This window comes from Miscanthus floridulus, chromosome 6, assembly GCF_019320115.1.
Source record: "Miscanthus floridulus cultivar M001 chromosome 6, ASM1932011v1, whole genome shotgun sequence".
Lineage (NCBI taxonomy): Eukaryota > Viridiplantae > Streptophyta > Magnoliopsida > Poales > Poaceae > Miscanthus > Miscanthus floridulus.
Window position 1 is genome coordinate 102569764 of NC_089585.1, and position 71655 is coordinate 102641418.

Here is a 71655-nt window from a genome sequence, read left to right on the forward strand (position 1 = left end):
GAATCGGCTAAAGCAGTCAAAGGACAAATAATGGCTGATTTTGTCACCCAGCATCATAAGCCAAGCATTGATTATGTAGAGCCGATGCCTTGGACGTTATTCTTTGATGGATCATCATGCAAGCAGAGTGGTGGCATTGGTATTATTATTATTTTGCCTTGGGGGCAAGTTTTGAGTTTGCTCTTCCAACTGAACCAATGATTACCAACAACCAAGCAGAATATGAAGCTATTCTTAAGGGACTTCAACTTCTTCACAAAGTAAAGGGTGAAGCAATTGAAGTATTTGGAGATTCATAGTTAATTATTAATCAGTTGACCAGCCTATATGAGTGCAAAGAAGATATTTTGAAAGGATACTATAATGAGTACCAAAAGTTGCTCAAAGAATTTCTTCATGTCTCTTTCCAACATATTCCAAGAGCACAAAACCAAGAGGCTAATCATCTAGCTCAAAGTGCATCAGGATATCGAGTGTTTCAAGAAGTCCTGAGTAGTGAAACCTTGAATGATGATTGGAGAGTCGAAATAGCCGATTACCTTAGAAATCCATCACAGAAAGTTGTCAGAAAGCTAAGATATAAATCGACTAAGTATGTTTTATTGGATCATCAGCTGTATTACAAAATAGGCAATGGAGTATTACTCAAATGCCTAAATCGAGAGGAAGCTAAGGTGTTGATGGGTGAGGTGCATGAAGGGATATGTGGAGCTCATCAATCGGCCTATAAGATGAAATAGATTATTCGCAGAACTAGATATTTCTAGCTAACAATATTAGAAGACTGTTTTGAATATTACAAGGGGTGCCAAGACTATCAACGTTTTGGTAATGTCCAAAAATTGCCTGCATCGGCCATGAATCCAATAATCAAGTAATGGCCATTTTGAGGTTGGAGAATTGATTTAATTGGCCAGATTTTTCTGCCCTCAAGCAAAAGACATAAGTTCATATTGGTAGCAACAGATTACTTCACTAAATAGGTTGAGGCAATTCCTTTGAGACGGTAACCTCAAAGAACATGGTTGATTTTATCAAGAAGCACATTGTGTATCGTTTTGGGATTCCACAAACTATAATTACTGATCAAGGGACAATGTTCACATCAGAAGAGTTTAGAGATTTTGCTGCCAGTATGGGAATCAAGCTACTAAATTCTTCTTCTTACTATGCTCAGACTAATGGCTAGGTAGAGGCATCCAATCAGATTATGATTAAGCTGATCAAGAAAAAGATTGAGGAAGAGCCAAGGAAGTGGCATTCAATGCTTAATGAGTCACTATGGGCATATAGGATGGCCTGTCATGGATCAATTAAAGTGTCGCCTTATGAACTTGTGTATGGCTATAATGTAGTTCTTCCTTGGGAACTTCAGACTGGATCGAGGCGTGTTACATTGCAAAATAATTTGTCAGCTGAAGTCTACAAGAATCTTATGATAGATGACTTAGAGGACTTGAGTTGCTTTCGGTTGCGTGCTCTTGAAAATATCAAAGCCAATAAACTAAGGGTTGCAAAATATTACAATAAAAAGGTCAAGATTAAGCAATTTTCTGAAGGAAACTTGGTCTAGAAAGTGAAATTGCCGATCGGGTCAAAGGATAGTAAATTCGGCAAATGATCCCCTAATTGGGAAGGACCTTATCGGATCAAACATTGTGCGCCTAGTAATGCTTATATTTTGGAAACACTAAAAGGAGAGGAAGAATTTGGCAGAGCAGTCAATGGGAAATATCTAAAGAAATATTACCTTAGCATCTAGATTAATACTTGACAACCGATTTGTTCGGTCGATGTCTCTAATAGCCGATACCAGTAAGGTATCACCTCTAGTGCAAAAATAAACACGAAGGGGTAAAAGCCGATATGATGTGTATCGCCTATAGGAGCAAAGCAAACACGGACAAAGTGATGCATATAATATGAAGTACGAAGCAGAGGAAAATCACTCAAGACGGATAAATTGTTTGCTAAATATCACCTACTACAAACTATGGGCCACAAAACACTTTGATTACTATATCATCGGCCTAGGAAATAAAGGCTACGGAATTGGTGGCGCTAAAGAAATCCTCAACCAGGCGCTCATGATCCCCAGGTTGCGCCGCGGCTGGGAAACCATGGGGAAGAAACCGAATTTCGTGGCCAAAACAGGCTTGCGCAGCAACCAATGCCATGGCGGCACCCTGACAAACGCCATGCAAAGTGACCTCCCTAACACGGTTTGGGATGTCATGCAGGCGAACCACCGAGATAGCGCCTCTAGCATTGACGAATCCCGCCGCGTAATCCGCAACCAATCGGAGGCTTTCTAGTTGAGCGGACAAATCTAAAAGATTCAAAGGGGAGATGATCAGAATCTTGAAGATGAGATTAAGAGGAAGCAAAAGTTATGATAGATATCTCACCCATGATTCTAGCCTCGTCCTTGGCCAACCTATCCTCCACTGAATTGGCCTTAGGAGGCGATCGGCATCGGACCATGGCTAGAGCCGATTCTGCGAGGGAGAGATAGTCGGTGAGATTCTGGCCATGCCTGTCGATGGAGGCAAGCAGGTCATCATTGTCAACCCACCTCCTCGGATAGTAGGGAAGCTGGTGGTGAGCTATTGATGAAGAGAACCTCGAAGGCCAAATGGAGTCAGCCATATGCCCCAAAGCAGTAAGAGCATCACGAGTTGCACCTTCCTAGTGATGAAGGCGCTGGCGTGATGACGCAACTCCATTGAGGGCCTCCTTAGCAGACCTCTTGCTATTCTCCATGATCTCAAACCTATGGGAAAGTAGAAACTGCACTAAAAACATGAAAGGTTTGAGACAAAGCAGGATATTTTTTGACCCACAGCCATGGCCCGTATATATAGCCCAGGAAGGTGAGAAGATAGATTTCATCGGGGGTGTGGAATTAAAGTCATATATGGAAACGAAATGACACTCTAGAAATTCAAGGGATGGATAACAAAGAGATAACATATTCGGACTTATTGCTTCCCATAATTACAAAATATCATGGGATGGATACGAAATATTTACATTGACTAGCGATCGACCCACCAAGGCTTCTTTGGATTGAAGGGAGTCCGCATCCCCACAAGGCCAAAGGTCATCAAGAACCTAGTCACATCAGCCCATTGATAAAATTATGCTAGAGAAGGAGAAGAGCCGCCTGCCCAACAGATGCCCAGCTGATTTCTCGGTGACTGAGAAACTGTGCGAAAGAAGCATGTGGCTTTCTCGATGGGCATTTGATGGAGAAAACAAGAGAAAGGTGTCCACATATTTTAGCCCTTGCAAACACTAGAACAGCTCTACGAGCATGGAGAGAAGACTCAGGTGATATCACAAGAATTCTTCTAACCGCAGTAGCTAATCCTCTTGCTCGACAAGGCGCTAAGATGAGCGACACAATCACCCTATGCACAAGATTTCTTCTAACAACTCAAGATCTTCATGGCAGAAAGATAGACCATGGAGGGTCAGGTGGAGTCAGAGGCACTCAAGGGAGCAGATAGAAGGGAGACATGGCTGAAATGTTAAATTGCTCTCGCCAGAGTCGGATAGACATCTTATAGTCGGCCTAGAAAGATGGATCTAAGCGCCCCTGAAGCAATGATGCTCTCATAAAAAGTTTTGAAGCATGGGCTCATAAGCTGACATAGATGATGACAAATAGTAGACCCTAGATCAAGATTCTCTACCTATGACTGTGGACCTATCGAGGGTATAGACGTGATAATTTTGGAATAAATTACTTTTATCCCAAAATTGGGGGGCATGTGTTTACACCAAAATTTGGAAGAAGAATTGCAGAGACTCGAAAGCTCCCAAGATCATGTCATCAAGGAATGGATTGCATGAAGGTTGGTATCAGCTGATTCAAATGCAGCACTGGAATCAGCTTTCTTCAGATAGCGCCAGCAGATAACGACAAAAGCTACGATCGGCACCGGGAAAATCATGTTGGACTCTACAAAAAGGAAAAGATTAGGGTTCAAGTTATCTTAAATTAGGAATGTTTTCTCTTAAGCCAAAAATTGTGATGAGTCATGCTTAAGTAGGATTAATGCATAGGTTCTAGGTATAAATATTGGACCCTAGCTATTGTGAAGGACACACAATCAATCAAATACAAGTTACTTATTTTTTCGACTCTGACCACCCCTTAGGAGTAGGAGTAGAGTAGATCTCGATGGGTTCTTCAGCGAGTAGGGCTACATTGGTCTGGCCAACCTCTGGCTTGTTTGTAAGTACCGTCATGACTTATACTTCTGTTCGTACGGCTGCATCGATCCAGTCGACCTCCACTACGACTCTGGTATAAGCTAGTTATAGATTCTCGTTTAGTTCAAGTATGGCTGCATCGATCCAGTCGACCTCCACTGCTCAAACTAGATTAAGGTCAAGTTATTGGCTCTATCTAAGGGTGGCGTCCATTGGATAGATTCATTAAGTTACTGATATTGCTTATCGCTTTCATTATTTATTTAATTACAACAATATCACTTCGCCCGATTGGGATTGATCTAGATCGGCCTTATATCCTGTTTAACCCATCGTTTATTAATCTAAACTGATCTAATCTAAATCTTAAATGATGAGTTATATTTTATCGGCTGTTTTATGCCAATCTTGATCGTGCATAGTGTGCGGTTAAGGCGTGTTTGGTCTTGAATAGATCTATTGGCTAATGAGAACCGTTCCATGGCCCGTTATCATGGCATGTGTGATTCTACCTCACACCCCACTGTTAGCACTGTGAAGTGGGGATCATTACTTGGTAGATCTGTTCCTGATAGGGCATGACCTTAACTGTGCGCTATGCCTGAATCAGCTATTTTAGCCGATATCAAGTGCTTTCACATATACAGTTCATGTCACAAGACCGTTGAAGTAAAGATAGGTTGAAAGATGTGTTAGCCCCATGATCTTATTACTGTATTACGGCCTGCATGATTCTGCCTTATGCCCCACTGATATGAGTAATAAGTTAAGGTCGTTGAATTTATTGTTGTTTCTACGGCCTGCATGATTCTGCCTCATGCCCCATTGGTCATAACGATAGATGAGATCTAATATGTTTATTAGATTTATCTCTATTAAATGGTTAAATGATGATGAGCTGCTTCTTTTATATAAAAAGGGATTCGGTTACTTGTAGTTATTGGCTTAGCATAAACCGATTATTGTTGACATCCTATTGCCATTGACTAATATTTATCTAAATAATGATATTCATCTTGAATGATAACCGATTTTTCTTCCACAACCCCATGAGCTTTAACTGATTTATTCTTATGAGTATGCTAGAATCAACTATTTAGTCGATCTCCTTCCATATCGGCTCCCAGAGCCGCATATTCAGGACTGTCTGGCAACACCGGCATATTCTGCCTTAAATTACTGATTAACTTTCTCTCCTTGTCAATTGTAGGGTCAAATTGACTGGCACATCTTGGGAGGAGTGTGAAGGATCGATAATCCCTGTGTTGAAGCCAGGTGGATCTCTAGCTCCATCAAGCGGACCCTTCCAGCTTGCTCGTGTGCCCCGGTATGGGACAAAATTTTATGCCGACAGTCCCATTTCGCCTTGCCCTTGAGATGGTCGAAGATCGCTCCAACTGCCTTCCCGCCCGAGGCGTGGCTAGTGGTGTTGTCGAGGAGCTTCTTGGTGGTTCGCGGGCCCTTACACCCTTGCTTGTGAACTAGGGACTCATAGGTGGTCCTAGACAGGAAAGCTCCTATAACACTGGCATCGGTGATGTCAGGAAGCTCGTTGCACTGCCAGAAGAAGCGTCGGATGTACCCACGAAGGGTTTCTCTGGCCTTCTATCGATAGTTCTTGAGATCCCATGGGTTCTTAGGGCGCTTGTACATGCCCTGGAAATTCCCCACGAAGATCTTCTTCAGGTCCGCCCAACTTTGAATTCTGTTGGGCGAAAGGTGTTCCAACCATGTTCATGCCGAATCGGCCAAGAACAATGAAAGGTTGTGGATAATGAAATTGTCATTATCCGCTCCACTGACTTGGTAGGAAAGCCGATGTAACACCCTCGGTGTTACACTATAAATGTTTGCTAAAACACTACATGGGCATCATGTTTATGTGAGTGTATGTAAAATAGTGTGTAAATCAATTTCTATAACTCGAAACGACTAACAGAAACGCAAAACAAAAGTTACATTTCATAGTCAAGTTATATTACTTAGGGTTTTAAATCAATTTTTATTAAGCAAAAATGTTATAAATACAAACCATGTAGGTGACGATGAAATACTTGAGGTTGCGAAAGGAATTCACAAGCTAGCGTACTGAATAGCTTAGAAATCGAATTCGAAGCGAATCCGATCGAGACTTAGTCGAATTTCCTAAGTCAGGAAGCGGTTTGACAAGGCCAAGTTTGGCAATTTTTGTAGAGCAACTAGGTTAAAGGGTGGTGTGGTTTCATAGCTAGTTATAGCAGCTTGATATGCCCTCTTGAGAATGGTATAGGTGGTTTGGTGATTAGATCAATGTTTTAGGTGGTTTGGTGCGCACAACGTTCCCGACCGATTCTTTGCGTTGACGCGGTCACCGTGTCCCTATGTCATTGTCGGCGCGCTAGCTGTGCGTGCGCATGTGTCTAGCCACGCTCAACTAGTCACGGTGGCTAGCTACCGGGCGTGTAGCTGCTCCTTCCCACGGCCATGACGTGTGCTGCTGTCCACGTCGCTGTCGGTGCCTTAGGACCGCCTGCGTCACTCTATGCCGGGTCTGCTACGCTAGTCATTATTGCAGGTCCGCTTGGGTGCAATGGCGATTCCTAGGCCACAGCCGTCATCGCCAGCATGCATGTTTCCTCTACGTTGTGTTGTCACTTCATGTGCACCCTCGCTGATTGCATCGCATCGCCACTGCTGCTGCTGTGCGTGCCTGTAGCACCAGCACATTGCCATGTCGTCGTCGGCTTGCAATTAAGGCGATGCGGCCACGTGAGCCATCTTGACTCTGTACATGCACATGTAGCCTCCTGTGTGTGACCTTGTCCTCGTCTATTGAGTGGCAAGTGCCATGCTACCTTCCTAGGTCACCTCCGCCTTTAATGGCGTCGCGCCAAAGTCGCCGAGTCGCGCCAAGGCTAGCTCACAGCGCCGGTCTAATCCAAGCAATTGAGTGCGCCAGGCGGTTGAGTGGGAACCTAGCTACATGCCGAGCATGCCCTTGGTCGCAGCCGTGCACCGTAGTGCTTTAATTTGGAGTCTTCTCCCCCATCGGCCATCTTAAGGCCGAACAGCGGCGCTCACCCAATTCACCTTGCACCGTTCACCTCCGTTCAATTCATTGGCACTGTGTCTTCGCCGTGTTCCCCTCCATTTTGTGCACACCCCATTTCCACCACCATTGCCTTCCTGATGCCGTTGTTTCGGTCATGCCACTACCGCTATCGCGAAGCTTGTCGTGCGCGCGTGGTCGAACATACCCGGTCCATCCTCGGTCAAGCCACCACGTCTAGTAGGTTCTAGGTGAGTTGCTAATGCCCATTCTTCGGTTCGTTTCGTCTTTTGTGCTTTGGCTCATGGGAACATGGCCTCCGTCGCTGCAGGATGTTCACCGCCATGGAGGGACCATAGGACCCCATCTCCATTCGTCACTTCGCCGCCCACCGCTTCGAGTTTGCGTCTAGGTGAGCATCGGTTCGCATTTGGGGGCGGGGAGGGGCTAGTCTGGCCGACGTAACCGCCCTGTGCCAGCGCCGCCACACCGATGCGCGCGCGGATGCCTAGGGGACCTGGCCATGGTAAAGAAGGAAAGGGGGAGGGCGTATTTCTAAAATAGCTGACTGAAGGAATAGTTCTATGGACCTTGGTTGGATTCGGTATTAGCGCGAGGACGTTTTAGCAATTGTACCAACGCACACGGGCCTCCCCATCGCGGGCCATTATTGTGCGGTTGGGCCACACTGTTGGGTCACATGCACGCACGTGATGCGTGGGAGTGGGCCGCGCTGCTCGCTCGCGGGCCACGCGGTGGATGTAGTTTTCCCTTTTCCAATGAATTAATAAATGTTTATTCAATTTAGTTTTGAGCTGACCTTTGTAAAATTGTAGTAAATTCTGTAGGTGTCCAAAAATAGTGAAACAAAATTTGTTAGGTTCACAAAAATGCTATCTATCTGTTGGTGTAGTTATTTTACAATTATCTATGATAATGATAGATTCATTAATTCATTTAGGAAAGCTTGGTATTATTTAGCTTAATATTTGTAAGAATTTTTATGGCAAATTGGTGATAGCTTTAGCCATGAAATTTTTATATTAGGTTCATTAGATTATTATGTGCTCACTGTAATTTTTGTAGCCCTTGAGTAGGTTGATAAATAGAGTAGCTAGTACTCCTTGTTTTAGTATATATATATAGTAAATCGGTATTAAGAGTAAGAATGCCTTTAGTTGTTAAGATAATATATGTCATGTTTCATACCTATTCATGGTAACAATAGGTAACTTAGCACCTTAGTCGGTAGAACTAGCTTAGTAGCTTGATAGGTGTATTCATATTTTAAGAGTTGCTGTTGTCGTATTACTAAGTGTTGCATCATCATTTCATGCATGTAGATAACGAGCTGATAGAGTTCGTGCCTATGGATGAACAGGACTACGAGGAGATCATTAAGGAGTATGAGGAGATTCTCATATAGGAGGGAGCCTTGGAGCCATTTGTTGCTGACTTTGTTGACACCCCGCCTGCCCAAGGTAAGCCCCGTTGCATAACCCTTATTTTGAATGATCACTGAATATATGTATGATGTGCATTTACGTTACATGCATTTTATGGAAACTATATGCATAGATATATCTACCTATGAGTCCTACTAATCTAGGTCGAGTAGCTGCTATGCTCAGGATTTTGGTAGCATGAGTAACCTGTCGTTACTCACAATAGGTGATTACTAAGATCACTCATGATAAAATGGTGGAAAGGAAAAATGGAGACCAGGCAGGGACATGGTTTGGGTATTGGTGGGTGTAAGAGGTTGTGTCCTACGGCCAATGGGGCATAGCTTGGTTACACTTTTTCCCTGTCTGTGTTGGTTAAGGATCGGCTATTGTAATAGACTCTAGGCAAGTCACAGATTTATTATCCCGAGCACATATTTGGGTATGGGCGTAGGGAAGACTTGTTGCTCTCTTGTCGTGGGTTCTAGCTCTTTCCAGACCGATTGATTAGAGGCGAGGATGGTAGAGGTCTAAGCACCACACTGAGTCCAGGACACAGGAGCGGGGGCTTGGAGTCCAAGTTTGGACGAGGACCTAGACCCCTTGATAGGAGAGTGGTGGGTTGGTCCTGCTTGTGCCTGGGGTACAAGCGAGGCATGTGTTTCGAGGTACCTAGCTGGGCACATTGATTCATGAATCACCACCGTGTCGGTACGACTTGTCTACACTCTAGCACCGTGGTAAGAACTAAAAGAGGAAAGGTGATGAAATGAAATTGTTTGCTCAACCCTTGCTTGAAAGTAGAACAGGTGCTTACATAGAATGGCTAGGTAATGAATTAATCCTGACTGCTAATAATAACATAAATAAGGATTCACTATTAGTATTGCTTTCTACAAAAAGGAAACCCAACAAACCATAAAGCTTATCATATCCTTTAGAGTCGGGAAATTATTCCCACTAGTCGGATAAGTCTTGCGAGTACATTGCGTACTCAGTGTTTATTTACCCCTGTTGGGGAGAGAAATTCACAAAGATAGTAAGATAAGAGAAGCAAACAAATGAAATGACCTTGTAAATGAAATGACATTGTAAGGGGAAAAATAAAAAATGCACACAAGTAGGGGGAGCAAGCTCATAAACTTGTATGTTGCATATAAATGCGCATTTCATATATTTGCTTGCATGGCACAAGTTCTAAATTTCAATATCCATGCTTGTGTGGTATATGCTAGTTATATGCTTGAATGGTGAAATGAAAAACTAGCATGCATAGGCTAAAGCAACTAGACTTATGTTCATTTTATGGAAACTAGACCCTTGCTTGTAATGTTGATCTCATGGGGTATTCTAGTTTTGTGTATGTATAGTTACTAATGGTGCTAAGGATGGTATATTGGTGCACTCCGATTGGTATCATGCTTCAAAGGTCCATCTCTTATACCTTAGCATCATACGATAGAAATTGTCTCCTATATTTCTTATCTAAGCATATGTGTAAGCTACAATCCAAACTCTTAGCACATATGTAGGAGGAGCAATTGCTACCATTTGGAGTTCATGAAATTTGTCCATATTCTTTTACACATGGTAAATATGCTTGGGCAAGCAACATGGATTCAATTAAATCTCAATTCATATCTTTGTGTAAGGGTTGTCGTCAATTACCAAAAAGGGGAGATTGAAAGCTCTAGTTTGGTTTTGGTCAATTGATGAAACCCTAAGTGCTAACCTAGTTTATTAAAGTGATTATGAGATAGGTAGCACTACTCCAAGTGATGAAGCAATGGCGAAGATCATGACGATGGTGATGGCATGGTGATGATCAAATGCTTGAACTTGAAAAGAAGAAAGAGAAATACAAAAGGCTCAAGGCAAAGGTATAAATAGTAGGAGCCATTTTGTTTTGGTGATCAAGACACTTAGCGAGTGTGACCACATTTAGGTTAGATAGCCATACTATTAAGAGGGGTGAAACTCATATTGAAATACGGTTATCAAAGTGCCACTAGATGCTCTAACTCATTGCATATGAATTTAGGATCTAGTGGAGTGCTAACACCCTTGAAAATGTTTGTAAAAATATGCCAACACATGTGCACAAGGTGATACACTTGGTGGCTGGCACATTTGAGCAAGGGTTAGAAACTTCATCGGTGGAGTGTCCGCTCGTAGAGTGTGGATAGTCCGATGGTGCCACCGACGTCCTAGATAGAAAAGATAGGGGTTCACAGAGTGACCGGACACTGGTGGTGTAGTGACCGGACGATGGGTTTAGAGTCCGGTCAGTAGCAACAGTGAGCACATGTCTCGGTCTTGTGATAGGACGCTGGCGCGAAGAGTGACCAGACGCTGGTAGGGTGCGTCCAGTCAGTGCTGACGTATGCTGATGTGAGGCGTACAGAGGAAACATTGAGTGACCGGACGCCGGGTGAGTCCGATCAAGCATGACCGGACATGTCCAGTCGTGAAATTTCACATTTGGAACCTTACTGAAAATGACCAGATGCTGGGGTCCTACGTCCGGTCACTTTCTAACTGACACATCCGGTCATCACTTGACCATTGAAATCGGACGATCGGCGTTTGAAGCCGATGACGCGTGGCAAGCATTGGGCAACCGGATGCTGGGGTCCTACGTCCAGTTGAACTGACCGGAGCATCTGGTCACCCCAAGTTGTGCCCAGTGAAGGGGTACGATGACTCAAGCTCACCCTCTTGGCCATTTGCATTAACATAGTAACCTTGTGAGCTTAGCCAAAGCCTTTCCACTCATCTCCATCATTGTTTCATCATCATTGTGAGATTGTGAGAGAATCCAAGTGCATTGCTTGAGTGATTACATCTAGTGGCACTTGGCATTCGTGTTTTGCTGCGGGATTCACTTGTTACTCTTAGTGGTTGCCGCCACCTAGATGGCTTGGAGCAGCGAGGATCATTGAGCAAAGGTTGGTGATTGTCTCTGGCTCCGATCATGGTGATTGTGAGGGGTCTTGTGCCTTCCTCGACGGAGAGCCGAAAGATAACTCTAGTGGATTGCTCATGTCATTGAGTTACCTCACTTGTGGGTAGGTTCTTATGGTGTCCGATTGTGTGGACGAGGTTCGTGCAACACCTCTTAGCCACCGAACCACCAACTGTTGGTCGACACAACAGGGACTAGCGTGCTGGCAAGCATGTGAACCTCGAGAGAAAAATTGGTTGTCTCTTGCCCTTTGGTATTCTCCCGATGATTGATTTAGTATTCATCTTGTAATTGGTTCACTCCTCTGCACGGTGGTATAATCACCCTACTCACTCATTTATATTCTTGCAAACTAGTTGTGGCAAGCTCTTTAGTGTAATTAGAATTGAGAGCTTGCTTTGTTATTTTAAGTTCATCTAGTGGAGCTCTTTAGAGTAGCAAGATTGAGAGCTCTTAGTAAGTAGTAACATTGCAAGTTGTGTGCCTAGTAATCATTGCAACTAGAATTGTTGGATAGGTGGCTTGCAACCCTTGTAGAGCTAGAGCAAGTTTGCATTTCGCTATTTGTCATACTAATCAAATTGCTCTAGTTGATTTGTAGATTTTTAAATAGGCTATTCACCCCCCCTCTAGCCATATTAGGACCTTTCAAGTGGTATCAGAGCTATGGTCACCGTTTGATTGAAGGCTTAACAACCTTAGTGTCAAATTATGGCTCAAGTTGTGTTCAACCATGTGGGGGGCAAACCACCGTTCTTTGATGGCACATGCTATGATTATTGAAAGAGAAACATGAGGATGTATCTTGGTTCAATCAATGATCAAGTATGGGAGGTGATCGAGAATGACTATGCTATCATTGATCCCGATGACCCCACCAACCAAGACAAGACCAACAAGCAATACAATATAATGGCTCTCAACACCATATACAATGCCATTGATTTCAAGGTGTTTGAGCAAATCAAGGATTGTGAAAGAGCAAATGAGGTGTGGAGGAGATTAGAGGAAACATATGAGGGCACACCGGCGGTGAAGAGTGCTAAGTTGTACATTCTCAAGGATAAGTTGACAAGCTTCAAGATGAAGGAAGATGAGAGCATTTCAGAAATGTTCCATCGGTTACAAGTGATTGTAAATGACTTGAAGGCCTTGGGAGAGAAGATCAAGGATGATGATGTCTCTCATTGGTTCTTGATGTGCTTACCTCCAAGATTTGAGATGTTGAGATTGCTTATCATAAGAGGAGGATTGAAGGAGATTACCCCTAACCAAGTACTAGGTGATGTCATGACCCAAGAGATATACCGTGTGGAAAGGGAGGAGGATGACAAGGATGACAAGAAGGAAGAAGAAGAAAAGAAGAAGAAGAGTATAGCATTCAAGGCTAGCTCATCATCATCCAAGAACAAGGGCAAGTCCTAGAAAGAATCAAGTGATGATGATGATCTTAGTGATATTGATGATAAAGCTATGGCCCTCTTTGTACGCAAGATGGGAAAATTCATGAAGAAGAAGGGCTATGGTGCAAGAAAGAGAAGAGATCACACCAAAAGCAAAGAATATGTAAGAAGATGCTACAATTACAAGAGTCCCGATCACGTTGTAGCAAATTGTCCCTACAATAGTGACAATGATGAGGATGAGAAGAAGGATAAGAAGGATAAGAAAGAAAAGAAGGAGAAGAAGGAGAAGAGAATGACCTTCCAAAAGAAGAAGAAGGGTGGAGGCTATGTGGTCACTTGGGATAGTGATGGCTCTTCGGATAGTGATGACTCTAGTGATGATGGCAAGAAATCTATCAAGAAAGCACTAGCAAGCATCGCCATCAACAACAAGCCCTTCATCTTTGACACTCCTTCGACATGCCTCATGGCAAAACCTACCAAGGTAATATATGATGTGAGTGATGATGATGAATGTGAAAGTGATGCTTGTAGGAGTGATGATGATGATGAGGAGTACTCCAAGGAGGAGCTCATGGACATGTGTGAGCAAGTGCATACTTGCTTTGAGATGAAGAGAAAGGAGTGTAAGGAATTGAACAAGAAAGTCAAATTTCTTGAGCAATCCCTTGATGAGCTCAATGCCACTCATGAGAGGTTAATGGAAGCCTATGAGAAGCTTGGCAAAGCTCACTCTAAGCTTGAGAAAGCTCACTCCTCTCTCATCGAGCAAGTCAAAGAGGAAGCCAAGAAGGAGCAAGTGATTGTATGATATGATGTGGGACTAACATGTGATCTTATCGATGAATATTTTTATAAGCCCATTATAGTTGCTCCCACTAACACTTCTTGTAGCACTACTACTTCTACTTCACCTTTGAGTGATGGTCTCACTTGTGATGCCTCATTAATGGTGGAAAATGAGACCCTCAAGAAGGAGGTGAATGAGCTCACTCGTGCCTTAGGCAATGCCTATGGTGGAGATGCACGCTTGCTAAAGTACTTAGGTAGCCAAAGGTTTTCTCTCAACAAAGAGGGATTAGGCTGTACCCCCAAGAAAGGCAAGGCGGCCTTTGTCACTCCCAAAGTTAACTTTGTGAAAGGGCAATGGTCGGTTTTGCAATAGATGCAAGTAAGTTGGGCATGTAGAGCAATATTGCAAGATTAACAAGAACAAGCTACCTATTGTATCCTCAATTAAATTTGATTCTTGTTACATGCTTGTTAAGGGTATCAATGGTGTGAAGGCTAAGTTCATTGGTACACCAATTGTGGGCCCAAAGAAGAAGGCCATTTGGGTACCAAAGACCTTGGTAACTAACCTTCAAGGACCCAAGTAAGTTTGGATACCTAAAAAGAATTAATCTTCTTTTGTAGGTCAATTATAAAGCTAGAGGAAGGCATTGGGTGCTTGATAGTGGATGCACACAACACATGACCAGTGATCCAAGAATGTTCAATTCAATCAATGAAAACAAGAGCAATAGGATTGATAGTATCACATTTTGTGACAATGGTAAAGGCAAGGTCAAAGGGTTTAGTAAGATTGCAATATCCAATAACTTGAGCATTTCTAATGTGCTACTAGTAGAGAGCTTGAACTTCAACCTTTTGTCGGTAGCTCAATTGCATGATCTTGGTTTCAAGTGCATATTTGGTGTGGATGATGTAGAGATTATAAGTGTAGATGGCTCTAACTTGATATTCAAAGGATTTAGATATGAAAATCTATACTTGGTTGATTTCAATGCTAGAGAAGCTCAATTGACAACATGTTTGATCACTAAGTCTAGCATGGGTTGGTTATAGCATAGAAGGCTTGGTCATGTTGGAATAAAACAATTAAACAAGTTGATTAAGCATGACTTAGTTAGAGGCTTGAAAGATGTCACATTTGAGAAGGATAAGCTATGTAGTGCATGTCAAGCCAGAAAACAAGTTGGTAACACATATCCTAAGAAGAGCATGATGAGCACATCTAAGGCATTTGAGTTGATCACATGGACTTGTTTGGACCAACCACATACACAAGCATTGGTGGAATCAAATATGGATTTGTGATTATGGATGATTTCACTAGATACACATGGGTATTCTTTCTTGTTGACAAGAGTGATGTGTTTGCAACATTCAAATCATTTATCAAGGGCATTCACAATGAGTTTGAAACAACCATCAAGAAAGTTAGAAGTGACAATGGTAGTGAATTTAAGAATACTAGAATTAATGAGTTGTGTGATGAATTTGAAATTAGACATCAATTCTCGGCCAAGTACACTCCTCAATCAAATAGCTTAGTTGAAAGGAGAATAGAACTTTGATTGACATGGCAAGATCAATGTTGAGTGAGTACAATGTGAGTCATTCATTTTGGGCCGAAGCAATCAACATGGCTTGCTATTATAGCAACCGACTCTATTGTCACCCCATGATAGAGAAGACACCTTATGAGCTTTTGAATAGAAGAAAGCCCAACATAGCATACTTTCAGATTTTTAGTTATAAATGCTACATATTGAAGAAAGGCACTAGATTGAGCAAGTTTGAAAAGAAATGTGATGAAGGTTTTTTGCTTGGTTACTCCACTACTAGCAAGGCTTATAGAGTTTGGAATTTGGCTATTGGTACTCTTAAGGAGGTTCATGATGTGGAGTTTGATGAAACAAATGGTTTCCAAGAGGAAGATAAGAATCTAGATGATGTAAGAGGCACTCAATTGGTCAATGCAATGAAGAACATGGACGATATAAGGCCTAGAGAGGTGATTGATGTTGAAGATGACAAGAATCAAGTGCTCTCTAACTCAAATGTGCAAGCTAGGGGTTCTCATGATCAAGTTCAAGCAAGAACTAGTGATGACAAAGTGCAAGATCAACAACAAGTGGCTAGTTCATCATCTCAACCAAGTGATCTATCAAATACAAGCAATCAAGTGCAAGTGCTTCAACCAACCAATGTTGCAAGAGATCATCCCTTGGACACTATCATTGGTGATATTTTAAGAGGTGTGCAAACTAGACCAAGATTGGCTTCATTTTGTGAGCATTTCTCATTTGTGTCATCCATTGAACCTAAGAAGATAGATGAAGCTTTGAAGGATGTTGATTGGGTCAATGCTATGCATGAAGAGCTAAACAACTTCACAAGAAACTAAGTATGGGAGTTAGTTGAGAGGCCTAAGGATCATAATATAATAGGAACCAAGTGGGTCTTTTGGAATAAGCAAGATCAAGATAGGATAGTAATAAGGAACAAAGCAAGATTAGTGGCTTAAGGTTACACTCAAGTTGAAGGTCTTGACTTTAGAGAAACATATGCCCCGGTTGCAAGATTGGAAGCAATTAGGATCTTGTTAGCCTATGCTTATGCCCACAATATCAAGTTGTACCAAATGGATGTGAAGAGTGCATTTCTCAATGGGTACATCAATGAGCTTGTGTATGTTGAGCAACCTCCCGATTTTGAAGATGAAAAGAAACCCAACCATGTTTACAAGTTAAGAAAGGCTTTGTATGGATTGAAACAAGCACTAAGAGCATGGTATGAGAGATTGAGGGATTTTCTACTCTCTAAGGGATTCAAAATGGAAAAGATTGACACCACTCTCTTCACTAAGAAGCTTGGAAATGACTTGTTTGTAATGTAAATCTATGTTGATGATATCATATTTGGGTCAATAAATCAAGATTTTTGTGAAGAGTTTGGCAAGATGATGGCAAGTGAGTTTGAGATGTCCATAATTGGAGAGCTTAGTTACTTTCTTGGTCTTTAAATCAAGCAAATGAAGAATAGCACATTTGTGAGTCAAGGCAAGTACATCAAGGACATGCTTAAGAAGTTTGGAATAGATGATGCTAAAGCTATTAGTACACCAATGGGAACAAGTGGAAGCTTGGATAGTGATTCTAGTGGCAATATGGAGGATCAAAAGATGTATCGGTCTATGATTGGAAGTCTACTCTATGTGATCGCATCAAGGTCGGATGTGATGTTTAGTGTATGCATGTGTGCTAGATTCCAAGCCTCACCAAGAGAAAGTCATTCGAAAGCAACAAAGAGAATATTGAGGTACTTAAAGCATACACAAATTATTGGATTGTAGTGTCCCAAAGGAGCAAGATTTGAGTTGATTGGATATTCAGACTCCGATTATGTAGGATGCAAAGTTGAGAGAAAGAGCACATCGGGCACATGTCAACTATTAGGAAGATCACTTGTGTCTTGGTCATCAAAGAAGCAAAATAGTGTAGCACTTTCAACCACTGAAGCAAAGTACATTTTGGCCAGTAGTTGTTGTGCTCAATTACTTTGGATGAAGGCTACTTTGAGTGACTTTGGAATTAAATTCAAGCAAGTGGCATTGCTATGTGACAATGAGAGTGACGTAAAGCTGACCAACAACCCGGTTCAACATTCAAGAATAAAGGATATTGATGTCCGCCATCATTTCATAAGAGATCACCAATAAAAAGGGAACATTTGCATTGAGAGTGTGGGCACCGAAGATCAACTTGTCGATATCTTCACTAAGCCACTTGATGAAAAGAGGTTTTGCAAGCTAAAGAATGAATTGAACATACTTGACTTTTCCAATATGTGTTGATGCACCCCCCACTTATATGACATGCTTCTCCTTCAAGCAATCCAAGGTAAAAGTTGATTGGCATGGCATACATCCTTTCTGAGGACATGTTTAGTGCATCTAGACATATTTCACATTTGAATAGGCTCATTCATGAAAATCAAATGAATTTGATGCTTGTATGGTACCACTTTTGCTTGTATGCTTGAAATGATCTAGTGGTAGCATATGACATATTTATGGACTTGTAAACCTAGTGTTTGATCTAGAAAATAAGCTATAAGTGTTTAACTCAACATGGTACAAGATAACCCTTATTTGGAGGTGTGAAAAAGCTTGTCCTTAGATCAAACTGAGTTAAATATCTTTTGCAAGTAATCTAGATTGAACCAAATTGGGAAAATAATTCTCATTTCACATGGTTTTACCCCAACCTATCTATAATTTGATCTCACCTTTTTGTGCTAATTGTTGACAAATGGGGAGAGAAATTCACAAAGATAGTAAGATAAGAGAAGCAAACAAATGAAATGACATTGTAAATGAAATGACATTGTAAGGGGAAAAATAAAAAATGCACACAAGTAGGGGGAGCAAGCTCATAAACTTGTATGTTGCATATAAATGCGCATTTCACATATTTGCTTGCATGGCATAAGTTCTAAATTTCAATATCCATGCTTGTGTGGTGTATGCTAGTTATATGCTTGAATGGTGAAATGAAAAACTAGCATGCATAGGCTAAAGCAACTAGACTTATGTTCATTTTATGGAAACTAGACCCTTGCTTGTAATGTTGATCTCATGGGGTATTCTAGTTTTGTGTATGTATAGTTACTAATGGTGCTAAGGATGGTATATTGGTGCACTCCGATTGGTATCACGCTTCAAAGGTCCATCTCTTATACCTTAGCATCATACGATAGAAATTGTCTCCTATATTTCTTATCTAAGCATATGTGCAAGCTACAATCCAAACTCTTAGCACATATGTAGGAGGAGCAATTGCTACCATTTGGAGTTCATGAAATTTGTCCATATTCTTTTACACATGGTAAATATGCTTGGGCAAGCAACATGGATTCAATTAAATCTCAATTCATATCTTTGTGTAAGGGTTGTCGTCAATTACCAAAAAGGGGAGATTGAAAGCTCTAGTTTGGTTTTGGTCAATTGATGAAACCCTAAGTGCTAACCTAGTTTATCAAAGTGATTATGAGATAGGTAGCACTACTCCAAGTGATGAAGCAATGGCGAAGATCATGACGATGGTGATGGCATGGTGATGATCAAATGCTTGAACTTGAAAAGAAGAAAGAGAAATACAAAAGGCTCAAGGCAAAGGTATAAATAGTAGAAGCCATTTTGTTTTGGTGATCAAGACACTTAGCGAGTGTGACCACATTTAGGTTAGATAGCCGTACTATTAAAAGGGGTGAAACTCATATTGAAATACGGTCAGTGCTGACGTATGCTGATGTGAGGCGTACAGAGGAAACGTTGAGTGATCGGACGCCGAGTGAGTCCGATCAAGCATGACTGGACGCGTCTAGTCATGAAATTTCACGTTTGGAACCTTACTGAAAATGACCAGATGCTGGGGTCCTACGTCCGGTCACTTTCTAACTGACACGTCCGGTCATCACTTGACCATTGAAATCAAACGATCGGCGTTTGAAGCCAATGACGCGTGGCAAGCATTGGGCAACCAGACGCTGGGGTCCTGCGTCCGGTCGAACAGACCAGAGCATCTGGTCACCCTGAGTTGTGCCCAGTGAAGGGGTACAATGACTCTATTTCGAGGCTTCTATTTAAGTCCCATGGCCGGTTCAAGCTCACCCTCTTGGCCATTTGCATTAACATAGCAACCTTGTGAGCTTAGCCAAAGCCCTCCCACTCATCTTCATCATTGTTTCATCATCATTGTGAGATTGGGAGAGGATCCAAGTGCATTGCTTGAGTGATTGCATCTAGTGGCACTTGGCATTTGTGTTTCGTTGTGGGATTCACTTGTTACTCTTGGTGGTTGCCGTCACCTAGACGGCTTGGAGCGAAGGTTGGTGATTGTCTCCGGCTCCGATCGTGGTGATTGTGAGGGGTCTTGTGCCTTCCCCAGTGGAGAGCTAAAAGATAACTCTAGTGGATTGCTCATGTCATTGAGTTACCTCACTTGTAGGTAGGTTCTTGTGGTGTCCGATTGTGTGGACGAGGTTTGTGCAACACCTCTTAACCACCGAACCACCAAGTGTTGGTCGACACAACGAGGACTAGCGTGCTGGCAAGCACGTGAACCTCGGGAGAAAAATTGGTTGTCTCTTGCCCTTTGGTATTCTCCTGGTGATTGATTTAGTATTCATCTTGTAATTGGTTCACTTCTCTACACGGCGGTATAATCACCCTACTCACTCATTTATATTCTTGCAAACTAGTTGTGGCAAGCTCTTTAGTGTAATTAGAATTGAGAGCTTGCTTTGTTATTTTAAGTTCATCTTGTGGAGCTCTTTAGAGTAGCAAGATTGAGAGCTCTTAGTGAGTAGTAACATTGCAAGTTGTGTGCCTAGTAATCATTGCAATTATAATTGTTGGATAGTGGCTTGCAACTCTTGTAGAGCTAGAGCAAGTTTGTATTTTGCTATTTATCATACTAATCAAATTGCTCTAATTGATTTGTAGATTTTTAAATAGGCTATTCACCCCCCCTCTAGCCATATTAGGACCTTTCAGATGTGTCGGCCGAAGGCCTGACGCCCCGATAGGCCAGGGCTTGGGCTTTGGTCCTCGCCGCTATCGTAGCATCCACCATGATGAGGGTGATAGCCGCGGCTAGCTCCCTCTCTCGGGTCATCGTAGGTACGCCTACGGGCATCGAGGGTGTCACGTGCGTCATGGTTGTGGCCGAGACGCTGATGCACCGGGACAGCGGTGCGCTGTCTGCCGCCTTATGGTGCCTGATAGACTGACATGTCCTTGCCGGGGTGCTATGAGGGCGTGTGTTGGCTGGCATCGAGCTCGTGTCGCTGAGACAATGAGCTCTCAGCCTGCTATGCTGCCGCACGCTTGAGCAACGTGCAAATCTCACGGTGGGCCCAATGATCCTCGGGCGTTGTGGGCCTAAAAAGTCCATAGAGCAAGGCCACCATAGCAGCGATGTTCTGGCTCACCTAGGCGAAGTGCGAGAGGGCTTCATCATCTGTGATGATCCTCTGGTTCACGTCATGGGCCATGGCGTGCGCGCCCATCGTCTCCATGGCGCTTGATCTCTCGATTGAGCTCCGCGCGTTCTTGCTCGAGCTGGAGTCGCGTCGCCTCAAGCTCTAGGTGTCGGGCCTTGAGCTGCTCCACCCATAGGCGGGGTGGGACCCTTATCTCCCCTTCGACTTCATTGTTGATGTCGTTCATTGGGGTAACCTCCTCTTCGTGGATGCTTTCAACGTGTCCCTCGGGGGTGCCTGCCATAAAACGTTCATGAGAAAGGTGATGACTCTCCTTGATGGAGTCAGAGCCGGAGGATGACTCTGATGCTCCTGTGAGGAGGTCGAGCGAGGCAGAACCAACCCTCAGGGGTCTGCCGAGGCGGAGCCAACCCTCAGGGGTCTACTGAGGCGGAGCTAACCCTTGAGGGTCAGACGAGGCGGAGTCAATCCTCGGGGTTAGCTGAGGCGGAGCCAAGCCTCGGGGGTCGAACGAGGCAGAGCCAACCCTCGAGGGTCAGACGAGGTGGAGCCCTCGGCCTCAGTGTTGGCCGAGGTGGAGCTAACCCTTGGGGGTCGGGCGAGGCGGAGCCCAGCAAGAGATGTAGTCGCGCTCTTGACCACTCGGATGAATCAACGCTGATGATTATTAGCTCCTCATCTTTGGGTACCCTAGTATTGATCCCCGACAGTGATTTATTATAAATATATAACTTTATACTCATAATTTCGAGGGTTGCCAAGCAAAATTTTCCTTACTCTGGCTTCATGCTTAAGCTAAACTTGAGAGGTTATGTGTTTTCTTCACTAGTGAACACTTGCAAAAATTTTATTTACTTGACCAAACTTTGATGGTAACCACAAATCTAAGACCTTTCTGTTTAATTTAATCAAATACTATAGGTTGGTTGTCAAAGTTTAATCATTGGCCGAGTGCCCAATATCCGTGAATTGAGCAAGCAATCTAGTACTCCCTCCATTTTTTACATGTCATATTAACTTTGTCCCAAATCAAATATTTATATCATTAATCACCCATTTCAAAAAAATTATATAGGTTTATGACATTTGATATATTTTTAATTCACTATGCGAGATACTTTTATAATATATAATTTATATATTGTGAAACTATAATGATTTTTTAATTTTAAAATGGATGGTTAAAAATAGTAATGTTTGACTTAGGATAAACCTAATATGATGTGCAAAAAACAAAGGGGGGAGTATGTTTCTACTTTATATTCTTTCTATTTTAAATTGCAGGACATCTTGATTTTTCTAGATACATAATTTTGATTATGCACCTAGTCATTCTCTCCTTTTCAAATTGCATGTTGTTTTGATTTTCTACATATATAATTTTGGTTATGCAGCTAGATAGCCAAAATGGCTTACAATCTGGAATGAGTGAAAGTGCATCTAGCCCTTTAGTGGGTTTTGGATGATTGAATGACAATGTGATTAAAGGACTAACCCGTTTGCTAAGTGTGAACAGGTAATAGGTTATCTCACAGGTACTTAATGAAAGCCAAAATGATGTGTTGTTGTATAAACAATCTAGTTTGAGCACAAGACAACAATGCAAATGGAATTCATGTGAAGGCTTATTTATTGTGGGATTTCCATGTACTATGTGAAAGCAAGCTCGTGATCATTAGTTAATGAGACATGAGGGATTGCATATGGAATGGTCTCATATTTGAAGCTTGCTAAATTAAAATAAAAAGATAACAATACATATGAATGGATGATTCAACAACAAGATGTGACTTGATGGCTTGAGATGGTGAAGATAGCAAGGAAAGGCTTCGAGGTACTAAGCAAGGGTGAAGGGCAAGCGACGGCTTGGCGGCCGAAGAACCTAGCTAGGGTGAAGAAGAAAGTACTTGCATTTAGTTGAGGTACTAATCAAGCTAAGATGGTCATATTGATGTGAAGAATCAAATCTATAATGAAGTATTTGATGGAAGTGACTTGATACATTTGGGATTATTCAAATTTGATGAATGGAATCAAGTCACATGCTCAAGATGGCTATGCTCAAGTGAAAAGATCAACATCAACTTGTTAGCACCCTTACTTGATGAAGATTGGAAGGGACGGCATCAATTCAAAAGAAATCAACTCAAGTGGTATAAATTCATTTTTCCTTTGATCTTGAGTTTAATAGGTATGCCGTACTATTAAGAGGGATGCATCATATTGATAGATAATGTTTCATAAGTGCTCAAGCCAACCCATGTGAGTTTTGAGAATTTGAGCGACAAAAGAGCTAACTGATTTGTTGCTGGTCTGGCAATACCGGACGTGTCCGGTATTCACACCGGACGTGTCCGGTATTTGCCCAGTAGCTGTTAAATTGTTGTTCTCGGGTTGGTTCATCGGGAGTTCCGACGTAGGTCGGGAGTTCTGACGGTCGGGAGTCCCGGCATGGGTCGAGAGTTCCAACGTCTCGCACTTCAACAGACTTGGAGGGTTCACTGTCCTGGTCATACCGGACGTGTCTGGTATGGATGACCAGAAGCCAACGGCTAGTTTTCAAAAGCCTTGAGGGTCGGGAGTTCCGATGTAAGTCGGGAGTTCCGACGGTCGGGAGTTCCAACATACGTCGGGAGTTCCGACACCTCACTAACTTTAACTCAGTTACATGTTTTTCAAAATTACTGAGGGTCAGGGGTTCCGACTTGAGTCGGGAGTTCCGACGGTCGGAAGTCTCGGCATTCTTCGGGAGTTCCGACGCCTCACAACTTCACTGTAACTTAGTTACCATTGGCGCAGTGTGAGTCATACCGGACGTGTCCGGTATTGCAACGGCTATAAAACGGCTAGTTTTTCAAGGGGGCTGTAAATACCCCCAAGCCTCCACCTTTGGAGGCTGCTGATTCTGCTGAGATAGACACACGTTTTTGAGCCTTGCCAACTCTCCTAAACCCTCTCTTAGTGAGTGTGTGATCCAAATTACAAATCAATTTGTGGGTTAAGAGAGAATTTTAAAAAGAGAGCAAGCCACCACTTGAGCACTTGTGCATATTGTCAATCTCGTGATTCGTATTTGTTACTCTTGGACTCTTCGGTCCTAGATGGCTAGGCGTCGCCGGAGAGCAACTGAGAGATTGTGGTTGCTTCGGAAAGTTTGTAATGGTCGATTCCGCCGCCTCGGAATCATTTAGTGGAAGGAGGAAAAGGAGTTGGAAAAGACTCCGGCTAGAGTGACCTTCGTGGTACCCTCTAGGGCTGACCTTCGCTGGGTCACCCGTAGCCCCCTCAACGGAGAGTAGGACTCGAACGAGTCTGAACTTCGGTAAAACAAATATCGTGTCTAAATTCGCATTTCATTTGATATTTGTGTTGCTCTAGCTATTCTACAGGTTCTCTGTGTATATTGTCATCTCCATTAGGTGCCTGCAGTTTGGTTTGAAGATAGAAATCGAAAGGAGCAAGTTCGGGGCCGATCTGCAGAAATCGTGTATACCGGACACGTCCGGTATTTCCTGCCTGCACTGAAAATATTTATTCTCTGTTCTAACTTGGTGTTGCAGGGTTGTAGCTTCTAGATATATTCTTTATACCTTGTTTACTTTGTGGCTAACTTGCGAGGGGTGGTAGTACTCTTAATTTGGAGTTTCCATTTTGGAAACTTCCCCTTTCTAATTGTTTCCGCATTTAAAGGTGTTAATTTATAGAAACGCCTATTCACCCCCCTCTAGGCGGCATCCTAGGTCCTTTCAATTGGTATCAGAGCGAGGTTCTCACCTAAAGCTTCACCGCCGTGAGAAAAGGATGTCGACGCCTATCGAGTTGGAGCCGGTGCTTCTCTAAAATGATGGTTCAAACTTTCTACCTTGGTCAATTAATGTACTCAATGCCTTTAGAGATATTAGTCCTCTTGTTGAGCATATTGTGGATGCAAGCATACCTCTTCCTATAGTTGATTGGAGCAACTACAAAAATTTGTCAAAAGAGGAAGAGATATGCGTGCAACTCAATGCTCAAGCTATTAATGTCATTTTGAGTACATTAAGTGTAGAGGTTCAAGATGAGGCAATATTCAATGGACAACCACCTCCGGAGAGTGCTCATCTCATTTGGACTAGACTTTTTGATTTATATGGAAAATTCAAATGTGATGATGCACTTGAGATCGAGTCAATGGAAAGTATGTCCATTGTGTCTTCATACAGCGAAGAAGCCTCACAAGACCTCAAGAGTGCCGAGCCGGAGCAAGAAGTGCAAGCAGCGCATGACCTGCTATCTGCCTGCATGTACCGGACATGTCCGGTATGGCCGAGGCAGCAGAACAGCAAGCAGCTGTTTGCAACGATGCTCAAGCTCGGTGGCAACCAAGTGATGAGTCAATCTCAGTATCTCATGATACTCATCACTTGTGTCTCATGGCCAAGAAAAGCAAGAAGAAGAGTAACAAGAAAGATCAAGAAAAGGAGAAGGCTTAAGTGGATGATCAAGATAAGAGTGATATTGAAGTTGAAGACAACTACAACCTTGATCATCTCAACCATAAAGACAAGTTCATCATCATGAAGATAGTTGAAAAGAATGATGAGCTTGAAGAAGAGATTGAGAAGCAAGAGCAATCGCTTCAAAATCAAGAAAAGTTTCTCATCTCCAAATTGCAAGAGCTAAAGGCAATAAATGAGAGGTATGAAAAATTGTCAATTGAGCATGCTTTAGTTACTAACTCCTCTTCTAGTATTTCATAACTAGAGAAGGAAAACTTTGAGCTCAAGGCAAGGCTAGATGAACTATCAAGCAAGTATAATGAGCTACAAGCAAATTATGTTCATCTAAAGTGCTCTCATGAGGAATGTAGTAGAATCAAGCATCATGCTTGAGGTGGCTCATGAGGTTGTGATTACATCGGTAAAATTCTCTCAACCTCTCACACATCTGCTCACTAGTACACCATCTCAATTAAATATTTCTTGTACTAATGAATGTGCTCCTCAAGCAAGCCAATCTTCGATTGAGCTAAATCTTATAGAAAACATAGAGCTCAAAGAAGAAGTGCAAAGATTAAAGAAAGATGTGATCCAGTTGAAGGTAAGGAGAAAGCACAACCTTCTCAAGATAACCGTGATAACATGGTGAAGAAGCTTGAGAAGGGTTCAAACCTTGCTTCCTCCAAAGCCCAACAAAAGAATCACATCTCAAGCAAGGCCAACACAACCAAGAGCAAGAAACATAGAAAAAGGATGTGCTATGGTTGTGGATTGTATGGACATGAGTGGGCTATGTGTCCACACAAGAGTTGGGCCGACAAGGTTGAAGCCGCCAATCAAAAGGCTTCTACCAAGGAGGCCAAGCAAGTGGAGAGTCATGGACAAAGTGCTTGTCTCATGAGCAAGAAATTGGGGCATCTTACCAAGAAATGCCCAATGTACAAAGAAGCAAGAAAGGAAGCCCAAGTTGCAACTAGAAGATGCTATGGGTGCAATGAGATGGGCCACAAGGTTGATAGATGTCCATACAAGCAAAGCAAGCATAGAGCACACAAAGGCCGCATATGCTATGCTTGTAGAAGAAAGGGGCATCTAAGCTATGAATGCCCAAATGGTAAAACTCCTAAGCCAAACACATTTGTTTATAATGATATGCTTAGGAAGACCACAAATGGAGTTAGCACTAGTAAGGTGATGTGTTCACCACAAACTAATGCTAAAGCCATTTGGGTGCCTAAGCACTTATTGACTAACTCAAAAGGACCCAACAAGAGTTGGGTACCAAAGTGTGCTTAGGTTAATGATGTAGGTACTTGGTGATGAGATGAAGGTTTCGGGGTGGTTGAGCAAGCAATTTGACTATATTCACTCAATCTATCAACCAATTCTTATCATAATCCCTTATATGATTGACCCAAAGATAATTCAATGAACATATCATATATTTCATCCTCACCATTGGTAACAAGTACTTAAACCTTGTAGGATAGCCACTTTGTTTGTTTCGTGTTCTATAGTTCACAAATAGGTACATTTGTGAAATATTGAAAGTGGTTAATAAGTTTTACTTGATGTTTATCGTATTTGCCATATGATGCCTTTATTAGCTCTCTAGTAGAGTAATTTATTTGTTGAGATGCAAGTATACAATAAATAAATATTATAGTTAAAACGAAGAATCACAAGCAGCAAATTAATTGGTTCTGTCTTGCACCTATCGGACGTGTCTGGTATTACTATCGGACGTGTCCGGTATGGCCAGGGACAGAAAGTCAGTGTTTCCGTCCTGTGTATTCCGGACATGTCCGGTATACTACCAGACATGTCCGTTATTGCATGGACCAGAACACTAATTGTGTTGCAACTGAGTATTCGATCCATACATTTTTCATATATCCCTAACATACTCAGAAGCTTGTGTTTTATCAAATCTAAGTGGATTGTGAGCATCTCTTAAACTCACTTTTAAATATGGCAATCTTATTTGGTTTATGGTCAAAATGAAAATTGGCTCTCAATTTCTTATCAGAATAAAAGTGCTTGTTGAAAGTCATTCAAAATACTTGAAGCACTTATTTAGGGGGAGTTAAATTTCTATTTTGCACCATTGTGGACTAACAAATTTATCTAGCACTCTTTGTAGTCCTTTGGATGAAAAATTGAATTTGTATCAAGCATGATTACTTGGCAATCAAGGTTAACATAAAGATTATCATGCCATGTATCTTCTTAGTGGTATTCTTGTGGGCTCAAGGCAAAGGTATGTTTTTACATACATGTATTGTAAGTGCATCTAAGGCCCTTTACATGTTAGAATGTGCATTTGTGTGACATAGGAGAGATGTTTTTCAAAACCCATAACTAGCATGTGTAGGTGGTGTGAATTTGAAAAACTATTTGAATCTTGGTCTTTGCGACCTAGCCTTGTCATGTGGTGATTATGGCTCTCCTTGATTGTTTGATCGGCTAATCACACATGACATGGTTTTTCTTAAGTCCACAATCTACTTTATCTCACTTTATCTCTCTCAAGCAAGCAAATTATTGATTATGCCATATATTTGGAAAAGAGAAAATAAATTGATGGCATTCGATAAGAAAAGTGATAGTACTCGGTTTGGATCAAGATCATACACCTTTTTGGACTGAGCAACAACAGAGAAAGGGATTGGAAGAGTGAGAACACATTTTGGAATTATTTGGGCCAGCCCGTGAATACCAGACGTGTCCGGTATGATACCGGACGTGTCCGGTATGAGCGGGACTATAAAAACAGAGCATACCCCTTCGGCCCAAACAGACTTGTCTCCTCCAAATCAACCAGCCGACGCCCTTCTTCCCACCTAGGGTGACCAAGGATTTCACCAAGGAAAAGAGAGAGAGGGAGATTGCATTGGTGAAGGCTTGGATCAAGGATTGAAGGCCCGTGGATTTGGATTTCACATCGCTCTCTCTTCTCTCCTCTCAAGGTACCCTAATCACGGACCTCATCCGATCTACTTGGTCAATACATGATTTGAAAATTCCTTCGGTCAATATGCTGCATTGGTGATGGAGAAGCAATGCCCAAAGTTTGGTATTAATCCGTGTTGGTTTGAATCAAGGAACCCTGGTTAGGGTTGCTGGTCGCCCATACCGGACGTGTCCGATATGCTACCGGACGTGTCCGGTATGACCCAGCAGAGCAGGCTCTCTGCTTCCTTTGATTCAATGCTATCCTAGAATTGCTTATTAGGCATAGTTTCTTCTGTATCTATGTTTTGCAAACCTTGTGACAATGGTGTGTCGAGGTGATTGTAAAACCTTGGATAAAAGAATCTATGTCTAATTACAATTTGAGAATAAGCTATGGGCATGTATCTAAAATTCTATGAAAATCTTTGGATACAGGACAGCAGCCATGAGTGGACGACAGGAGCCGAGGTCCAAGCACAGGCATGATCCAGCACTTGAGAAGTACAAGAAGGCGAGACAGGATATGCATCCTGGATTTCAGCCGACCAGCAGGAGGTCCACCAGGGCTGCCTCTAGTGTAGCAGCTCAGTATGCAGAGGGGTCCGGGAGCTCTTCTTCTGACACAGACACTGATGAGTTTAGAGTGGAGTCTAGAGATGAAAGAAAGAGGAAGAGCACTGACAGAGGATTAGATGGTGATAGCTCAGATGAGGAGCAGGAGATTGAGGAGGAGGAGTCAGTTCCTCCAGTTCAGCACCAGCCTGGTCAGGGGATGCATTATGGTCTCCTTGAGACACGTCTGCCCAATGTACCCTCCTATGTTTCCAGGGTTGATTACAGAGGAAAGGGTATGACCAGGAGAGCTAGAGATGAGCGAAGGGTTGATCCGAGAGGCTTACCTAAGGTTCAGTACGATCACCGCTTCTAGACAGCCTTTCACCTGGACTTCTACTCCAGTGTGATTCTCACCAAGAACCCTGTGATTGCCAGGTCTCAGTGGATTGACTGGTAGTATGTCAAAGAGTTGCAGAAGGCCTCAGTTGATCATGCCATTGCTATTTACCAGCGCACTGGGGTTTATGAGATCATAGAGTTCCAGCATGACTGGAACACAGAGGTAGTAGCTCAGTTCTATGCTACTCTATTTGTTGAGGAGGATGAACGGCGGATGCACTGGATGCTTGAGGGCCAGTGGTATAGTGTTGACTATGATGTTTTTGCCACCCACCTTGGCTTCTCAGAGGATGATCTCCAGAGGGACAGGATCCACACCGAGCAGGTGTTACCCCCTGAGCAGCTCGCATATATGTATCCTCCTGGTGGTGAGAGAGGAGCTGTGGGGAAGTTTCTAGGTCTTCACCCTACCTACAGGTACCTGGACAGGATGTTCAGGAAGACTATTGACTGCAAGGGTGGAGACAAGGGCAACATTGCTGATTACTCCAGGAACCTACTCCACAGGATGGCACCTGATGCTCGGCCCTTCAGCGTGTTTGATTTTATTTGGTCCGAGATCAGGAGTGTGGGAGAGAGGCCCCTCAAGGGCTGTGGTTTTGCTCCTTATATCATGCATATGATTGAGCAGGTGACAGGGCACACATTCGAGTATGATAAGATTCACAAGGCCCTGAAGATTATTGCAGATCTGCCTGAGACAGGGTTACCTCCAGCAGGACCAGGAGGAGCAGCCGCAGCACCAGAGGCAGATGCACCTAGGAGTGGTGCACCAGCAGGAGCTTCACCTTCACCACGTGCTCCTTCACATTCTACTTCTCGCCGTGGCAGTCCCCCCTCACCTATCCGTAGGCTTTTCAGCTCCATATTTGGGATGTGCCATGACATCCAGACTAGGTAGCAGAAGGAGAGGGAGGCTAGGAGGAAGGACACTCGGACTTTGAAGCAAATTGCTTCTAATCTTGAGCTTGATCCTCCTAGATCTCCTCTATCAGATGAGGCAGCTAGTGAGCCTGAGACCGAGGAGCAGCAGCAGGCTAGATATGATAGAGAGTATGTTGAGTTCATACAGCGACAGCAGCAGCAGCAGGCACCTGAGCACCCTGACACTCTACCACTTCAGGCTCGTGTGCCTACTCACTCTCAGCCACGTCCCAGCACTGCCGACGACTATGCTACAGATTGGTGGAGTGACTTGACAGGTGGTGGTGGCTACTACGGCTCTGGTGGCTACGACCCATCTGGTGCCAGTGGTTCTCGTCTGGCTGGTGTTACCCGCTCTGATGACGAAGATGCTAGGAGAGATGATGATGATGATGATGAGTGATGCCAGAAATTAGTGACAGCTTGTAGCCCCTTTGTCCTTAGTATGTCATTGTTGGACCTTTGTGGTGATAGATGACAAAGGGGGAGAGAGACTGATTAAAGCTTTAGAATAGTTTTATTTGCTTATCTTTGTACCTGAAGATATGTACTGCAGGCTATAGTTTGTTTTTGAGCTTCATTGATTATATCTTGTGAGAGATGAGACTTATGCTTTATCTATGTATCTCTTGAGACATGATCTTTATCTATATATCAGTGGTTTCTGGACTTGAGAAAATTTATAATGAGTGCTATGTGTGAATTACATGTGTCATATTTATTTTCATAAGGACTATGCATGCTAGAATGAAAATATTTGATGTGATGCCTTTATATTTATTCTTGTATGATATATCTTGTCATATGCATCACGATTTCTCTTTGTCACACACACATGCACCCCACGGATGCAATGATTTAGGGGGAGTCTCCTATTTGTTTTAGTATGTGCAATTGACATTTGAGGTCAGTTTGTGAATTCTAATCATAAGCACATATTAAGGGGGAGCCTCTCATAAATTATTGAACCCAAAAGTTTAAATGTTTATATCATTTTGTAAGCTTTAATCAAGTTGTCATCAATCACCAAAAAGGGGGAGATTGAAAGTGCATCTAGCCCTTTAGTGGGTTTTGGATGATTGAATGACAACGTGATTAAAGGACTAACCCGTTTGCTAAGTGTGAACAGGTAATAGGTTATCTTATAGGTACTTAATGAAAGCCAAAATGATGTGTTGTTGTATAAACAATCTAGTTTGAGCACAAGACAACAATGCAAATGGAATTCATGTGAAGGCTTATTTATTGTGGGATTTCCATGTACTATGTGAAAGCAAGCTCGTGATCATTAGTTAATGAGACATGAGGGATTGCATATGGAATGGTCTCATATTTGAAGCTTGCTAAATTAAAATGAAAAAGATAACAATACATATGAATGGATGATTCAACAACAATATGTGACTTGATGGCTTGAGATGGTGAAGATAGCAAGAAAAGGCTTCGAGGTACTAAGCAAGGGTGAAGGACAAGCAACGGCTTGGCGGCTGAAGAACCTAGCTAGGGTGAAGAAGAAAGTACTTGCATTTAGTTGAGGTACTAATCAAGCTAAGATGGTCATATTGATGTGAAGAATCAAATCTATAATGAAGTATTTGATAGAAGTGACTTGATACATTTGGGATTATTCAAATTTGATGAATGGAATCAAGTCACATGCTCAAGATGGCTATGCTCAAGTGAAAAGATCAACATCAACTTGTTAGCACCCTTACTTGATGAAGATTGGAAGGGACGGCATCAATTCAAAAGAAATCAACTCAAGTGGTATAAATTCATTTTTCCTTTGATCTTGAGTTTAATAGGTATGCCGTACTATTAAGAGGGATGCATCATATTGATAGATAATGTTTCATAAGTGCTCAAGCCAACCCATGTGAGTTTTGAGAATTTGAGCGACAAAAGAGCTAACTGATTTGTTGCTGGTCTGGCAATACCGGACGTGTCCGGTATTCACACCAGACGTGTCCGGTATTTGCCCAGTAGCTGTTAAATTGTTGTTCTCGGGTTGGTTCATCGGGAGTTCCAACGTAGGTCGAGAGTTCCGACGGTCGGGAGTCCCGGCATGGGTCGGGAGTTTCGACGTCTCGCACTTCAATAGACTTGGAGGGTTCACTGTCCTGGTCATACCGGACGTGTCCGGTATTCATACCGGACGTGTCTGGTATGGATGATCAGAAGCCAACGGCTAGTTTTCAAAAGCCTTGAGGGTCGAGAGTTCCGACGTGAGTCGGGAGTTCCGACGGTCGGGAGTTCCGACATACGTCGGGAGTTCCGACACCTCACTAACTTTAACTCAGTTATATGTTTTTCAAAATTACTGAGGGTCGGGGGTTCCGACTTGAGTCGGGAGTTCCGACGGTCGGAAGTCCCGGCGTTCTTCGGGAGTTCCGACGCCTCACAACTTTACTGTAACTTAGTTACCGTTGGTGCAGTGTGAGTCATACCGGACGTGTCCGGTATGCATACCGGACGTGTCCGATATTGCAACGGCTATAAAACGGCTAGTTTTTCAAGAGGGCTATAAATACCCCCAAGCCTCCACCTTTGGAGGCTGCTGATTCTGCTGAGATAGACACACGTTTTTGAGCCTTGCCAACTCTCCTAAACCCTCTCTTAGTGAGTGTGTGATCCAAATTGTAAATCAATTTGTGGGTTAAGAGAGAATTTGAAAAAGAGAGCAAGCCACCACTTGAGCACTTGTGCATATTGTCAATCTCGTGATTCGCATTTGTTACTCTTGGACTCTTCGGTCCTAGACGGCTAGGCGTCGCCGGAGAGCAACCGAGAGATTATGGTTGCTTCGGAAAGTTTGTAACGGTCGATTCCGCTGCCTCGGAATCATTTAGTGGAAGGAGGAAAAGGAGTTGGAAAAGACTCCGGCTAGAGTGACCTTCATGGTACCCTCTAGGGCTGACCTTCGCTGGGTCGCCCGCAGCCCCCTCAACGGAGAGTAGGACTCGAACGAGTCCGAACTTCGGTAAAACAAATATCGTGTCTAAATCCGCATTTCATTTGATATTTGTGTTGCTCTAGCTATTCTGCAGGTTCTCTATGCATATTGTCATCTCCATTAGGTGCCTGCAGTTTGGTTTGAAGATAGAAATCGAAAGGAGCAAGTTCGGGGCCGATCTGCAGAAATCGTGTATACCGGACATGTCCGGTATTTTCTGCCTGCACTGAAAATATTTATTCTCTGTTCTAACTTGGTGTTGCAGGGTTGTAGCTTCTAGATATATTCTTTATACCTTGTTTACTTTGTGGCTAACTTGCGAGGGGTGGTAGTACTCTTAATTTGGAGTTTCCATTTTGGAAACTCCCTTTTCTAATTGTTTCCGCATTTAAAGGTGTTAATTTACAGAAACGCCTATTCACCCCCCTCTAGGCGGCATCCTATGTCCTTTCAATGAGAGAGTATTTATACATGAAATAATTGAGAGGAAAAGATATCTTAGGGCACTCCCAATATAAAAACTATCATAGTTTTTATGGACATTAATTGTATTGTCACTTAAACGTTTTGTTGATATGGCAAGGTAGTTATTGAAGAAAGAGAGCAAAAATTATAGAAACCAAGTCTAAGTTAGAAATAATATCTATACGAGAACCAAGACATGAAGAGATGTGATTGGTAGAGAATGAAGAGAGAATGTATGTGATTGAATAAAAAATTATGCTGTAGAAACTATCTATTGGGACTATGAATTATATATATAGTGTCTATAGAAATTAATAGATATAGAAACTACGTAGAATTTCATTTTTCGTTGGGACCGGCCTGATGCCAAGTTTCATGGTAGCAAAACAAGCTTGTTCCAGCTTATTTAAGCTTATTTTAGCTTATTATCCCTCACAGAACATTATTAAATCACTCCGAACCATCCAAAATCTACTGTACAGGCAACCTGCCACTCGAGGAACAGTCACCATGGTCGATAGCGACATGGAAGGCGACTAAATGGAGGGACCAAAACGCAAAAACAGCCGAACCGCATAGATGGACATCGAAAGGCCAAACTGCTCCAGTATCCTTTTTTTTTTCTCTCCCTTATTTTACTCCTTCTCTTGCTTCGCCTAGTTGCTTTGCTTCGTCTACTTCTCAACATCCCCCGAAAAACCGAGGATTGGACTCACTCCACCACCGGAAGCGTGTGTACGCACGGACCGCCCGCCTGCCCCCGCACGGCCATGGCAGCCGCCGCCTCCCCCTCATCCTCGCCCCTATCCACAAACCCTAGGTAGCACGGGAGTGCCCCGCCGCCAGATCCCCGAGACCCCGCACAGCCCCGCCGATCTGTGGTCCGCAACTAGATTTCTGGGTGTGAAAGAGCGCGTTTGTTTTAACAGTTGTTAGCTAGGGAGATTTTGGGAAGGGAGAGTGCTGGAATAATGGAGCCGAGGGTTGGGAACAAGTTCCGGCTTGGGCGCAAGATCGGGAGCGGCTCTTTCGGGGAGATCTACCTCGGTGCGTACTCGCTGCTCGCCTGCTCGTGCTCTAGAGATTTTTTTTTGTTTGTTTGTTCCGTGCTATCTTTCCGCTGCTGCTGATGAGATGGCTCCTTCTCTGTCGCTTGTGGATGCAGGCACCAATATCCAGACGAACGAGGAGGTTGCGATTAAGCTGGTCCGTGCTCTCTGGCTGCTGGATTGCCAGCAAATGTTTGTTACATTCTACTACTTTTGGATGCTTTAGCTTCCACCTGTGTAGTACAGCTTGTTAGTGCATGTTACCTTGGTGACCACTATTGGGTACTGCAGCATGTAATTGCTGTTAGTCGAGGTGGTTTGGGACTTCGGGTGTTTTAATTTGTAGCTATATTCAGTGTTCTTCTAGCCGTCCAGTACCAACTCCAGCTCTATGGGTTTGCTCTGGATTCTGGTTCTGCTTGCATTAGCCCCTATTGTTCTCAACAGATGGATCGGTCATAGTAGTATGTTGGCTCTCCTTGCTTGACCGCGCCTGTGGTTGACTTGATAGGCCTTGAATGATTTATGCATCTATGGTCACTCTATAATATTGGGAGGTCTAAGGGTGTGTTTGGTTGGGCTGTGGCTGTGGGAAAAAGCTGCTGTGGGCTGTGAGCTGTGGGAAAGCTGCTGTGGGCTTTGAGCTGTAGAAAAGCTGAAAACTGTTTGGTTAAACAAGTATAAAATATACCTTCTATCTTTATCTCTCTTGAAACAACTATGGAAGAGCTTTTTATTTCACCAATTTCGAAAAGGAGAAAGCCAAAAGCCAAAAGCAGGGTCAAACCAGCTTTCAAAACTGTACTACGGAAAAGCACCTGCTTCTGAAAAAGCCGTCTGAAAAAGCAGTCCCTTTGGTTGGGCTTTTAGCTTTTGGGGCCAAAAGCCAAAGCCAAAAGCCCAACCAAACGGACCCTAATTGTGACGAGATGGACCTCTTGGACTATTCTCTGATGTGTTTTGATTGACTGGTAGATGAATGAACCAAGAGATGATCAGGAAAGGATAGTTGGCCCTTCAGTTTTTGGAGGATGAAGTCTAGAAAGAGACTGCATTCCTGATGCATGCAATGTAGAGTTGCTTGTAGTAGCTTAGTGCTTTCATGAACTATTTACTGCATAAATGCTTGGCCATTCAGCTTGGTCACTGGTATCAGCTTATGAGCTCGGCTTTTGATTGCCCTTTTTTTGTATTCACAGGAAAATGTGAAGACAAAGCATCCTCAGTTGCTGTATGAATCAAAGATTTATAGGATTCTGCAAGGAGGAAGTATGAAAGCTTTTGACTGTTCATATGTTCTTTGGGATGTAAGAATACGTTTTAGGGCAGGTGGGACTGACAATCTTTGTTCTGACAGCTGGGATACCGAACGTCAGATGGTTTGGTGTAGAAGGAGACTACAATGTCTTGGTTATGGATTTACTTGGACCAAGCCTTGAGGATCTATTCAATTTCTGCAGCAGGAAATTGTCTCTGAAGACTGTACTTATGCTCGCTGATCAGATGGTATGCATAGTGCCATAATTGAATCCCGTTTCTTCTCAAAGTTTTAGTACATATGTTTTTCCATAGTATGAGTCAACTCTCGATACGTGTCTGCTCTCATGGCTATGACCCAGACATTGCTACCCAGTATCCACATTGGCAACATTTGTACACAGGCACACAAATCATCATCAATCATTTTATATAATGTTTCGTACTTTCGTTGTGGCTCCCATATTGAACACTCTCCCTCCTGAGCATCTCTGCTTCTCTGGTTGAATTATTCTGTTTGTATACATTATCCTTTTCCACCTATGACAGATGAGCTTTATGTAATCTGCCCTCCCCACTTGTAGATAAATCGAGTGGAATTTGTTCATTCCAAGTCTTTTCTGCATCGAGATATTAAGCCAGATAATTTCCTTATGGGTCTTGGCAGACGAGCTAATCAGGTGAGTGTCAATACCATCTTTAGTATGTGCTTACAATTTCCTTTTTCTGTTTTTGTTGGGTTTATTAACCACTTTATGTTTTGTTCTGTTTTTCATCCAGGTCTACGTTATAGACTTTGGCCTTGCTAAAAAATACAGGGATACCTCAACGCATCAGCACATCCCATACAGGCATAGAATAATCTAAGCATTCCTGAGTTATATATGCTTTGTGTTCATTCTTGTAGTAAGCATTTTTAGTGTTCTTCTAATTAGCTCAAGTTACTTCCCATTTTTCTCTTGTATCTTTTCTAGGGCCAAGCTGGAAATTCTAAACCTGTCTAACTTTTTGTTAGCACAAATTCTATCTGGCTACTACTATAATGCTTAGTAATTACAATAGACACGTCTCAGTCCTCACATGAGTGTGGAGGGAAGAAAAATAAATTAAATAACTAAAAGATGCCAGTCGTGGCAATTTGATAGTTGTATCTTGCAGATATCTTAGTCGTTTTCTTTACCTCTTTTTTCTAGCTATTCACGCATGCAATTTTAACTAGCTTGTAAATGCTGCAGGGAGAACAAAAACTTGACAGGAACTGCAAGATATGCTAGTGTGAACACCCATCTTGGCATTGGTGAGAATTATATATATAGTATTAGTTGAAGTTCTTTTTTTCCATGATATGCATTACACAATTCTTCAATATATGTTGTAAAGTGCAACTTCGGTAATCCTTGTACTGTTGTATTCTATATGGTCTGGCTAAAATTTTCTCTTGTTTCAATGCCAGAACAAAGCCGAAGAGATGACTTGGAATCTCTTGGATATGTGCTTATGTACTTCCTGAGGGGCAGGTGAGTTTGATCGGTCATCTGTTCCTTTTGTATGCCTCTCATTTTAGGTTAACAATATTTTTTCTTTTGCAGCCTTCCTTGGCAAGGTCTTAAAGCAGGAACAAAGAAGCAAAAGTATGAGAAAATTAGCGAGAAGAAAGTTGCAACATCAATTGAGGTATGTCCAGTGCATCTTAGCTGGAATTGGAACTTTTCCCTGGGAAATGTCCTTATGTTGTCGATCTACTTCAGGCTCTATGCCGTGGGTATCCTACTGAGTTTGCATCATATTTCCATTATTGCCGCTCACTGCGGTTTGATGACAAGCCTGACTATTCATACCTCAAGCGATTATTCCGTGACCTTTTCATTCGTGAAGGCCAGTCCCTTTGCCTTGCTTTCACTTTTAAGGATATATATCAGTACCCTTTCCAATAGAAAAAAAATGCGCCCATGTTCATTGTTGGAACTCTTTGCAGGTTTTCAGTTTGACTATGTATTTGACTGGACAATACTGAAGTACCAACAATCTCAAATTGCCACTGCTCCACCCCGTGCGGTAGTGAGCCTCTCCAACGCTTCCTCCTTGAGTTACCCACCAAACATGCACATTTGTGTAACTATCTGCAGGGATAACTTTGATGCCTTACCTTTGTTACAGGGCCATGGCGCGGGGCCTTCTGGGTTGGCACCTGCATTACAGAATGACAGGCAATCAGGTAATTTGGTGCACTCCTTCATTTGCCTCATTTGCATTTCAGCATTTGATTGAGTAATTGTCATTGTTTATCTTTCAGGCCCTGAGGAAGCAAGGACTAGTGGTTGGTCATCAATGGATCGGCGTCGTGCCCCACTACCAATTACAAGCGTGGGGACGTTATCTAAGCAGAAAGCACCAGTAGGGAATGATGCCACTGTTTCTAGAGATGCCGTGGTAAGTTAGTTGTCATATTGTCCTTTGTTTATAATGGGAAAAGTGTGCAAGATGGGGCAACTTTTCATGTTGTAGACGTAGTGTAATAAAGCTATTCCATTGCACAATGTACACAAACTGTTCTGGGAATAACACAATGTACACGTACTGTTCTGTGATGTGAGCAATCCAACTTTTTAGTAGCGTCTTACCTTTTATATTTGAATATCTATTTGTAACATATGAAATTGATACTGTAGATTTATCAGGGACCAGATTTTCATGGTATTATTATACATGGGTTTTATAAACTTTATAATACAAATTAGTGGTCCAAGTGGCATTGTGGAGACAGATGATGTTCTTTTGTGAGCAGAGGGCATATCACGTCAAACATATTGCGGACACCACTACAAAGGCTTTATGTGTTGATAGTTGGGGTCTTTGGGATAATGGGTTGGGGAATTTAGAAGCAACATTCGTGTACACATGACTTAGTTAACATTACAAGATCTTGTCAGTTCTTGCAGTTCTGAAAGTTTGTCAGAAGTTTTGGATAAGTTGTCTTGAACAAGAATGTGGAGATTAGTCAATACCTAAATGTGGTTTTGATGCTGTTTTCAATTTCATCGAGTCCTGTACATCATTTTGTACAGAGTACTCAATCGCTTTCTTGATTAATGAATGCTGGTTTAGATGAATCCTTGCTATTGTGTTTTGACTTGGTAATAGTAGTATACGGATACCTCAATGATCTGTATTTTCTTTGTTGCACTGTTTTAATTTGATTCATGAATTCATAATTTATTACCTCCATTCTTAAAATAAACAGCAGAAAAGATGCTCAATCTTGGGGCTTAATTTGGTTGATGCTTCTTTTTAGATATCTGGACCAAATTTTCTGGGAAGGTCAAGTGGATCTTCAAGGAGGCCTGTTATTTCAAGTAGCCGTGATGTGGTGGCCACTGATAGTTCTGAGCCTTCACGAGCACGTGCAACTGATGCAAGCCCTGGGGCGTTCCGCAGAGCCTCAGGTCCCCAGAGAAGCTCACCTGTCCATTCTGCAGAACAAAAGCGCTCGTCCTCAGGCCGGCATCCATCTAATGTGAAGAACTATGATTCTGCTCTCAAAGGCATTGAAGGTCTTAATTTTGATGGTGACGAGAGGGTTCAGTACTAGAGCTGCAAGAATTCTACGTCCACTGTAAAAATCATAATCAGGTGGTAAGCATTGTTTTTCCTGTTGAGTTTTGGATCAACAGGAAATAAAATGCTGGACGGAGGATCTGGTCACGTGATGTGCGGTTTCAGGTGGCCCTCTGAGCAAGGTAAATAAATGGTCCTATCTGAGGCGCCCCAAGCCTAGCTCTCATAATGTTATCGTTATGTATGTAAATTTCTCTTATAGTGTGAATGTCAGGCGCCCGGATTCATCAGTCTATTTTATTGTTCAATTCCTTAAGATGCTCCATTTTGAGTTGCTGAATCTTGGGACAACAAAGCTGAAACTGGTAGGACTTTATTTGGAAAACTGGAATCCGAGCATGTAGAATTTTTAAATCGGTTCATTGGACAAATTTGTCTGAATATGTTCCTGACAAGTAATGTGATCTGTCAAGACAAATGATGTTATTTGTCCCTGTGATTATCAATTCATCCATCTCTTCAGTTTTCGCACCCCTGACAAAATATTATAGCACCAGTGAGCATCCATGTTCCGTTCTAGTGCGATTCTGCAGCTACGTTGATTCACTGCGTTTCTCTATCTCTACCCAATCTTTGAGTAGGGATTCTGTCTAAAAACTATACCTAATCTCTACCCAATCTTTCTATATCTACATTTATATAAAAAAAACTATACCTGTATCTCTACCCAATCTTTCTATATCTATATAAAGTGGACAACTTTCTTCTTTCTGCCCAATCCCCAATCTTTCTATATCAACATTTATATAAAAAAAATATACCTGTATCTCTACCCAATCTTTCTACATCTATATAAAGTGAACAACTTTCTTCTTTCTGCCCAATCTTGTCTCTCGCTCTCCCCCATCCGCCCCTCAGTCCTCTTCTTTGCCTCAGTCCGTCGTCGCTCTCTCGCTCACCCTTCTTGCTAGAGTGCTTAGAGTGAGTTATAAAACCACGTATGTTATGTAATAGCCTGCCTGCCCGAGCTATGGCGCATTGTGTGGTGTGTGGCTCGTCTTTCATTTTTCTTAAACTCACAACAGGTTAAGATAATAGCCAACTGTTTGGCTATTTAAGTTGAGTCAAATTATTTTTAGGTTTTTTTTATATATGATTAATCCTTTATTGCGAACGGGTGTGTGGCTCATTTCACTTTTCGTAAAGTCACAACATGTGTACACCTATTTAAATTGAATCAATCTCCTGTCATTTTCCCCCTATGGGATTACTTCTTAACATTCGGTGTTCGAAAGAACTTGTGCAAAATAAATAAGTAAAAAATCACCCTTTGCTTTGCAAAATTTAGTACATACCTGCATCAAAGCAGAACCGTGTTGATACGGAGAAATGTTTGTGTTCTGACCATGCTGCTGCGCTCTCATGCACAACAGGGGGAAGGGAAGCACTGTGAGTTCGTTTCACCAATCACTAGGGATCGGTGCTTGTGAAAAAATACTGCACAAACTATATCCATAAAGCAAAGGACGGCTGCAACAAGTTGCATTCCAATACAGTGAAAATTTGAAGCAAAAACACGTTTCTGTTTCTTCATGGGTTCAAACCTCAACCGATGTTAATGAATGAAACTCATCTATACAAATTCATCGAATGAAGTGCTTCAGATTCTTCAACAAAACGTAATGATGGCCACACATTAAAATAGTAACACAATTCCTTCATTGTACAAAGTGTATTATTGTAACCACGGTGAACCAAAGTACTGTTGTAACCATATATGATTTTGCCAACACCGTTAATGTTGAAGAACATATACAAATTCTTATACTCTTGTTCACCAGATGAAGTAACAATGAGCGCACAGGTACCATGAATGACAATTAAAATGGTTGATCAAAAGGTGATACTTGAAAGCCGATGCCTGCAGTCGAGTAATAACTAAATGCTAGACGAACATACTCCAGGAACGAATTTCATCTTGGTAAGTGTATGCTATGACTCTGGTGCTTTTCCATAGCCTAGCTCTGACATCTCCCAGCTCGTCCGTGGGGCAACCTCCTGGTGTAACCGAGTGTAGTGCTGAGTATAACCAAGACAATTAGTAGCACTGATGTAAGTCAATGAGGCAGACTACAAGTCTAAAGAACTGAGTGTCCGAATTGTATAATAAGCAGATGAGGTCACTTCACCTCCATTTTCTCCAGTAATTCATGGGCAGTTGGCGCTGAAACAATTATATCTCTGCAATCTAGCTTAATAAAACCTTCCATCGCCCCTTTATCAAATAGCATGAGCAACGGGTCGTAGTAACCATCAACATTAAGCAATCCAACCTGCAGTATGACAAGATAAGTTACTTGTTCAGTGCCCATAGGCTACTTGTTTGCAGCCATATACAATAATACTAATACTCACTGGTTTGTCATGAATTCCTAGTTGTGACCATGTTATCATCTCTAACAACTCTTCCATTGTTCCATACCCTCCTGATGTCCAGAAAACCCAGTCATTGTCACGTCAAACAAAATATATGTCACTGTCAGCATGTACTATAGGAGAGAGAAAAAGATGTAAATTGTGTACCAGGAAGAGCAATGAAGGCGTCAGCTTGTCGCGCCATCTCAGCTTTCCTTTCGTGCATATCAGAGACAACCTTTACTTCTCCAACGCTAGCACCAGATATCTAATTTGAGAAGAAAAAAAATCGTTGTTCCAAATGATTACACAGAGTACTGAAAGTAGGCCATAGTTTCAGATCTCTCATATCTCCATTCTTCAGATATGGCTAACACTTCACAGGACATGTATAAAAATGATGTCTAGGACTCCGGGTTCACTTTGGAGCAGGTACCTAGAAAGAGTAGCATATTGGTTTTCCTAGTTGCTTTTGCCGCATTCCAAACTCTTCAGTTTTTGAGTTACATATAGAGTTATAGACAATCATTCGAAACCTATGATCTACTGCCTAATGGAAAATTATGTCTCGCACAGTCGCACTCTTTCCCCGCTCAAGCTGAGATCATGAGATGTCCTATTGGCAAGTTGCACATTCTTATAATTATAAACCCATCCAGTGGTAAATATTAAAATTCCAAGTTGTACAGCCCTAAAATCTAAACTGCTAGGCTGCAACTGCAATTCACCTCCCCTAAATCCTAGTTCCAATTCCTTAGTGGTCACCTATTCACCTATTGCTAACCTCCAGAAGCAAAGGTGAATCAAATGGTGACTTGGAGAGCACTACTGACATAGCACTACATGAGCTACTACATACTAGAGCAAAATCATGTGAAACCAACATCCAGGGCCAAATTCATGGATAGATTTCAAACGAAACACTTGTAACAGAGTACAAAACCAAACGCGAGCCAGATTCTATTTTTTAGCTGAGATTTGTTTTGCAGTTAGTTAAATAATCATTCTCTCTTGTGAACCAATTAGCCGCTAGAGCAGAGTAATACTAGTAGAATTAACAATGATCACGTAACAATCGATACTTCTACGCATGCACAAAGAAGAAGAGAACAGACAAAAAGGACAGTTAATATTTAATACACACCTCAAGCGGCATGAGTGCTCTTGGAATCACCCTGCAAACGGATCAAACAGAGCGGCCACACGTTAGATAGATTGCAGAGTTCGAACATGAAGTTTGCCAGTTCTTAAGAACTGAACAGAAGCAGAATTCTCCAGAACGTGCAGGTAAGCAGGTACCCGAGGACACTGCAGCCGCCATCAAGAACCGTCTGCGCGATCAAGCCCATGAGCCCGACGCTGCCGCCGCCGTAGACCAAATCGACCCCCCTCGCCACCTGCAAAGGCGAGAACCCGCGGAATCCCGCCACGGAGCGTGAGCGAGCGAGCAAGCAATCGAGCCAAAGATCAGAAATTTTGAAGCAGCCGGCCGAGCAGCGGGCGCAGCCTTGCCATCGGCGGCGCATTACCAGCTCTTTGCCGAGGTCGAGCGCGGCGTCCCCGTAGACCGCGCGATTGCCGGGGTTGCTGCCGCAGAAGACGCAGATCCTGCCGAACCTGCTCGGCTCTGGCGCGTCCGACGCGGTGTCGCCCATGGCGGAGGAGCGGAGCGGGCAGTGGCGGCGGGACGGAGGCTAAAGAGAGGTGTTCGGCTTTGGCTTCTTTGTCTTCGAGGAGAGGGGACGGGACGGGGGAGCTTCAAATGAAGGCGGCATCAGGGCTTCTCTCCTGACGCGATCGTGCTGTTTAATAATCGCGCAATCAAATTGCCGAGTCAACTCCAGTGGCCCCAGATTGCACCACAGGAGCCCACATGTCAGGGTGCGTTTCTTGCAGATTGGCCCCACAATCTGTACCCTCTCAGTTTGTGTGTTGTGGTGGTGGCATTGCATACGCGTGCACCGTAACCGTCCTTTTCGCAACTAGTAGTTCTTTGCAGTCGATCGCTGTGCAGTTGGCTAGGAGCAAAACTAATAATATAGCCGGCTTGCTGGCTGTAAGATTTTTTTTTAGCTTTTTTTTAGCCCATTTATATAGTAGTTAGCTCTTTACAGTTAATACATGGCCCACTTGTCTCTCTCACAGACTTTTTTGGTTCTTGTGCCCAAGCCGGCTGTAAGCTTACAGCCCACTTCTCCTCTCTCTCCTCCCCTCTCTTCTTCACCTCAGCATTTAGTCGACTTACAGCCTGCTATTATACTTGCTCTAAGCAGAAGATTTCATCGCTCCTTTTCTAGGATGAGAGCCAAATGCCATACTAATACTATGGTACTTATGATATTAGAGCACCTCCATTGGCCCCTCAATCCCCACTGCTGATGAGAAAGATCTATACTTTGAGAGATTTTTTTTATCACTATACTTTGAGAGATTTGAGAGGACCAGCAAATTCCTAATCCAACCCACAACGAGGAAAAAAAAACTTGCTCCTTTAAAATCCATCCTACAACCCCTCAGAGATGTAGTGAAGTTCCTCCTATACGAGATATTTTTTGCGAGTTCCAACTGCCGGCGCCAGGGACAAGGATGAGGACGCGGCGTCAAGATGGTGGCTGTAGGCATCGGCACCGGGGATAGGGAAGAGGACTTCCGTAATCAAGATGCTCCGGTCGCCTTGCCACATCTCTTACTCGTGTCGTTCGCGTGCCACGGCGGAGCAATGTGAGTCTGCACCAATGGCTAGTCATTAGAGTGAGGAGCGCGGTGGGCTACCAGAGGGAGGACGAGATGAGGCCGACGAGCAGCAAGATAGGAAGAGGAGCGATGGCAAAACAGAGACATTGGGTAGAGGAAAGGCGACAGGTGGAGTAGATGCAATACGATGCTCGGAGTCAGGAGAGAAAGAAAGAGGTGGGAGAGAGAAAAATAAAAGAGATGATTATATTGCATGATAAATAGACCCCCACATGTCAGATGAGGTATTGAGGTGAGGTTTTCTCATTCTTTTGGAGACTAGGCCTTTCAAACGCCAAAAAAAAGATTTGTAGCTCCCCAATAACTAGTTTTGGGCTTGAGATTTTCTCCTACCGCAAGAGGTGCTCGGTATATACTCTTGGTACACTAACAACTGTGTTCAGATGATCGGATCAAATGCGTAGGTGAGCAAGGTCAGACATATTTCGTTCTAAGAGTAACTCCAAGAACCTCTTAATATCCTTTATCATTCATAGGAATAGAGATTTTGGTAAAAACATGTTCTTCAACGGCTTCTTTATTTAGATCTCCATATATTAACATCAGGCGTGTTTGGGACCGTGGCGTGGTGACCTGCGTTAGTGGTATCGTGACCTCGGCCTCCATCCCTCAGCACGGAAAACACCAGTGCAATTTCAATCTCGCGTATGTGTGTCATGCCACGGTAGATCGCGAGCCACTTAGATTTCTCGCTAGCTAAAGATAGAGATTGAAATTAGTTTTCTGGAGTGTTCACAAGATATAAAAAAAATGTTGAATGGTAAAAAGATATAGAGACTGATTTTACTCAAATAACACTCCAAAGATGATTTAGAAAGTTTAACAAACACTTTTGGTGATGCTCCAAATTTGCCACCGTAAATTCTCAGCTTCCTCCCTTCAAAAATAAATAAATTCTCAGCTTCCTCACCTGCTTATATCGCGGTCCTATGGGAAACAAAATCGCAATCACCCTTTTTTTGTGTGTGAATCGCAATCCCTTTGCTGTTGACCTTACCATCGCAACAGCTCAAACGAGCTTATGTTGTCAGGTAGGACCATAGGAGTGATATAACATCATGGTTTCGTCAGCAGCAGCCACCAAGTCGAACCCCAAGACTCGGACCAGCAGGCAGTACACCGATCCGATGCAGTTCTTCAGCAAACCTGAATACCTGATGCACGCCTGCAGCTGCCTCGAAGCTATGCTGTGCTGACCGCAACAACTCCTGGCAGACTCTCTTGCGTGTTTCTCGACCTCTTCTGCCCCTCCCGAGTCCCGACACCGGCAGCTTATCCAAATACTGAAACGTGGTCTAACAGCCTGCTGCACAAGATCTAGCAAACATTCCAAGAATTCATTACCATGCCATCCCAACACTCTGGTTGATAGATGTTGGCAGGACAGGTCTGGGGCGACGACACCATGCCGGGCGGTCGCCGCCCGACGCAAACGCCACCGGCACCGGGGAAAGCTCGGCGAACCTGCTGCTGCCGCTGCCCGAGACGACACGTACTGACGCCGACTAGCTTGTTTTTGTATAGTAGTGCAAGAGAGTCTTTCTGGTGTGGAATCAAACTGTGGATAGGGGACGGGCGGCACGGCCGGCAGAAGACTCGCGTCCGATTAAACATACCGCGAATGGCCTGAGTTAGGGAAGCCACCGGGGCTTTGTTTAGTCCCTTGGGTTCACCGTGGTTGGAGATGCTGCGAGCACATGGAGCACACTCATCTTCCAAATCCGAACACTTTATGGGATCCAAGTCCAGGTGGTTGTTGGGTAAGAAATTACTCGAACATCAAAGTTTAAACACAAAGCAAAGTTGTATCTATTTCATGATCGTACTATACACGTTAGAGAGGGTATTGATAGGAGTCCTAACATTCGTAATTTATATAAAATAACTATTTTACCTCAACTCCAATAGTTACAACCATTTCCAACAACTATAGGGGTGAAGCGATCTTTTTCCCCTTTTGAGTCTTTATTCTTCGACTTTTGCACATTAACTTTATTGATGTCTTCGTTTTCTAGACTTAGTCAATTTCTACTTTGATTTTCTTGTTCTCCTAGAATGTTAGACGAAGTCAAACTCTTGTTTTCGTCTAATCTTGCTTTCTTCTTTTCTCCAGCGAAGACGAGATCTCTTCAGCGAAGACGAAATCTTTCTGACGAAGTTAAATTTTCGCTTTTGCTTTTCTTCTTTTCCCTATAAATAATTTTTTGTTATAAAAATCATAATTTCAACTCCAAAGTTTCAGGGGCTATTTTTCTTGGCGAAGTTAAATCCCCAGCCGTGCTCTCCAAACGCTATGTACAGGTACCATTACAGTATTAACCATGGGAGATCCTCAAGGATTCTGCGGTGGAGCTGCAGACATGTGTCGCCATCTGCCGACACCCAGATAATCTGCACAAGAGTAAGGATGGCAACGGGGACCCGATACCCGATACCCGACGGGTATTTGATCCATTAGGGGACGGGGATGGGATCATATCTTTACCCGCGGGTATCTAAATGGGCAAGAATCCATACCCGACGGGTATAGTGGGTACGGGAACGTTCCCTGTTTACCCGTCCCCGTTACCCGTTGGGGAACCCGACTATTTGAGCTGTCATGCGAGTATTAGGCCCAAAGAAACTCAACATAGATATTTGGGTCCAAATCTGAACAGTCATATATATAATTTGTGTGTTCTAGGAACCATCGTTCAATTTTTCCTCACAATCTCCGCCAGCAGCACAAGCATGCCTGTCTCACGAGCGCTCGTGCCCCTCGCTTCCTCAGTTCGGTCTCTCTGCCACATTTGCTCGTCCTCCTCGCAACCTCGCTCCTTCTCCTCGGCATCTCTGAGACTCCGACACTTATACCCGGGTGAAGAAGAAACGTCTCCGATTGCAAAGCTGCGACCCCAAGTGTCCTTGTTTATCGGGTATGTAGTACCCGTCGGGTATCTGTTACCCGACCGATACCCGACGGGTACGGGGATGGGCAAGAATCTATACCCGAGACAGTTAATGGGGATGGGGACGGGATAAATTCTCCGTAGCGGGAAAGAGAACGTTCCGGCGATACCCGACGGGTATATACCCGTTGCCATCCTTACACAAGAGGGCGGCCTACAGTGAGAGAGAGAGAGAGAGAGAGAGAGAGAGAGAGAGAGAGAGAGGGCGGCCTACAGTTGCTCAAGGAGTCAAGGTAAACTGATGATAGCAAACTGGGGGTGGATCAAAGAATACCAGATTATAGTAAATAAATAGGTGCTCATTTCTCTTTCTCTTCCTGCAGCCTGCTTAGTGATTGCAACCACTCTGCAAAATCTCCTTCCCAGATTTCTTACCGTATTTTCTATGACACCCAACAGATTGGATCCTCTAGCTATGCTTTATAAAAGCATATAAACTCTGGCACGCATCATGCTTTCTGAAGCATAAATTCTGCCACCAGCTGGTTGCAGTTAAACAAGTCAACGATTCACGTTTCGCTGAAATTTGGCTTATGCTGATACTTATGCTGAAATATTATAAAGGAAAACACCGTTCGTTCGCTGAAAAATACTGTTGAAGTAGTGCTGCAGAAAGGGCATATATTTTTTTTAGCTTAAACGTGGGCTCTACGGCCTGATATTACAGATGGCTCAGCTGAATCCCGAGCTACTGCAGCATTTATAATGTTTGGGAGGGTGTCCGTCCAGACATGCAATTGTCCCGGATAAAGCAATCTCTCATGTGCAACCGAATTACAAGCACGTGGTACATGTATAAAATTTCAAACAATAAAACGATCATATAGCAGCTCCCGTATTGCCTTGAAGAGCACACACGGGCTGAGATCCATTGACGTGGTTCGAATTGCATTCTCCAGCTGACATGAGAATCCATCTCAAGCACAATGTGAGATATCTCGTGTTGCTTTAGCCAACTCCAGGGCCTTCATGCATGCTATAGTCTCTGCCATTAAGGCATCATGTATTCGTCCTTCGTTACCAGCTCCGACCAGCACACATTCCCCAGTATAATCGTGAATAATGAACCCCCAAGCACCCACCTTCTATTTTGGACAGAACCCAACATCGAAGTTGATTTTCAACCAATCCATCAATGGTGCTCTCTAATCTCCATAGCTCTCTAGTGTTCAGATTGGGCACAGCTCTGGACTGCTCATTCTTCATCTGATCTCCTGCCATTCTGAGGACTCCACTAGTCACCGCCTTGCACGGCAGCAGCAACTCCCCAGCATTCACCTTATTCCGCATGTCCCACCACTTTGGTGCTCAGTTCCAGTTTGAAGTTCAGAATCTCTCTGACATACCCCTTTGAGTTCTCTTTTGCTAACAATCTCACTCGGATCTCTTCATATTCATCTCCCTCCAACACTGACGGACACCTTTGCATTTCAGGAAGCAGTGATTATCATCCTCATCAAATCTCATGCAGACCGGACACCTTGTGTCTAGATCAATGTTGCGTCGCTTGATACTCATCTTCAATGGGGCAGGCTGTTGTGTGCAACCCTCTAGACAAATTACTTCACTTTCGGTGGACAAGAAATCTTCCAAATTCTCTTCCAAACCATGTCATCTGCAAGACTGCAATATCGTTCTGTGTATTGGACCCCTTCCCTTGTTGGCGCTGCTTCATCCTTTGAGCTTCATCATCAAGTACATGGTACGCCAATTTCACGAAGAAACCCATTGGAATCAAAATGCCATGCAATAGTATCCTCCATCCCCATCCGAATAGGAATGCCAAGAATATTTGCCACATCTTCCGAGAACACCTCCCTTTTATGTAACTGGAATTATTAGCTCCGAGATTTTTGTTAAGAGTACTGCACCACTTGGCGTTCTAGGTCGTCTCAGGACTCCTGTTGATATCCAGAGGTCATCCCATATTGATCAGGCTACCATCTCCCACCCTCCAAATGAGATCCTGCTCTAGTGCTCTCACTCCTCTGATAATGTTGCGCCATGTGTAAGAGATACCTGGCTTTTCCATCACCCCAAAGAGGTCCCCTTCAGGCCAGCACCCTATAGAGTACCCCTCCATTTCAAATTGTGGACATTTTGGCTTTTCTAGATACATTAATTTTACTATATATCTGGACATAAGTATATATTTAGATGCATAGCAAAATCTATGTATCAAGAAATATCAAAACGTGTTATAATTAATTTGGAATGGTGTAATGGACTAATAGTGTGTTTGGCTTGAGTAATCACTCCATCCTAGATAAGGTAGGGCATCATGAGTCAATTCCTCAAATTTGGTGAAATGACTCCATTCCTTGTACTAGTACTATTTATTAGCTTGTGAGAAATGAGGTGATGATGCATCAACCTATTCCATTCCACGAACCAACAAAAAGTAAAGAATGAGTAAATGATGGACTAGCTTGTTCCTCAAACCAAACACCCTATAAATTGCTCACAATTTATGTTACTTTGATCAGAATATTGTTGAATAAGTTTGGACAAAGGAATGCATAACCCACATTTTTCAAAATATACATATTTTTCCCTAAAAAGAAACTTTGAATCTGCAAGGCCTCGCATGATTCATTTTATCAAACAGCAGACAAGCAAGGAACTTTGCATCACCTACGATGTCTAAAATAGTCAATTTCGTTGTGCTGATCCAACAGACCACCACAGGTAGGAGCAGTTCGGCATTGGTACAACATAAACGTGGATGGTACCAAAATGAGCAACGAGGCATTGAAATCAGACATGCATACAAGTCGATATGCCTAACGTATAGTATTATGGAAATAAACAGGACTAGGTTTTAAAACAAGGCAACAGGCCGGTCATCATTCTTCTTGTCCAAACTTTTTCTAGCGCCTCGACCTTTCAGAGTCAAACTGTTCAACCTCTTAGAAGTAACTGAAACCTCTGATCCAGCAGTGCTTTGAACATCTACCGAAGATAACGCTGTCCTGCTAATGTGGGGCAGATCAGAAGATCGTTGCCTTTGAAGCGGTAACTTATGTGCGCTAGAACCATTCAACCTTGCTTTTGCTGATTTAGTCCAGTTCATGTAGTTCGGCCCACCTCCATGACCATAATCAGATCTTCTGTCTGATGTTAGGAAACTGGTGCCAGACACCGGAGTGACAGAGGAAGTTGAAGGAGAGCTGGCATCACACACAAAATCTGATGAAGAAGCTGAGATTGTGGAAGGAGGCCTAGCTGCCACCCTTGTTGTCATATTGTTTCTTCTGATTTTGACTGAGCTTGCATCTGAAAGTTTTGAGCTGACTGCATTCATCTCCTCAATGCTTTCTGAACACCGCGGATTGTTGGAGTATTCAGTGTGGGTTTGCTCCATAAGGCGGCTCTCCCAAGGTTTCGTTGCCATCGACCCATCCAAATAGCACCAATTATGATTGCTTCTGCTAGTCCCACGATTCCTGAGAGAAACAGCAGGAGAGCTAGGTCTGCCACATTGGCTTGAACTTCGCTGTGAAAACAAAAGTTAGCATATATGTATGAAGAAAAACAGTAAGTTTTTTCTGTTCCCAGATCATTGCTGCAAGATGAATTTATACCTGGTGGGAAAGAGCATAAGCAATTGCTCTTTCTCTCTTTACCGCACCCTCATGCCTCATTTGTATCTTTGATCTCAAGTCATCCACAGTACCTTGACTATCACACCATCCTGTCTGCAATTTGAAGCATGTCATCCAAACGTGCAGACATCGTCATCTTAGATGTTTAAAACTAGACAACTGTGCAGACCAATTGTCCTACAGAACACTCTGCAGCTAACTAAAAATTTGTTTGGACATCAAACATGACATAAACAACATCGCAGGGATACATTATTGGTGGCATCATCAGACGCAGGCTTACCAATCAATGACACTACCAAGATTAATTCAAACATACATGGTCAATACCAAACAATATATTAATTCATGATCATTACTTACAGGGAGCTCAATGTCAAAATCATTCATACATCATAGAGATATATTTTACTGTTGCATGTCTCCAGCAAAAGCAACCGATTAGACTAGGTGACAAATCCTTACTTTACTCATGCATGAAGAGTACTAGTACTTATGAACATGTTACACAAGCATACGCAGGCGTAGTGCAGAGCAACTCGTAGTCAGTAGTACGAACTAAGCACAAGGAAAGAAGGCAACACAGATGCGATGACAGAACTCCGCAAAAAACAATCTTTGTGCCATTATAAAAGATGATCGCAACATATCACTAAAAAATTCGAGCGCACCTTGGTGCCATCGTCGAACTTTTTTTTTTTTTTGCCCTCCACACCATTCCATCCAATTTTATTTCTAACGTTGTCAAACAGGCAGATGAAATGACCATTTTATCCTTATAGTAGGGCCTGTTTGTCAGACACCCAAACTTCTCTTTCTGCCCGCCCCTCTGGCCTTATCCCCTCCACCAGTCCACCCTCTCCACCGACACCAGCCGACCAAGAAATCCCCGCCCAACCTCCGTCGCCCCTCCGGCTCTACCTCGCGTCCGTGCGGCCTCCAGCGCCGCCCCAACTGCGGCCACCTCCTCCGTGCGGCCTCCAGCGGCGGCGCGCCGCCCAGCCTGGGGCCATCCCCTCCCTCCCCCGGCGCCTCGCCCTCGCGCGCCCTTCGCAGTAGCGCCGCACCGTCCCGCCCACGACGCCGGCCGGGGCCGCACCCCACCCCACCATGGCCGCTCCACCACCTGCAAGTGGGAGCTCCCCAGCATGCGTGCGGGAGCCGCCCCGCCGCGGTGCCCCAAGGCCCGCACTCGTGCACCATGGCGAGGCTCCGGCGACGGCTGTGTCCGCCCCGCGCCTAGTGACTGAACGGAGCTCTGGCTCATGGCACGGAGCCACCCAGTCTTCCTCCATGTCCCGTGCTCGGCGTCCAAGGAGAAGGTGCCTCTGCCGTCGTTGATGGAGATCCACACACGCGCGCCCACCACGAAGCAGGCCACGACGCACACGGTGTAAAACCCGTCACCGTCATCTGGCTCAAGAGGCCGACGGGCAGGTTCGGGAGCGGATCGGCACACCAGCCGCCGCCGCCTCGAAGCAGCAGCAGTCGCCGCCGCGCAAGAAAGATGTTGTCCATCACGACCACCGTGTCATCTCTCACCGCGAGCATGGCGGGACGGAGCTTGGCGTTGCGCAGCTGCAGGCCTAGCGACGAGGGGTGCGTGGCGACGTCAAGGGCCACCGTGTCACGGGACTTGTAGACGAGGCCCAAGATGGTGCCGCCGGAGAGGGCGAGCACTCCGAACTCTCTGGTGGCGTGATCGGCGAACCAGGCGGACGAAGTCGTCCAGCAGCCGCTCCGCGAACGGGGACGGGCCGAGGCAGGGCAGCGGGCCGTTCTCGACGCCGGCAGCGCGGGCTCCACCGCGAGCACTCCGCCCCACCCCGCGGCCATCCCCGATGCTGGCAGCGCAGGCGCCGCCGCGTGCACCCCGCCCTGCGAGACGGGCTGGAGCGCAAGGCCGCGGCATGGCCGTCTTGCGAGGTGCCGGTGGTTACGGCGGCACTGGCTTGGAGAGGCCATGGCGTCCGTGGCACGCACGCTCTGCCATGGCCCACGCCGACAGCACGCGGACAACGCGACCGAGCGAAGCCTCGCGTGCGCGGACAGGCGGCCGAGCGGGCGGATCGCGCGCGGCGGACGGGATGGTGGGCGGCTCTGGGAGCGCGATGCAGGAGCACGACGGAGGAAGAAGGTGCCCAGGTCACTTACAGCTTGCCCCACCAGGCAGAAAGAGAAAGAAGGGAGAAGACAGGTCAGATAGAAGGATATTTTGGACATCACTGTCGGTCGGGTCCACATGTCAGGGCTGTCAAACGGTACACATCAAACAAAAGGTGGATGGAATAGTTTTGAGGGCAAAAAAAAAAAAAGTTCGACGATGACACCATGGTGCGCTCGAACTTTTTAGTGGCACGTAGGCTTTGACCATCTTTTATAATGGCACACGCATAAAAGGCTCAAACCCTCAGGTCAGCCTAAAAACAAGTTTTGAAGGGCTACCTCTACTTCCTTGACAGGGTCAGCATGGCCGCTCCGGTCGTCGAGGATGTCCTGTGAGTGGCGGCCGTACGCGGAGATCCGGAAGCGGCGGTCCCGCGCGCGCTCCTGGACCCTGACGAGCGCGTTCATGCACTTGAGCGTGACGGCGAGCTGCTTGCGCACGCGGCGGCCGCGCACCAGCGCCTGCAGCCGCACGATGCCCCGCAGTGCCCTCAACGCCCTCCGAGCCTTCACGCATCCACCGACAAGAAGCAGTGAGGGGACCAAAAAAAAAAGACGAGCATTTTTACCAGGAAACCGAGCGACGCGAACGGAGGCAGCGGCGGCGGCGGGTAAGCCTACCAGGAATGCGCGGAAGGCGGACTGGATGCGGACGGCAGCCCACTCCTGCCTGATGACGCGGAAGTCCCTGGGCTGCGCGCGCACGACGGCCGCGACGACAGAGCTGCTGAGCGCGTCGGCAGTGGACGACGCCTCCGCCTCGGACGGCGCCTCCGACGGCGGCGCGCTGCTCCCCCGCTGCGAGGACGAGCTCCGCCACAGCCGGCTCCATTTCCGCCCCTTCCCCACGGCGCCAGGCCTCTCCCTCTCTGCTGCCGGCCGGAGCCCCACCAGCGTCCGGATCCATTTGCCCGATGCCCCCATCCACGCTGCAACGCGAAAACCCCCAAATTTCTGCTCCCTCTCTCCCTCCTGGGAAGAGCGTGCACTGCTCCCACGACGACGAGGCGAAACGGCCAAATGGGGAGGTCGTGGGAAACGTGAGGCTTGGCGGCGTGCCTTGGCCGTTGTGCGTGCTTCGGTTACGAGTCCCGGGAGAGCAGTTCGGGCGCGGTTCAAATTTTGAAACCGGGACGAGCACCAAGCCGGTGGGCCCCGTTGCCCGATTCCCCGAGGGGAATTCACCGTTAGAAAACGTGGATGGTATAAATTCTCTCGGTGGAGAATTAAATGGTGAAAAAACTATCACCGTCAGTTATAACGGGGGCGAGGAGAGTATACATGCTCCGGTCTCCGTTTCTCGTGGTGACTCGAAATGTTTAAGGCCCATGAAAAAGTCCAATTATATATATATATAAAGCAATTTGTAACCCTAACCTTTTCGTTCGTTCCAAATTCCCAATCCACTCCCCCGTCTCCCTAGCCGCCGCTGCCTCCCTAATCCCTCGTGAGTCGCTACTCGCAGACCCGACGTCGCCGCTGCGGCCACTCCACCTCCAGCAGCCACTCCACTCCACCGACCACTTGCAGTAACCGGAGCAGCTCACCGTCGGATCACACCACCAGGGCCGCGCCGCCTGCAGAGCATCACGGGAGACGCATCCGCACAGCCTTCACCGCCGGCCACCATGGCTTCGCCCTCCCCGCCTCCAAGCTCGGACGGCGATTGCGCGGCCGGCCGAGAGCAGCGTTGTACGGCTTGCATCGTCTCCAAGCGAGGGCGCGGGATGCAGATGTGGTTGGTGCGATTTTGCTTGTTGCGCACCAAGAATCCATCCGACAGGCCGTCTTGGCGGCGGGCGGGGCAGAGATGCGACATCGGTAGGAGGGGGGAGGGAGGTGGAGGCGTGGAGCGTGCGGCCATCGATGGCGAGGTCGCCGGCATCCGCGTCGCAGGTGCCCAGGCCAACGGCTGGCTTCTCCTTCCGTCGTCCTTGTGTGCGTGATTGTTCATTTAGTCTGTTGTTGGTTCTGGGCATTGAAAACTTGTTTGATCTCATCTTGTGCACTGATGACTGTTGTTCAGCTATGGCTTTCTGCAAAGATTGGTAGAATCTGAAGGTTCCCTTGATCTGAGCTGATTGCAGCTGATACTACGAGCTTTGTGTTCGTGTTGCTAGCTTGCTACTGCCTGTACTTTAGGTGTTTGTTGAAATGTCGGTCAAGCTAAAATGCCTATATCGTCCTAGGCTTTATTTCTGCCAGCACTATATTTCTCCAAGGATTTGATGCGGGATGGGGATCCCACGGGGATTAAATCCCCGAGCGGGGACGGAGATGGGGAAGAAGTGCTCCCCGTGAGGTTTTACAGGGACAGGGATGGGGGAAATTTCCCCCCACAGGTACGGAGATGGGGCAGTAACCCCGACAGGGAATTCCCGTTGACATTTCTAGTTGGAGGGAGGGGAGCAACGGTGCAGGCGCGCGCAGTCGACACGCGCTGACCTTTTTTCGCTCGTTGGGCTTCCAGAAAGACGTGCTATTGATTGCCCCTCTTTTTCCTGACACGTGCTGAGTGCTGACTGGTCCGGCTTGTTTAAGTCCGTGGAAGGGGGTGTTTGGATTCAGTAACTAAAATTTAGAAAGTGTTACATAAGGGTGTCGCATTGGGTGTTTGGATACTAATAAAAAAATAAATTACAGAAATCGTCAGTACTCCACGAGACAAATTTATTAAGCCTAATTAATCTGTCATTAGCACATGTTTACTGTGGCACTATATTGTTAAATCATGGACTAATTAGGTTTAAAATATTCGTCTCGTAAATTAGTCGCAAGCTGTGCAATTAGTTTCGTAATTAGTCTATATTTAATACTCCATGTATGTGTCTAAACATTCGATGGGACAGCGACTGAAGTTTAGGAGAAGAAACCAAACACACCCTAAGAAAATTGGAAGTCACCAAATAATCTCAAATTTAATTAGATTTATTTAAAACAGTCCAATATTTCTATCTTTTGATAGATTTATTATAAAAAGTTAAAATATATTTTATGATTAATATAGTAATATTTATTATGTCTCACAAATATCAGTACTCCACCCTCTAAAACAAGTGCACCTTTCATTTTCTAAGAAGTCAAATTATTTTAAGTTTCATCAGATATATTGTTAGATTGATCATGACATATATTTTAATAATAAACTTATTTGATATTATTTTTTATATTTTTTGAAAAACTTAAAAGAGTTGACTCCTCGAGGAACGAGAAGCACACCGTTTTAGGACAGAGGGAGTATTTCATTATAAATATTTTATTCAAATTTGAGGTTATTTGACTCCTCGATAAGCGATTTTTTTATTCTTTAAGGATGGAGGAAGCACGTGTATGCGTAGCTTGGCTCGTTTGAGTAGGGCCCTATTTTGTACAGTGGTAAAAAAACATTTCTCTAAGAAGCTGCATAAATAAAGCAAAAGCAACGGTCTTAAATTTCTTTAATTAATCTGAAACCAAAAAGATAACTGTTAATGTTTTTGCTTTAAAAAACTATTAAAAATTGAAGATTATTAATATAATTAAAATTTCTATGTTGCAACGTTGAAACATATTTAATAGCATGTGCCTCATTGAGACCAGTTCCTTAGGATGATAATTTTCTATGTTTCCTATTAAGGACATGTTTGGATCTAATTCTCTAATAGTGAGAATTTGGATTCTAGATAGTGAATGTATACAATATGGATTCTGAGTTAAAAGAAACGAGGGATGTTTGGATCTGATTCTTATAATAATTATTGTATTTGTATAAAAATCTCCAAATAGTATATTTGAGGTAGATAGTTGCGATATGTTTGTTTCGCTGAAATTTGGCTTATACTGATGCTTTATGCTGATTTGTGGTGAGAGAAAAACATTGTTCGTTCGCTGAAAAGTACTGTTGAAATAGTTCAATGCTTATGCTGATTCTAGATTTTCATTCTAGAATTTAAGTGTTTGGATTTCATTTGCATTTTTTTTGTCCCATTCTCATTTTTGTTAGAAGATCTAAACAAGGCCTGACGTACTCTCTCTCTCTGTCCACAGAAGAAGACAACTCTAGAATTTATGCAAATCAAAATAGCTTAATTTTGACTAAGTTTATAGTGGATAATATTAACATGCTTTTATTTCGTATCATAGATGCTACTTCCACCGTTCCGAAATAAGACATTGTGACTTTTCTATATACATGCTTTTGTTATGTACTTCCTCTATCCCTAATTAACTGTCGCCGTTGGTTTTTGTGTCGAAAGTTTGACTCGATTTTTATAGAAAATACGTGCAATATTTGTATCTCTAAATAAATTTATTTAAAAACTAGATTCAAATATATATCTATTTGTCGGTGTTTCGAATAAACACCGGCTAGTAAATTTATGATTGTTACGCGTTAGGCCCGGATGGTGCACTAAAGGACACAAGATTTATACTGGTTCGGGCTGAACGTCCTTACGTCCAGTTTGTTGCTGCTGCTCGTGTTATTAATACCAAAAATGGTTCGTAGTAAGGGGTACAAACGGTTGAGAGAGGGACGAGTCCCAAGTCCCTGATGGTCGCCGAGAGCTTCGTCGCTGCTCAGTCGTGTGTGAAGCGTTGTGTTTGTTGAACTTATTTGTTCGGAGTCCGTCCCTTTAGTGGGGGCCTGCCATCCCCTTTATAGATCAAGGGGGGAGCAGGGCTTACAGATGGGAGAAAAACCAGAGGTCAAGAAGCCCCTTCGAATGTGTTGGGCCCTCCTTTTTTGTTGAGCCAGCCTTGCTGATACGGCCAGATGGTGTTAGGGATTGGCACGTTCGCCGGGTGCCCGTGTCCTGGCGATGCCATGCCCTTACCGGATTAACAAGTGGCCACGTCCTGTCCTGCCCCTCCGGGCGGCGTGTCAGACAAGGGTGTTGACCTGTGGCCCTATGGGGAGCGGATGGCACGATGACAGTACGTCCGTCACTGTAGAGGGCGCGAGTCTCTTCCTAGACCGTAGTGGTTGTCGTATGTCTATGTCAGGTTCCGTGTTCGAGGGCTGAAGGCGGCGCCTACAACACTATTCAAACTCTGCCATGCTGGAATGGTCTAAAGCGTCCATCCTGTCATACCCTGGCGGTACTTTCCTACCGCGGCGCAGGGCATGGTCCTTAGTGCTGCGTTTGACTCGAATGTCATGTCGTACACTGTGCTCATCTTTATGAAGGCGCAGGGTGTACTCATCGGGCGAGGCGGAGTCTGCCCTCGGCCGACGAGTGAGGCGAAGGAGGCCCTTGGCCGTCGGGCGAGGCGAAGCCCGCCCTCGGATGTCGGGTGAGGCGGAGCCTAGCCATCGAGGGTCGAGCAAGGCGGAACCAGTCTTCCGTCGTTCGGACAAGAAATGCGGTAGCATTCCCGTCATGATGGCTCGAGTGACGGGTTTAGGGAGCTCTTATTGGATATGTTCAAGTGAAATCTGGGTCCATCATTCGTGACGGAGTTGGCATGACCTGCATGGGGCATCCTACTGCTCCTTGCCTACAGAGCAGATATGTTTTTGACTTGTGAGCCTTGCCTTGCTTTTCTCTGCACGTCTCCTAGTTCCTACCAAGTGGGCGTCCCCGGTCGGATGGCTCCAGTCGGCTCTGAGTGTGCCAGTCGGAGAAGAGCGGTGAGCAGGGTTCCCACGAGCCCCGATCGGAGAGACGTGGGGTCAGAGTCAGAAGTATCGCTTTGGGCTAGGCCTTCCGATCGGAGAGGGCGTTCGAAGGCATCTGGAGGCCGAAGCGAGTGCTCCGATCGGAGTGGTGGGCCAATGGGGTCGACGAGCGGGCACCGCTCCTTTTGGTCCAGACCTTCTGGTCGGCGACTGGGCCATCCTTCTGGCCTATTGTATTTAGACTCTTGGGCCGAGCCTTGGCGTGGAAGCCAGTCCCCGAGGGACCCCGGCTTTATGAACCTGACAGAAGCCCCCAAGCCCCGGGGGTGATTCGGGTCGAATCATTTAGGGGATTTTTGTCTTGCCGATGGGTGCACGCGAGCGCACCCATGGGTGGTTCGGGCGGAACCGTCTGGGGGGTTTTCTGTTTTGTCGGCGGGTGTGCGCGAGCGCACCCGCAGGTGTAGCCCCCGAGCCCCCGGCTGATTCGAGCAGAATCGCCTGGGCGTGTTCCCCCGAGCCCCCAGGTGGGGTGCTTCGGACCCTTCACGGGTAAGGCTACGAGAGTCGGTTTTTATCAACTGGATAGTTTTAAGGGGACCCTGGTATCCTGTTCATGGGGATTTCATCTAGGGTCAGCCTGGCTGGGGCTCGATAGTAGACCGAGGCCCTACTGATGTTCGCGTACTTGGGTCTTAGTCGCCCATGGGCCCATCCCTCGTTGGGATGGCCATCGAGACTGTTGGGCTGAGCCTTGGGCTTTCTGGGCCCACCTGGGCTGGCGAAGACATTTTCTAGTCTGTATCCCCTCCGCGGGGGGAGAGTCCGATCAGTTCGAGGAGGCAAACCGTTCGAGGTGATTTTTATGGGAAAGGATAGGGATCGCGGGCGCGTATCCCGCGACGTGACGTGGCGGCATGTCATGGTGGGCTCAGAGATCGAGGCAGACAGCTGCGCTTCTCGCATCCATCGCCCCTATAAAACCACGGGGTTCTCCCCCAGGGTTCCATACTCTGCCTTCGCATCACCAACCTCTGTCGCCAATCGCCAGGCCTCCCTCACCAGTACTGCCGCCACCGTTGAGCTTGCATCCGCAATGTAGCCGCCATTTTAATGGAGGCGTGGTGCAGATCCAACATTACCTCTCAGCGCCTAGAGGGCCTCGTCCGCCGTGGCCTCCTTCGCCAGTTGTCCGCCTTCGCGGAGTGGCTGCTGCCTGGTGATGAGGATGAGCCATCGCCGCTCGAGGGATATGTCGTGTCCTTTGCTCTCTTCCATGAGCGGGGGATTCACTGTCCCTGCCCATATGTTTCTTCGGGGTTGTTGGATTACTAATAGGTGGAGTTGTAGCATCTTAATCCCAATGGGATCCAGCATATTGCGGCGTTCGTCACCCTATGTGAGGGGTTCCTAGGGATTAGTCCCCACTTCGATCTATGGTGGCACTTCTTTGTCGTTAGTCTATCGAAGAAGCGGGTCAGGAAGCAGGAGCTGAGCACGCTGATAGGTTGCGCCAGCATTCATCTGCGCAACACCCGGGCGACTGACTACCCGTTGATGCGCTCTTTGACCTCCAACAAGGGGTGGCACTCGTAGTGGTTCTATGTCAAGAAAAATGTGACCGCCCCCTTGTCGGTGTACACCAGGCACCTCATCGAATAGGCTCTGGGGTTGTGGAGGTGGGGTGTCCCAGACAAAGATAAGAAGAGGATCAAGGACCACCTCGCTACCCTCCAAATTCTGAAGAACAGGGGCGTCAAGGGGTCGGGGATCATCAGCGCCTACCACACGTGGAGGGTAGCGCCGCTGATGAGCCGCGCGCTCCCCCTATACCTAATGGTGCCCGGGGCATCGCTTGAAGGGACGACGCTCGCCAATGGAGCGCTTCCTCCCACCAAAGTGGCGCAGCGGATCAAGGAGGTGATGGAGCCTTCGAAGGACACCGACGGCGTTGTCCTTGACTTTGTGTATCCGGTGCCGGGACATCCTCTGATGCGACCGGAACCGAGGTTCATCGATTTCATAAGTTCTCCTTTCTCATGTCCTTTTCTTTACTTAAACTTCTGACCCTTTGACGCTGACCTCTGGATAGCGAGACTAGCCGAGGAGCCTTGTCCTCATGGATAGCCTGGCTCCACGGTCGAAGGACCGGATCCTGGTGGCCATAAATTGTATCGTGGCTGCCTAGGACAAAAGGATGAGGGAGCTCCAGAAGAAGGAGCGGCTACAGAAGCAGCAAGCGCGTGATCGAGAAGAGGAGACAGGCAGTGACGATGACGATGACAAGGTAGCCACTAGCGTGGATTGGGACGTCCTGGAGGATGAAGATATGCTGACAGTCGCCCACCGACCCATGCAGGGACCCCTCCCCTTCCACGTGGAGGGAAGCAAGTCCTTGGGGCTGGTGGGAGCTAGAGAATCTGCTACCCCATCCGGGGTATCTACGGAGGATCGGTGGATAGGGGGAGGTGGGTCACCCGACGTCCCTGTGGTGCTGATGGAGGGGGGCGGTTCTGCTGCCGTGCTCCACAAGCTGACGGGGGTGGGCGGGTCCGCGCCACGCCCGAGGCATCGACAGAGATGGGCATCTCCGTTGCCGTGCCCTCGGAGATGAGGGAGATGAGCCCCCCTGCCTAGGAGCAGGGGGCAGGCTCGAAGCGGTCCCACCCAAACGAGTCAGGGTGGGGGTCTGGGGGTTTGTCCCCAAAATGTTCCTGTCGCACAAAGGCATCAGAGTTGGCCATTGACTCACCTGTTTTTCCCCCTTTTATTTTTCTATTTTGACCTTATACCTCTTTTCCTCTTGCAGATTCTTGCGACAGGGCCACTCTCTAGGGCTGGCGCCCAAGAAGAGCCTTGCCCTTCAGGTGGGACGGACGGCGCTGCTCGACGTCGCCCTATTTCGGGCAGGAGTGGTGCTGATGCTGTGGCCTCGTCGGCCGATCCGGCAGCGCCTGTGGTGGCGCCTGTGGTGGCGCCTGCGCCCTCGGTGGTTGCCGAGCGGGCGGCGTCTTCCATGGTGGGTGCGGCACCCCCAGCCAGGGGTCCAGTGTCACCATTGGGGATGGCCACGACCATGCCAAGCCAGGAGCATTCGGACGCGGCCATGGTGGTGTCCGAGGGGGCAGCGCAATTCGTGCCTCTAGCGGCCCAAGCGATGGCGCCCGACGTGGGCTAGGCAGAGGAGGACGCAGCCGGAGGGTCCCCAACCCTGACGAGCTAGGCATAGTCGAACGCAACCGTGGTGGCATCCGAGGGGGTGGCGCAATCCGCGCCACCGGAGGCCCAGGCTACGGTGCCCGAGGTGGGCCGGACAGAGGAGGACACGGCTGGAGGGTCTCCGGGCAACGTGGCGGTGGTGGAGAGGACCCGTAGGATGTTGCCCCTGGCCCTATTATCGAGGGGCAGCTGCTCCCCCGCGTGGGGGGAGCCGCCATTCTAGTGGATGGCTGCCGAGGACCCAACATCGGCTCTTTTCTCACTTGACGATGCTGTCGAGAGCTTGGAGTGCGAAAATCTTGACATCGGGTTCTTAGCTATGATGGATGCCTTGAGCTAGGCCAGTGGTGCCTTGTGTGAAATCCTCATTCCTACTGGCCGGGTATCCGCTTGATCTTCTCCCTTGTTTTCTTCTTTCTTCACGTATTTTTGTGTTTTTGTGTTCTTGATACCGATCTTCTTTTTAGTGTATCGTTGCTCATAGCCAGAACAAGTCCTGGTTCCTCCGTGAGCAAAAGGTGGAATGGGACTGCCTTACCGAGGAGGCCTGGCTGTGGGGAGATGTGGGCACGTAGCTTGCTGCCGCCCAGTAGCGGGAGGCCGAGGCGCATCAGGACATGGAGGAGATCCATGGGATGTTCAAGGACTTGTCGGCGAGGGTGAAGCTAGACGAGGAGGTGGCCGCTAGTATCCGAAAGAAGCAGGACGAGATGATCTAGAAGGATGTCATGGCTAGTGAGCGGGCCATCGAGGTCCTAGCTGAGCTAGAGATGGAGCGGGATTTTAGGTGGAAGGCCGAGGATAGGTCCACAGCCCTACAGTAGAGGGTGGACCGAGATGCTGAGGTGATCGTCCAGTTGTGCGGGGAGTGGAATGAGCTACGCCAAACCAAAGAAAGACTTCACTCGGAGCATGGCATGGCCCGCGAGGAGCACGACCAAGCCATTCGAGACCGCAACGAGGCACGTCAGGTGGTCAACTCCCTCCGGGTGGATCTCGAAGCCACGGTGAGCCAGAGGTTAGACTCCAAGAGTGTCTCAGCTAGGCTGGGCAAGGAGCTCGCCGAAGTGCGAGGGATCCTTCAGACCGAGAGTGACGAGCATGACCTTCTGCAAGCCGCTGTCGGGGTGGTCATTGATGCCCTAAGGGTGGCATAGCCAGAGGGAACCAACTCGCTTGTGGCTCATGCCATGGGTATCACGGTGAGGGTAGGCCAACTTGAGGAGGACGCCTTTCACGCTCGGATTACCCAAGCCTTCGCCATTGCTCGTTCTCATTATGATTGGGAGATCAACTTGGAGGTAATGAGCCAAGGCTTCGGACCTGTCTATGAAGATGCTGAGTTGGACAAGATGGAGAGGGCGGTGACTCCCCTTACGCAGAACCTGGCGAACAGGCCGAAAGAAATGGTTCTCCCTCTGTGGAAGTAGTTAGTTGAATCAGTTCGATAAACATTTATCTATAATATGTGAACAAGTGTCGGTTGTTTTGTGTCTGAAAACAGATTCGTGGCTTTGTTTTGCAATTTCATTTCGATTATTTTGATCTTGCCTTCTTCCCTTTTGCGATGAAAAAGGATTTACGCGATCGACCCTTCCGTTTGTTAAGACCGTAGGGCCCGAGGTGTTTAGGGGAAATTTTGATTGTGCTGGTGAGCAAAATTATCGTAGCCGTCTGAGCATGGGCCTTTTGCGGTCTTGCTAATCTGTTCCCCCGAACATTGCCACCAGTCTTGATGCGAGGAAGAGGTATGATCTAATGACTTTTTCAAAAAAAAGAAAGGAGGTACCCGTACCTTTATCAGCCCCCGGGTGAGATCCGACCCCTTATGGTTGCTGGGGTCAGATGTTACTGGAGACCAGAGCGAGGGAAATGAACTTACGTTTGTATTCGCTCGTACCCCACGTGGTGGGGATTCGGTCAAGGGTCGGTTCATCTTATGACTGTCGCCCCATCCACAGCTTTGCGTAGCTGGAGGGGTTAAGGCGATGTCACTTGCCTCGAAGGCTTGAGTGACGTGCTTCAAGAGCTTGCTAACAAGGATGTTTGGGCGGAATCTGATCTCGTCGCTTTGCGATAGAGTCGGCAATGCCCTCGGGTGGCATTCCATTGCTCCTTGCCCCGCCTTCCAACAGATTCCCCCTCAATGGGTTTCTATCGGCTTGGCTAGGGGCTAGATTGAACTAGAAAGTTGAGATAACCCTATCCGCCTCAATGAGGGTTGGGCGAAGGCCACTAAGGCTCATCTGCGTTTTCTCCCCTGGCTCTTGTTCGACGCGGGGTGGCCCCAGACCCTTCACGGGTCAGCCTTTGAACCTCGGTCTCTCGATCTTGGATCGAGCGGCTCAAGCCCCTGAGCCCTTAGGGTCTGATAGGGGCTGGCTATGTTTCATGCGTTACCCCGTCCTTAGTTTTCGCAACCAGAGGGGCTAAGTTGATGATACTTGCCTCGATGGCTCGAGTGTCACGCTCAATGAGCTCGCTAACGGGTATGTTCATATGAAATCTAGGTCCATCATTCACTGACGGGGTCGGTAGAGCCCTCATATGGCATTTCACTACTTCTTAACTCGCCTCTCGGCAGATGCTCGAGCCATTCGATAGCCTCAGGTGGCCCGTTGGCCTCTCCTTGATGGAGATTCTATGGGTTTGGCTAGAGGTTAGAATCAAACGAGAAAGGTCGAGATGTCCCTGTCTGCTTCTGAGTAGGGTTGGGCAAGGCCGCTGGGGCTCATCTCTGTTTTTCTCCCCTGGATCTATTTGACGCGAGGCGGCCTTGAGCCCTTCGTGGGCCAACCTTCAAACCTCGGTTGGTCGCCGCTCATATTGAATGAGGCGGCTACCACTTCGTGACGTGACACAAAGCGTTGAGATGCAGAGATTTGCATATGCAATATTTGGACGTATGGATTTAGTGTATCACTTAATTAAAACGAAAGTGGGATTTGGTAATGTTACCTTGGCGATATGAGCGATGGGAAGCTCCTACCAAATGTGTCCGTGTAGGGTTCGGGCCTGATGTTTGCGATGAGGTTGGCGTAACCTGCATAAGCATCGCTATTTTTTGTTTTTGTCTCTCGACGGTGATTCGAGCCGCTCGATTGATTTAGTCGACCTGATAGCTTCTCCTCGAACGAGGTTCTGCACGAGGACCCCTCCAAACCCTTCTCGAGAAGGCATGAGCTGAGGCTTGCGGTGTGGGGAACTGTGAGTTTGATTTATGCTGGTGAACAAAAAACACCGTAGCCGCCGAGGCGTAGGGTCTAGCGGTTCGTCCAGTTGTATTCAAAGTTTTATACCCACACACCACACTTTCGGTTTTTTAAACATAAGGAGGGGTCAGGTGAAGAGGGTGTCTAAACAAATATACACCCTTGGTAGCCCCCGAGCAATGTTTGTGCCTTTGCTGTTGCTGGGGTCAGAGGCTCGGTAAAGAAATTAACACTCAAAATAAGTAAACAGAGGTGCTTATCTTTCAGTGGTCGTTCGTTCATTGTTTTGCCTGAGCCACCCGATCGACCCAGGAAGCCCATTGGGCTCCCCTGGATGGGGAGTTCTCGTCCCAACTCTTCGCCAGCCTCTGAGCCACCACCTCTTCTCCTTCATTTCCACCGAATGTAGCGGTTCCTAAGTTAGAGAGGGTAATGCCAGGGAGAGAAGAACTCACAGATCTGTTCGGGAATCTAGAGCGCGATGTCAAGCTAGAGGTCATCCAATATAGATGAGATGGTGTGGGTCGCTTGTGCTAAGGAGGAGCCACTACTGCTGAAGGAGGAGGCGCGCTGGAGGGTGCCGAATGTCGTCGGCTTTGCCATCATGTGTTGTGGCCTTCCTTCGGCGGCGTGGCTGATGACGATGGCGTAGTCCCTAGACGCCCTAGCGGAGGGGCACTATAGTCGCCGGCATGGTGCTTGATGTTGCAGATGACGATGCCTTCGAGGATCCCGTGGAGTGGTAGGACATCACCGATGGAGAGCGTGGCGCGGCGACCATAGTAGTACTTGTAGTAAAGCTAGGCAGAGACTGTAATTGACTTAGTTTGTGGGGGAGCCCCCGAGTGATCAGTCCTTTGAATTTAAGAGTACATTAGTCCTTTTCATGATGAAATCACTTTGTAAGTGGCGAATTTGTGCAAAGAATGAACAAATTTTCATCTTTTGTTATGACAAACAGTCTTTTCAGCTTCCTCTCTTTGAAGAAAAGGTTTCGATGCCCTTCGACCCTTCCCATGGCTCAGGTTGTAAAGGCTAAGAGTGCGGGTGAAATAGTTCTAATCACGCTGGTGAGCAAGGAGGTCATAGCCACTGGGGCGTGGGTTTCCCGCAGTCCTACTAGTTGTACTCATAATTTGTTCCCGAAATCCTAGCCCTTGGGACTTGTTACGGGAAGAGTGGAAAACTTAGAGAATGTTTGCAAAGGTAACACAGGAAGTGTTTGCAAGATAAACGTACTTGTATCATTTGTATCAGCCCCCGAGTGAGGTCCGACCCCTCACAATTTGCAGGGGTCAGATGTCACATAAAGATCGGGGATTTGTAAAGACAAAAACTGATAAGGAAAAGTATGCGTTTGTTTAAGGTGAAAAATAACATAGCTGCTCAATGTTCCAGGTGTTGGTGAAGACCTCGCCGTTGATGGTTTTCAACTTGTAGGCACCTAGGCAGAGTATTTCCACGACGATGTACGGCCCCTCCCAGGGTGGGGAGATCTTGTGGCGGTCCTTGTTGCTCTACACGAGGCAGAGGACAAGGTCCCCGATGTTGAAGGCTTGGTCCCACACCTATTGGCTGTGGTACCGTTGCAATGCCTGCTGGTACTTGGCCAAACGGAGGAGGGCGATGTCGTGGGCTTTGTCTAGTTGGTCCATGGCATCTTGGTGGGATGCCTCGGCTCCCTATTTGTCGTATGCTCTGATTCTTAGCGCTCCATAGTCAAGGTCCATTGGGAGAATGGCCTCGAAACTGTAGACCATGAAGAAAGGTGTGTAGCCGATGGCCCGGCTGGGAGTTATCCATAGGCTCCAGAGCACCGCCGGGAGCTCGGCGACCCAGCGCGCGCCAAACTTGTTCAATCGGTTAAAGATCCTAGGCTTGAGGCCCTATAGGAGCATGCCATTTGTGCGCTTGACCTACTCGTTCGTCCGGGGGTGCACGATGGCCGCCTAATCGATTAGGATGTGTTGTTCATCGCAGAATCGAATGAATTTCCTGCTAGTGAACTGCGTGCCGTTGTCTGTGATGATGGAGTTTGGTACTCCAAAGCGATGGATAATGTCATGGAAGAGCAGCATAGCTTGCTCAGATTTGATCATGGAGATCGATCGAGCTTCGATCCATTTTGTAAACTTGTCTATGGTGACAAGCAGGTGGGTGAAGCCCCCAGGCGCCTTTTTGAGTGGCCCAACCAGGTTGAGCCCCCAAACCGCGAAGGGACACGTGATGGGGATCATCTGGAGTGCCTGGGCTAGGAGGTGAGTCTGCCGAGCATAGTACTGGCACCCTTGGTGCGTACGATTTGCTCGGCATCGGCTACTGCAGTGGGCCAGTAGAAGTCCTATCAGAATGCATTTCCAACCAAGGTCCTCGACGCGGCATGGTGACCGTAGACCCCACCATGGATGTCGCTCAACAAAAGTCTTCCCTGTTCGCTGGGGATGCAGAGTTGCAGGATCTCGGTGTGGCTCCATCTATAGAGTTTGCCCTCTATAAGAACAAAAGACTTGGCACGACGTGCGAGCCATCGAGCTTCCATCTTGTCCGTCGACAGTGTGTCGTGCAGGAGGTAGTCGAGGTAGGGCATTCTCTAGTCGTCTAGAGGGTTGGGCTCTACAGCTGGATCCTCTTCAAGCTCCATGACCTCAGGGTCGGACAGAGCGGTCGGCGGATCAGCCCTCAGGGCTGGATCAGCTGGGCCATCTTCGGCCCATTCTGACCCTTCATAGCGCACCGAGGGTTTGTGTTGGTCACTGGCGAAGACGCCCATTGGCACCGGTTCTTGACTAGACATCGCCTTCATGAGTGCGTCGACCGCCTCGTTGAGGCACCTCGAGACGTGATTAAGTTCAAGGCCGTTGAACTTGTCCTCCAGCCATCAGACTTCTTGGTAGTACGCAACCATCTTGGCGTCGTGGCAGCTAGACTCCTTCATGACTTGGTTAACGACCAGCTAACAGTCACCCTGAATGTCGAGGCATCAGATGCCCAGCTTGATGGCGATGTGTAGGCCATGGACGAGTGCCTCATATTCGGCCACATTATTTAATGAGGGAAAATGGAGCCGAATCATATACCTCATGCGGACCCCGAGGGGTGATGCGAAGACTAGCCCCGCATCGGTGCCCTTCTTCATCAGCGACCCGTCGAAGTACATCATCCAACACTCTTAATTGATGACCGCTGGTGGGATCTGGACCTTGGTCCACTCCGTGATGAAGTCAGCCAGCACCTGGGACTTGATCGCCGTTCGGGGGGCATATGCGATGCCTTGATCCATTAGCTCGAGTGCCCACTTCGTGGTTCTTCCCGTGGCGTCCTGGCTATGGACGACCTCGAGGGGGAATGATGTTACGACGGTCACTTGGTGTGACTTGAAGTAATGGCGTAGCTTCCTCTTGGTGATGAGGACGGCGTATAGGAGTTTCTGGATTTGGGAGTAGCAGATTTTGGAGTCAGATAGTACCTCGCTGATGAAGTACATAGGGCGCTGCACCTTGAGGGCGTGCCCCTCTTCTTCCCACTCTACCACCAGGGCGGCGCTGACTACTTGCGTGGTGGCCGCTATATACAGCAGGAGGGATTCTCCGTCACTTGGAGGAACTAGGACCGGGGGTTTTGTTAGAAGTAGCTTGACCATGTTAAGCGCCTCCTGGGCCTCGGGTGTCCACTCAAAGTGGTCAGGTTTCTTCAGGAGTTGATAAAGGGAGAGTCCTCATTTGCCGAGGCATGAGATGAATCGGCTGAGGGCGGTGAGGCACCCTGCGACCCATTGAACCTCCTTTATGTTCTAGATCGAGCCCATCCTTGTGATAGCTAAGATTTTCTCCGGGTTGGCTTCGATGCCACGCTCGAAGATGATGAAGCCGAGCAGCATGCCCCTTGGGACCCTGAAAACACATTTCTTAGGATTGAGTTTGATGCAATTTGCCCGGAGTTTCACAAAGGTTTGCTCAAGATCAGTGACAAGGTGGTTGGCCCATTTGGACTTAACTACGATGTCATCGATGTACGCCTCAATGGTCCACCCGATGAGGTCCCCAAAGCAGTTGAGCATACAGCGCTGGTAAGTTGCCCCAGTGTTCTTCAGACTGAACAACACTGAGATGTAGCAGAATGATCCGAAGGGGGTGATAAAAGACGTCGCGAGCTGGTCGGACTCTCTCATCGCGATTTGGTGGTAGCCGGAGTACGCATCAAGGAAGCAGAGGGTTTCGCACCCTGAGATAGAGTCGACTATTTGGTCTATGCATGGTAAAGGAAACGGGTCCTTTGGGCACGCCTTGTTGAGCCCTGTGTAGTCGACACACATCCTCCATTTCCCGCTCTTCTTTCGTACAAGAACGGGATTTGCTAACCACTCTAGGTGGTGTACTTCCCTGATGAATCTGACAGCCAATAGTTTTGCAATCTCTTCACCGTTGGCCCTGCGCTTTTCCTCGTCGAAGCGGCGCAGACATTGCTTCATCGGCTTGGAGCCTGGGTGGATTTTCAAGATATGCTCGGTGACCTCCCTCGAGATGCCTGGCATATCCAATTGTTTCCATGCAAAGATGTCTTTGTTGTTGCGGAGGAAGTCGACGAGCACGCTTTTCTATTTGGAGGAGAGCACGGTACCAATGCGTACTGTTTTACCCTTGGAGCTGCTGGGGGCCTATGAGGACCTCCTTGGAGCCCTCGGCCGATTCGAATGACTCGGTTGACCTCTTTGCATCGGGTGCTCCTTCGGCGACCTCCTCCCTAAGGGCGGCGAGCTCCCCTAAGGCGACGATCGCTGTGGCATGGATACAGCACTCGACCTCACACTCGTAGGCACGCTGGAAGGAGGTGCCGACGGTGATGACCCTGCGGGGGCCTGGCATCTTTAGCTTGAGGTACATGTAATTGGTGATGGCCATGAACTTCACATAGCATGGACGTCTTAGGATGGCATGGAAGGTTCCGGGGAACCCTACTACCTCGAAGGTGAGGGTCTCAGTCCTATAATTGAACTGATCTCCAAAGGTAATGGGCAGATCGATCTGTTTGAGTGGTATGGCCTGCTTCCCAGGGATGACACCATGGAAAGGCGCTCAGATTGGGTGGAGGTGCGTTCGGTCGACGCCCATTATGTCGAGCGTCTTTGCGTATATGATGTTGAGGTCGCTGCCTCCGTCCATCAGAACTTTGGTGAGGCACTTTGGGCTGACGATCAGGTCGACGACAAGCGGATACCTTCCCAAGTGCGGGATGGCATCTGGATGGTCGGTCTGATCGAAGGTTATGGCGGACTCCGACCATCGAAGAAAAAGAGGTGTGGCCGGTTGGGCCATGTAGACTTGGCGGCGTGCGACCTTCTAACGATGTTTGGAGTCGTAGGCCATTGATCCTCCAAAGATCATGAGGCAGCCATCTGGCATTGGAAAGCCATCATCCTTCTCCTCAACATCATCGGTAGTGGGGGCGGGTTCCTTCCCCTGCTCCTCCTTATTGGCGCTTCCAGCCAAGAACTTTCGCATGAGGCCGCAGTCCTTGAGCAGATGCTTTACGGGGAAGGCGTGGTTTGGGCATGACCCCTCGAGCATTTTCTCGAAGTGGTTTGGAGCGCCCTCCGTGGGCTTTCGACCACCCTTGTGGTCAGCAGCAGCCACGAGTGGGTCCTTGCGCCGTTGCTTCTTGTTTTTCCTTTTGGCAGAATGATTGGAGGTGCCTTCACCGCACCCTCGTCCTGCCTTACCTTGCCCTCGAGGCGATTGAAGATCGCTCTGACAGCCTCTTCTCCTAAGGCATGGCTAGTGGCAATGTCTAGGAGCTCCTTGGTGGTCCGTGGGCCCTTGCATCCTAGCTTGTGAACCAAGGACTTACAGGTGGTTCTAGACAGGAAGGCTCCTATCACGTCGGCATCGGCAACGTTGGGAAGCTCGTTGCACTGCTGGGAGAAGCATCAGATGTACTCGCGAAGGGTCTCATCGGCCTTCTGGCGATAGTTCTTGAGGTCCCATGGGTTCCCAGGGCGTTTGTACGTGCCCTGAAAGTTTCCCATGAATATCTCCTTTAGATCTGCCCAACTCTGGATTGCGTTGGACGGTAGGTGTTCCAACTATGCCCGAGCCGAATCGGCCAAGAACAGTGGAAGGTTGCGAATAATGAAGTCGTCATTATCCACACCACCGGCTTGGTAGGCAAGCCGATAGTCTTCAATGCAAAGCCCAGGGTTTGTCTCCCCAGAGTACTTAGCGATATTAGTAGGCGATCGATACCTTGGCGAGAATGCAGCATTGAGGATGTGTCGGCTGAAGGCCTGAGGCC

General features: G+C 46.0%; 2 protein-coding genes and 1 pseudogene across 3 annotated transcripts; 1 reads left to right on the forward strand and 2 right to left on the reverse strand.

Moving 5' to 3' along the window:
* The first annotated feature begins 34213 nt into the window (after positions 1–34213).
* On the forward strand, positions 34214–39892 carry LOC136456440 (casein kinase 1-like protein 2). 2 transcript variants are annotated; one of them, XM_066456310.1, is made up of 14 exons: positions 34214–34635; positions 34754–34794; positions 35837–35906; positions 35995–36143; positions 36479–36574; positions 36675–36745; positions 37130–37191; positions 37348–37411; positions 37484–37568; positions 37643–37769; positions 37870–37952; positions 38052–38109; positions 38188–38324; positions 39187–39892. In XM_066456310.1, the coding sequence occupies exons 1-14, from the start codon at positions 34560–34562 to the stop codon at positions 39481–39483; spliced, it is 1416 nt and encodes a 471-aa protein (XP_066312407.1). In that variant the 5' UTR covers positions 34214–34559; the 3' UTR covers positions 39484–39892. The 2 variants fall into 2 exon arrangements, with proteins under 2 accessions (XP_066312407.1, XP_066312408.1); XM_066456311.1 differs by having other exon boundaries at positions 34215–34635; positions 37870–37949.
* Positions 39893–41166: 1274 nt separating this feature from the next.
* On the reverse strand, positions 41167–43739 carry LOC136456442 (probable cytokinin riboside 5'-monophosphate phosphoribohydrolase LOGL1; annotated as a pseudogene).
* Positions 43740–50186: 6447 nt separating this feature from the next.
* LOC136456441 (protein IQ-DOMAIN 6-like) lies at positions 50187–54425 on the reverse strand. Its single transcript, XM_066456312.1, has 4 exons — positions 53959–54425; positions 53617–53844; positions 51151–51264; positions 50187–51062 (listed from the first exon to the last, which is right to left on the reverse strand). The coding sequence occupies exons 1-4, from the start codon at positions 54259–54261 to the stop codon at positions 50388–50390; spliced, it is 1320 nt and encodes a 439-aa protein (XP_066312409.1). The 5' UTR covers positions 54262–54425; the 3' UTR covers positions 50187–50387.
* Between the last annotated feature and the right edge of the window lie 17230 nt (positions 54426–71655).

Bases quoted from the DNA above. Each gene is read 5' to 3' on its own strand.
- LOC136456441 (XM_066456312.1), bottom strand. From the start codon at position 54,261: ATGGGGGCATCGGGCAAATGGATCCGGACGCTGGTGGGGCTCCGGCCG. The intron at 51,265-53,616 runs GTAGCCCTTCAA...TTCAAATTGCAG, and splicing joins ACCCTGTCAAGGAAGTAGAG to ACAGGATGGTGTGATAGTCA. The intron at 51,063-51,150 runs GTATAAATTCAT...TTGTTTTCACAG, and splicing joins CTTATGCTCTTTCCCACCAG to CGAAGTTCAAGCCAATGTGG.
- LOC136456440 (XM_066456310.1), top strand. From the start codon at position 34,560: ATGGAGCCGAGGGTTGGGAACAAGTTCCGGCTTGGGCGCAAGATCGGG. The intron at 37,953-38,051 runs GTGAGCCTCTCC...CCTTTGTTACAG, and splicing joins CTGCTCCACCCCGTGCGGTA to GGCCATGGCGCGGGGCCTTC. The intron at 38,325-39,186 runs GTAAGTTAGTTG...GCTTCTTTTTAG, and splicing joins CTGTTTCTAGAGATGCCGTG to ATATCTGGACCAAATTTTCT.